This window comes from Mirounga angustirostris, unplaced genomic scaffold, assembly GCF_029215605.1.
Source record: "Mirounga angustirostris isolate CCGP_5_RB_7025 unplaced genomic scaffold, mMirAng1.0.hap1 SCAF_14, whole genome shotgun sequence".
In the NCBI taxonomy this organism is placed as follows: Eukaryota; Metazoa; Chordata; class Mammalia; order Carnivora; family Phocidae; genus Mirounga; species Mirounga angustirostris.
The window spans coordinates 94802032-94874120 of NW_026991722.1; the positions used below are offsets into that span (position 1 = coordinate 94802032).

At 41.3% G+C, this 72089-nt stretch overlaps 1 long non-coding RNA gene across 2 annotated transcripts; it reads left to right on the top strand.

The window, feature by feature from the left end:
- The first annotated feature begins 21928 nt into the window (after positions 1 to 21928).
- On the top strand, positions 21929 to 36213 carry LOC135362591 (uncharacterized). Of its 2 annotated transcripts, XR_010407472.1 has the most exons (4): positions 21929 to 22192; positions 23178 to 23268; positions 23469 to 23987; positions 34497 to 36213. It is a non-coding gene; the product is annotated as an uncharacterized LOC135362591 (long non-coding RNA). The 2 variants fall into 2 exon arrangements; XR_010407471.1 differs by lacking the exon at positions 21929 to 22192 and having other exon boundaries at positions 22872 to 23268.
- Positions 36214 to 72089: the final 35876 nt, after the last annotated feature.

The following is a 72089-nucleotide window of genomic DNA, read 5'->3' on the forward strand; positions in this document are numbered from 1 at the left end:
TGTTAATATACTATAGTATATACCAACTATTAATACAATAATATATACATGCAATTTATGGCTAAATAAAACTCCATGTAGCAGTGACTGCTCGAAACCTTTATCCCAAGAAGGAAAGTGGTCCAGGTAGTTTGTGGGCCACTACTGTAAATAGCTAAGCCAACCGGCTAAGATATTTTTGTCCTTCTTTTTTTTCTTCAAGAACCCTGGTTCCCAAGGCAGGCTGTGATTGGCTGTTTGAATAGTTTTGCAGGCTGGCAGGAACTGAAACCCACTCTCCAGGATGAGCAAGATCTGGGCCTGGTCCCCTTTATAATGAGGGTGCTTTGGCTAGGAGACCATGTGTGCAAGAGCAGAGTGGGGAGGGGAACCAAGACTTAGATAACTCCACGCCCTCCTGGCTGCACCAACGTCAAGGCAGCATATCGGGCTGAGCCCCGATTTTACATCTTAGACCACAGTGAGATAGTGAATCCTGTAAGCTCAGAGTCCTGCCTCCCTCCGTGTAGAGGGTCCTGTCACCCAACTACAGAACCCTAGATTTCCTCTGAGCACTGCCTGGGAACCCTGTGGAGAAGACCCTTCCTCTGCCAGGGACCCTGTCACACCCCTGCACAAGCTTCCATCCGTGCGGATACTTTGCCCCAGGTCCTGAATCTCAATTTTGCTGCCTGGCTCTCCAGCCCTGCCAACAACTTGTGAAGCCCCAACCTCTGTATGCCCGGCATACCTTACTACCCTATTTCTCATTCCCAACTGCTCATTGCTCCCCCTAACCCCTGACCGAGACACACACGGACACACGCTGTCCTCCCACCCTCCCATCTGATCTCCATTCTCAGCATAGACCAGCTGCCTTCTCTGCAGCCCACCATTCCCCTTAGGATTTTCCACAGGCTCCTCTTTCCTGCTGACCCCAATCCCTGCCTCTACCTTCTTTCTCAGCCTTGCTTCCAACTCTCTTCTAAGACACCCCTGCCAATGCCTTTACCTGGTAGCTTCTCAGCACCACACAATGGGGAGCACCTTCCCTAACTTTTCACTTGACTGTCTTTCTCTCTTCCTTCCTTCCTTCCTTCCTCCTCCCTCCCTCCCTTCTCTCCTTCCTCCTCCCTCCCTCCCTGCCTCCCTTCCCCTTCCTTCTCTCCTTCCTTCCTTCCTTCCTTCCTTCCTCCTCCCTCCCTCCCTTCTCTCCTTCCTCCTCCCTCCCTCCCTTCCCCTTCCTTCTCTCCTTCCTTCCTTCCTTCCTTCCTTCCTTCCTTCCCTCCTTCTTTCTTTTCTTTCTTTTTTTAAAGATTTTATTTATTTATTTGAGAGAGAGAGACAGTGAGAGCAGGAACAAAAGCAGGGATAGTGGAAGAGGGAAAAGCAGAAAAGGAAGAATGTTTGCATCTCTCATAGCATTTGAGCTAAAATGATGGCCCTGCATTATTAACACACATATCAATTAGCATATATAATACTATGTGTATACACCTGCAGGGCACCCTTCTGTACTGATTGATTGGCCCACAGAGGCAATGGCTGCCCAGAGGCCAGGAGCCAGGGAGCATGGGAGCCTATTTCCAGGGCTCCTCACCCTCTGGTGCTCAGTGAGGCCACTTGGGAAATGAGGTTATCAATATCTCACCCATGTGAACCCAAGGGGCTGCACTCAAAGATTTCTTAATAGTAATAGCTAATAACCTTGTGTGTTCACTCTGCACCAGGTACTATTCTGCATCAATGCTCATATCAATCCTTTCTCTTCCGAAACTACTTTGAAAGCTGAGGGAACAGAGGCCCAGGCAGTTATGATTGCTCACAGCTGGTGAGTGGTGGCCTAGGGATTTGGTTTCGTCTAGACTATCTCCAGAACGCTGTGCTGTAATGCCTAACACGTTCTAGGCAGCTGGCAGGCGCACATATGGTGCCCCTGGATTTATAAAGCCCTGTAAGTTAGGGCATCCACACTTACATTGACAATTTAAGGAATGACTTATGTCTGGGAGGAACTATTCTGCCCACTTGGATTTTTCTTGAGAATGTGGCCCCAAGTTTTCATTTCTTTTTGCTGGTCTGCACATATTCTCAGGTAATTTCTACAAGCTAAAATATCCTGTCCTATATTTAAAGGTTATAAGCAGACATGCTTGTAGCTCTGCTTTTGCTTTAATGACCAAAGGAAGGCGGATAGCAAGAGAGAGTGCTCGCCCCACTTACCTGCATTAAGAGTGCTTTCAGGGGAAGTATTTTCAAGAAGCCATACAAAGCCAAGTAAGACCTTTGAAACAATTTTTTTTTTAATTTGGAAGTAACATAGATGTTTTGCCCTTTATTTGTTTCATATTACTTGCAATTGAGTTAGCTGAAAATAAAGTACACTTATTTGACTAAATGGCCTGTGTCAGCTGCCCTGATGTGTTTTTTTCCTGTTTTTTTTTTTTTTTATTTTATTTTACTTTTAATTAAATCGCAGTACTATGTACTGAACCAGCCCTAGGGCAGGAATGAAGACACACAGTTTTCGGATTATATAGGCCCCTGGGAAGCACCTCTTTGATGGGGGCTGGCTTGAGGTCATGAGTTTTCAAAGCAACTGATAAAGAGTTAACAGAAGTCCTTCCTTCATAACAAGGATGACATACAGAGCAGATTATGCTGGTGAACAGGGCAGGCCTGGGCCCAAGGCCACATCTGACTCATGTCGACAGTGTTTTGCCCAGAGACTTTTATGGCCCTCTCGGCCCTCCGCTTGACCTGGCCTGGTCCAGCTGTGGTCACTCTCAAAGCATGCCACACATTCACATTTGGTCTTCTCCTTTTCTGTAGTCCTTCAGCTTCTATGAAAAAGACTGACTTTCAGCAGGCTCTGGGAGGGGAAAGCTCCAGCCCTTCTCCGTGGGTTGTGTCTCTAGGCTGTGTAGGACCGAATATTGGCTTATTGATGAAGGGGGCAGCTAAGAACCTGCCCACCAAGACCAGAAGGAAGGGGTCAGGCCATCCTCCCTTCACCTGCTGTGGTTTCTCCCATTTACAAAGTTGTGTGTACATCTCAGGCAGGTGAGCAGCATGGCCCTAGTTCTTCAGGGATACACAATCGATCAAAGCATAACAGCTAGAATAATGTAATCTGAAGAATCATAAACAAGGCTCCCAACGTTTATTCCATATAGAATGCATATAAATACCTTATTGCCCTCCTCAGCTTATACTTAGTGGTAGAGGATTGGTAATCCCAAATTACTCTCTGGAAGGGGCTTATGAACAGGTACCTGGTTGTGTCGATGGAGGTACTCAGGGAGTTGTCTTGAAGACATGCCTGTATAGCAAGCACATTGGTTTTATTTAGGTTGTATGTTTATTTGGATAGTTTGGAGATATACCCACCTAAGCCACCCCTTGGGTTATGTCTTAGAGGTCAGAGGGTCCCTCCTAGAGAATTTGATGTGAGACAATTAAAGAAAAGCTATCGTTTCAAACCTTTTAGAATTGTGAGCACAAGGTTAACAAGATTGACTCAGGAGATACCCCAAAGGAGCTTTGTATTTATGCAGATGGGCACCTGGTATCAAACCAGCCCAAAATAAGAGTACTTGAAACAGAGATTCCATTTTTGGCTTTTACATGTTAGGCCAAGGAGTTTGGGGGCTCAGGGAGGAAGAAAACTAGGCTGGGTCTAGACCCAGAGGGGAGGACTGGCCACAAAAAAGTAAATGTCATTGCCATCGGCTGCTCTGATTATGTAATGTTAGGAACAAAGCACCCAAAGCTGATAGCTTAAAATATTAACAATTTTATTACAGTCCCAATCTGCAGGTCTCATGATTCTTTGGCTCCATCAGCCAATGACTGGGGTCATCTAATGGGATTCAGCTGGTAACTGGGCTGTGCTGGAGGGAGGCTGGGCTCTGGTCAGCCCCTCATCTCTATTATGAGTAGGTTTTGTGGCCTCTCCACATGGTATCCCCTACAGGTCAGTAGGATGTCTTGCAGAGCATCTCAGGCTCCAAGAGCAAGGGTTCTAACAGACAGGAAGTGGAAGCTGCTGGCTTTGGGGGGGAATCAGGTGCAGCACCATATCCACCATATTGTATTGGCCAAAGTCATCACAGTACCACTCAGATTCAATGGGGGGCAAGAGATGCTACCCCTCCATAGGAAAAATGTCAAAAACTATGTGGCCATCTTTAATTTGCCATATCTGTCATTTAGTTTCAAATTGGCTTTTGTTCTATAGTTTGTTTTAGTCCACCTCTCTCTTCCTCCAACACTTAGTAACAGCGAGCAGAAGAAGGAGAATAGGCTGTGTTCTTGCCTGGGACACAACTGGGGGCCAGGAATCCATGGGAACAGGGATTGAGAGGGAGGTGACCAGAGGACTGTAAGACACCCAAGGGATCCTCAGGAATATTTGGGAGAGCTCTGGATGTCCCAAGTATGTGAGATGAGCCTGGGCATCATATATTTGGATAATAACAGAATACTTGAGGACTTGGTGATATCTTGTTCCTATAATAAAGTACAATAGAAATCACTTTTGAGCTTCTTCCCCTCCAGAAGATACGCTTCACAAAATCAGGGATTATATCTGCCTCGTTTGTTTGTCATGTCCCAAAAGCGCAGCGATTACTCAGTTATTCTTTGTTGAATAAATAATAGCCATGAACTTATTACTTGCTGTGTGTTTTTGCTCTGTTGGTATTTTGCATAAGTAACCACATTTAACAAAATGACAATCCTACACTGTTATTATCCCCACCTGACAGATGAAGATGATTACCTACCCATGATTGCTTAAGTCCAAGCATGTCCAACTCCAAGCCTTCAAATCAACTAGGCATTTTGGTTCTCCACTTACAAGTGTAATATGCACTGCACTGAATCCATCCCTAGGGGAGTTATAGTTTATTTAACTGAGTAAGTGAAAATAAATTCACAAAGAGTGACATTGTGATAATATAGTAAATAATGATTGAAATATGTCACAAGTCAGTGCAGGAATGCCAATAGACAAAAATATAAGGATAGTAAATTCTGTGAGTTTGGAGGACCAAGCAATTTATGGACCACAGGGGCTTGAGGAAGCTTCATGGAGAGGTTGAGACTCCTAGTTTGGAGAAATTGTGATGGATTGGGGGTTGGGGGTAAGATCAGGGGTACCTGCCATAATGTGGGGAAGTTGACAGGCAGGGAGAAAAGCATGAGTCAGGATGTGGAGGCAGGAAAAATACAGGGCACCTTGGAGGAATGGTGACCAGGTTCAAGAGAAAGTCCATGCTGGATTCAAAACTGTTCCCACAAATAACATTCATGTGAGAAGCAGAAGTCTAAGAGATGGAGAGATGATTACTGTAATACGATTTAACATTTAAAAAGTAACTCCAGTTGACCATATGTAATCATAGGATCTATCTATCTATCATCTATCTATCTATCATCTATCTATCTATCTATCTATCATCTATCTATATCTATCTATCATCTATCTATCTATCATCTATCTATCTATCTATCTATCTATCTATCTAATCTATCTATCTATCTAATCTATCATCATCTAGCTATCTAGCTAGCTATCATCCATCCGCCCATCCATCCATCCATTTATCTATCTAATTTATGTGCAATAGAATCTACTCTTTCCTGGACAGTTTTATGAATTTTGACAAATGCATCGGGTCATGTAACCATGATCAAAATCATGACACAGAACTGTTCCACCATTTCAAAACAACTTCCTTGTGCTGTCCCCTCCTGCAGCCCTAATCATAGGATTGTAGCTATATGTCCAGTTATATATTTGTGGTGACAACTGAAATCTCCTTGTACATTTTTCTTTGTTATCCTGTATGGCTTAGTGCTATCCACACTTTTGTTGGTTCTCAGATAGGGGATGAAAAAGAAAGTGGCTTTGAGTTTTTGAAAGAGAAAAGAAAAAAGAAAATGAAAACTCCTGAGTGAGAGCAGAAAACAAGCAATGCGTGGTACACTCCAGACACCTTTTAGAAAAAGATTATCATGCTCTCTCAGGAGAGTTCAGACAACTCAAATTACCATTATTAATATGCTTCAATAAGAAAGAAGTAGCTCAGGCCCATTTAATGATAAACATCACTCAGTTGTCCTAATTTCTTCCTAGAAAAGTCACCACTTAGCTAAATCAAGCATTTGTTTTTCACATTTTATGTTTTGACTTGGGAGCTGGATATAAAAGAGCTCTGGACCAGAAGCTCTAAAGCCTGAGGCTGAGACATTAACAGGTCTCAGGACATGGGGGAAAACATTTAACTTCTTTGGGTTTTCCTTTTGGTCTCTGCAAACTGTGAGCATTTGATTAGAATGACTTCCAAGTTCCTTTTAACTGGGAACAAGAACTGGATGGATAATGCTTGTGACATGTTTCCCAAATACATTATCCATCCTACTCCATAGTGAAATACAAAACCCACAGGATTTTGGTCTCTACTATTTCCAAAATTTTCTGTTTTTCAGACCCAATATTCCAACTCTACCATGTTTTCAGATGAGTACTCCGTGATTCTCTCATGGTCCATTTTTAAAAGAGGTTAAATAAAACATCTTAGTTGCTATGACATATATTCCTTTTACAAATTCACTAACATGTGTCAGTTAATTTCCATGATACGTGTTGATCTCAGTGTGGTGAGGATGAAACCGAGTTGAGAACAGGAAACTAAAACAATCAACAAGACACAGTCACAGAAAATAAAACAAGAAGGAAAAGGAAAGTTCTGGGCCCCCAGTGCGAAACCAGGGGAAAAATGGCAAGTCAGAAGTCCTTGGGAGTTCAGTACCAAGACCCATAGCACCTCCATTCTTATAGAAAATATTCCCAGGGATTCAGTGTTGACAAATCCTGGGTGTGTATGACTCACTTATCCTTGTAAGAGAATACTAACTTTAGTGGAAAAAGCAGATAAAAATAAATGCATGCCACTCAGGTCTATTGCCTTTTCTTGTCTCAAAAAATGGAAATAACTCCACATTGTGTATGGACTTTCTCATTCCTGTTCCTAAGAAATTTCAGGTTGTTGGCTACTCAGGCATTACATTCCAAACCTCTTCCCCTCATCCCACCTGATGGAAGCACAGCCTGCTTTCTGCCTTCAATATCGTAATGCCATTTTAAGGACAATCACGTCACCTGAATGTGTTATTATTTTGGCTTGCTTTAAACCAAGTAAGCCAGCCAAATGCTGATAAAGGAACACCTCTGAGCTCCCCACATTTATTCAGAACCCAGAGGCGTTTACCTCTTATCTACCAGGAATATGAGAATGATAATAGCAGGACACTTAAGCCAGAGACTGCTGTTTCTTATTTAATATCTTTAGACACTAAAAGATTTGCATTGAGTTTAAATGGAATCACCCTGAGAACATTTAATTCTGACAGTTTAAGGAAAGTGTTCCTGTGCTCAGGACTATTTCTCATCGTTTCAGACGTGATGGGTGACAGTGGCTGACTTTCGTGTTTCTCTCCCCAGCATCCCCACTGCAGACTGAGCTGAAGTCACTGTGGGAGGCTCCAACCTGCAGCATAGGATCCAGAGCTTCTGAATGCACAGGGAACCAATTTGCTGGACCATCATTATTATTAAGAAAACAACAGGGATTTGCAAAAATCTGAGAATCCTGGCAGCATATTGAATATGAAATGATCAGGACCATGTCTTTGGAGAGGTGAAATAACTGTTTTCTTGAGAACCCCGAACATCCGATGAGCTGCATTTCTCATATTCCTCACCCTGTGTGCAACCAATGTCAAATCTATCAGTGTTATGTGTTCACTGTTTTCCCTCTTCCTGGAATGCTCTTTCCTCCTTTTTCTTTGTAGAAACTATTCATGTGTCACAACCAAATTCAAATGCTGGTCCCTCCACCAAACCTTCTGTCTCTGACACCTCCTTCCCCGATGCCAGGAAGAGCAAATCCTTTCCTACAGGAGGCTTTTATTATCCTTTACTTGGTACCTCGAGGTTTCAACTTAAATTGCCTGATCTCTATGCCCATGTCAACTCCTGGGGGTGCCCTGCTTGGGGAAGGAGGCTGTGTTTGCCAGGGCCAAGGTCATAAGCATGTAACACTCAGAAATCCTGAAATCAAATGGGCTTTGTGTTGGCCCCTCTGAAATTAGGTTTTGAACTTCCTTCACTCACCCCTTCTCATTTTAATAGGATAACTCCTGAACAATTGGTCTGAATTCATGAGACATAATAGCATCTATTAGATCAATGGTGAACCATTGTTCAAAACATGAAGACGATAAATAGGAGCCAGGGAACTGACAGCATGTTTAGAGTGTTTGTTTATGCGGTGATGAACATGAACTATGTGGGCACTGAGTGAATAACAGAATCTCAAAAAGGGACAAATATATCTGCCCATAGCATTAATCTGTATCTGTAGGCTAGCAGGAGAAAATCAATGTGGCTTCTGAGAAGAGAAGGCACCTCACCAGGAGATCAGTAGCTTGAAAAATTAAGACATTTATAGTGAAAATTAACGAATATCCTTTTTTAAAACTTTTAATTTTGAGATACTCTTAGACATTCAGAAGAAAGGCAAAAAATAGTACAGAGTTCTTACATCTCCTTCATTCAGTGTCTGTTAATGTTAACATCTAACAAAACCATAGCACAATGCTCAAAACGAAGAAATTAACATTTGCACAATGCTGCCAACTAAACAGAAGACTTTATTCAGATTTCACCAGTGTTTCCACTGATGTCCCTTTTCTAGTTGAGATCAGTCCAGAGTGTCACCTTGCATTTATTTGTCATGTCTGCTTGGTCTCTTCCAATCTGTACCAATTTCCCTGTCTTTCCTTGTCTTTCCAAAACTTGACCCTTTGAAAGTAGTGGTCAGTTATTTTGTGAAATGTCCCTTAAATTTGGCTTGTCATGATTAGATTGAGCTTGTACGTTTGGGGGATGAATATCACAGGGGTGATGGGGCCTTAGTTCATCATATCAAAAGGTACATACATGATATCTATCTGTCTTACTGCTGGTGAATTAACCTTGACCACTAGGCTAGGGCAGTGTCGGCTAGGATTCTCCATCATAAACTTACTATTTTCCCTTTGGAATTAATAAATATTTACTTTGAGGCAGATCCTATGAGATTACGAAAATAACCTATTTCCTTTTAAAATGTTGCTAACTCTAGCCTCTATTGGTGGATCCTTATTGTGGGGTTCCAGTGGTGATTTTCTATTTTCCTCATTCTTTCTACTTTTACCAGTTGAAATTTCTCTAGGAGTAAGAATTACCCCTTCTCTCTTATTTATTTATTTATTCATTTATTCATTTATTTATTTTGCAACAGTATGAACTCAGAGTTATTTATTCTTTGGGTTGAATTCCAATACTATAATTATTTATTTTGTTGCTAAATTGTTTCAGATTTGGCTACTGGGAGCTCTTTCAGTTTGACTCCTGTATTGTACACACTTTCATCCGCTTTGTTTGAGCACATCCTCGTTTTCTGGCATTACCAAGCCTTCACAGTCATCTTGCATATTCTTTGCTACAGCTGTGGAATCAATCACTTCTCCATGAGCCCTGGTTTCTTATATTGCAAAATAGATTTAGGAGCCAACATCAGGGCACTGCATGTGCTCATTACTACTGGAGTATCATTATTTCCAGGTCTGCAGACAGACCCAGGGAATGTATGTACACACATATCCGTATTTATTTCTGCATATTTCTACATGTACGTATTTTTTATAAAAACATGAGTCTGTATTGATACTTCTGAGTCCAGTCCAGCAATCACATGGTGCAGTCTAGCCACCCTCCTCCTTATTCATAACTGCTTTTTCCCACTGAGAAACCTGACTCTCATGAAATAGGGTACATTTCTTGCTTGTTCAGTCCTGGTACACACATAAAGTAGTTTCAAATTGCTAACTTATGCCCCAGAGAAAAACAAATTTACCAAGTAAGGTACTGTGTCATGTATAGTTTTTTTTTTGTTTTTTTTTTTTTTGTCTTTAGCCTTTCAGTAACCAGTCAAAACAGATTTCCCGAAGATACATAGATCAGCTCTTCCCCAGTCTGATCAGTGAGCTTGCATGATTCACTTGTGACAGTCATTTTTCATAATCTGCATCCCCGCTTGACTGCCCCATCTACCCAACATGCTTGTTGTTTTTTAAAAGTGTAAGTTACATACAGCAAATTTGCTCTTTATGATATACAGTTTTTTATGGATTTTTGACAAACAAATAGTCATATGTTGACTGCCACAGAGAACAATTACATTCCCCCTACTATCACCCAACTCCTGGCAACCACTAATCTGCTTTCCATCTTTATAGCTTGGCCTTTTCCAAGATGCTGTATGAAGAGAATCATATAATATGTAGCTTTGGGGGCTGGACTTCTTTCTCACAGCAAATGAGTTTAAGATCCATCCATGTTGCTGTGTCAATCAATAGTTTGTTTCTATTTATTTCTGAGTAGTATTTCATTGTATGGGTGTTACCATAGTTTATCCATTTTCATTTGAAGGTCATATGGGTTATTTCTAGCTCTTGGAAATGGTGAATAAAGCTTTTCTAAAAATTCACCATAGGGTGATTAACATAATAAAAAATGCAAAAAAAAAAAATTCACCATAGGTCTTTATGTGAACGTAAGTTTTCCTTTTGTTGAGTAAATAACTAGGAGTGGAAATGCTAAGTCATACAGTAAGGGTATATTTAACACTAAGAAAATGCTCAAAGGTTTAGCAAAAATGTTTACCATTTTCTTTTCTCACCAGCAAACTAGCAATGTATGAAAGTTTGAGTTGTTCTGCGTTCTTGCTGGCATATGGTAAGTGTTTTGGGTTTAGCCATTCTAATAGGTGAGTATTGGTATTACATTGTGATGTTATTTACATTTCCCTAGTGACCAATTATATTAATAATTTTTCATGTGCTTAAATGCCATTATTGGCGACATGCCTATTAGATCATTTGCCCATTAAAAAATTGGGTTGGCTTATTTTCTTATTTTTGAGTTTTATGAGTTCTTTATGTATTCTGGATACAAGTCTTTTGTCAGAAATGTGATCTGCAAATATCTTTTTCCCAGTTTGTGGCTTGTCTTTTCAATCTCGTAAGTGTGTCCTTTTCAGCACAAAAGTTTTTAATTTTGACAAAGTCTAATTTATGATTTTTTTTCTTTTATGGATTGAGGTTCATTATTATAATTAAAAATTACAGAACCAAAGGTCATGAAAGGTTGCTCCTATGTTTTCTTATAGAAATTTTATAGTTTTATAATTTAAATAAGTCTATTGTCCACTTTGAGTTATAATTTATTTTCTATAAAGTATGAGGTATTAGTTGAACGCTTTTCTTTTTTGCATATGGATGTCCCACACGTCCAGCAGCATTTGTTGAGAAAATGATTCTTTCTACATTTCTACATTTGCAACTTCATTCAAAATCAATTGACTGGGTTTTTTTGGTGGGTCTATTTCCATATTCTCAATTTTGTTCCACTGATCTCTATGTATGGCCTTTTGTTAATATTACAATATCTTAGTTACTGTAGATTTATAGCAAATCTTGAAATCAGGTGGTATGAGTCTTCCAACTGTGTTTTTCTTTCCCAACATTGTTCTGACCATGCTAGTTCCCTTTCTTTTCCATATGTATTTTACAATTAATTTTCAGTGGCTATAAATAAAGACTTCTTGGATTTTGATTGAGATGCCCTGAATCTATAGATCAAATTAAGGAGACTTGACATCGTAAGAATATTGTCTTCTAATTCTTTACCACACCATATGTCTTCATTTATTTAGATGTCTGATTTTTTATCAGAATTTTGTAGTTTTTAGTACACAGATCCTGTACCTATATATTTTGATTTTTAATATTAAAAAGTTTTTTTAAATTCCAATGTTTCATTTCTAGTGTATATAAATTGACCCTTGCATATTGCCTTTTTATGTTGTGACCTGGATGAACTCACTTATTAGGTCTTTCCAAATGTGTGCTGCTTACTTTATAGGCTAGGAACCTAATACAGTATTGGATAAAAGTGTTGACAGAGGACATCCTTGCCCATTGATGGTTGGAGGGCGAAAGCATTCAGGCTTCACCAGCAAGTACAAAGATACTTAATCTTTACATATCCTTACAGGGTAGGATCAGTTCTTAGGTTGCTAAATGTTTTTATCATAAATAGATCTTGACTTTTTTTAAATGCTTTCTCTGCATATATTGATGTGATCATATATTTTCCCTTTTTAGTCTGCTAATGTGTAAATTATATTGACTGATTTTTGAGTATTAAACCAGCCATGGAACCTTGGAATAAACCTCACTTTGTCATGATGTTTTTTAGTGTAAGTTTAGAGAAAAAATATTACTAGAATAAGTTCACTGTTAGCAGGAAAAATCCCTATGTTCTGGTGTAAACCAAAGACAGAGACCACAGTACAGATGGGAATCAACCTTCTCCCTAGAAGTCACACAAAGCAGGGTAACTACAAACAGGGCTCTCAAAGACAAGTAGGCAAGGTGCTGCACCCCTTTTCTCCCTGTCCTGGAAATAGCTGGAACCATGCCAGCCTTACCTGACCTCATCCATCTCCTGCACAAGGCAGATTTCTAATGCTGTGTCCTGAAGATGCCATCCCCTGGTTATTTGATTAAACACCAACCTTGGTAGTGCTGTGAAGGGACTTTACAGATGGATTTAATTAGGGGGCTAATCAGCTGACTTTAAAATATGGTGATTATTTAATGGATTATCCACTGGGCTCAATGTAAATGCATGAGCCCTTAAATGAAGGAAAGGAAGTCAGAGAGATGAGCAAAAGGGGAGGTTGAGGAGATTCAAAGCATGTGAAGGGCTTGATCGGTCATTGCTGGCTTGAAGGTGGAGAAGGGGAGCCACAAAACAAGGAACATGGATGGCCTTTAGGAATAGGGGCTGGCACCTGGCAAAGAGCCAGCAAAAACAGATTCAGTCCTACAACTCATGGACTGCAATTCTGCCAACAATCTGAATAGGTTTGGAAGCAGATTCATCCCCTAAACTTCCAGAAAAGAACACAGCCTTGCTGATACGGGGTTTTGGAGACTCAGCGCAGAGAAGTAGCCAAGCCACACTGTGCCTGGATTTCTGATTTGAAGAACTGTGGCATAATAAATGGGGGTTGGTTTAAGCCACTAAATTTGTGGCACTTTTTTATGGCAGCAATAGGAAAGCAATGCCTTCATTGCTGAGGAGCTTCTGTGTGTCTGGGGCTGCTAGGTGCTAAAGACACGGAGATGAGAAAGACAACTTCTTTCTCCAGGGAGCTCACAGACTAGAGGGAGAATCTGACACCTAACAAAACAATTAAGTATTCTGAAAATATGCTACAAGGGAAAGTTTCTTGTGGTTGCAAAGAATGGCAAAGAATTCTGGCTAACTTGAAGCAACCAAAAAAAAAAAAAAAAAAACAGGGGGTGGGAAGGGAGGAGAGAGGAAGAGAGAGAGGGAGCGAGCATGTTTTTAATTTTAACAAGAAAGATACTGGAAGATTTTCATAAATTAAGGAAACTTTAAAGATGTCAGATTTGGGGAAGGAAGACCAACACAGTTCTAAGACCCTCAATAATAGGAATTTGTGGACTTTCTCCTGTTGCTATGGCTCAGCCCCCACACTTATTGTTCTTCATTTCCCTTGCCCCCAAGTTCCAAATTATAAGGGGAAGAGAATATGGCCTAGCTTGAGTCAAGTACCTACCTTTGGATCAAATGGCTGTGGCCAGGAGACAAGACAAGTCCTGTGTGAGTGTGTCTATATCTATCATCTATCTATCTATCTATCTATCTATCTATCTATCTATCTATCTATCTATCATCTATCAATAGAGAGGGAGAGAGAGAAATTTATATTGTTTCATGTGATTTTGGAAGGTGGTACATCCAAAATCTGCAGTGTACGCTGGCAGGCTGAAGACCCAGGGAAGAGTGGATGTTGAAGCTCAAGTGTAAAGGCAGTTTGGAGGCAGAATTCCCTCTTCCTTGGAGAACCTCTGACTTTTTTCTCTTAGGGCCTTCAGCTGATTAGATGAGACTCATCTACACTGTGGAGGATAATCTGCTTTACTCAATGTGCACTGGTTTAAATGTTAATCTCATAAAAAAAATACCTTCACAGTGACATTTAGACTGGTGGTGTTCGACCAAACATCTGGGCACCTTGGCCTAGCTAAGTTGATCCATAAAATTAGTCATCACGACCTATGGCACACATGGCCCCTGGGGGTCTACCTCTGTGAGTAAGGGTCTCATCTGCAGAAGGAGCCATGTTATGAGCCCCAAAGCCAGGCCAACACATTCCTATAATGCTCTGACTCGACACCAGCCTCACTTTCCTTACCCCTAAAATGAAGATAGCAATATCCATAGGGCCTTATTCTTTTAGTAAAGGATTAGGAGGGTAAAGTCACAGTATTAACCGTTAAGTTATATGCATATGTGAGTTGCCATTATGCATTTTGAATTAAAACTCAAGGAAAGTTGGTAAACTAGATTTTATGCTTATTACTTAAAATGACTTCAAAAAACCCCAGAGCCTCACGATGATTTCAAATGCTTCCAGGAACTCCTCAGAGCAACATTACCGTGTGTACACTTCAAATTGAGAAATGAAATCTTTGTTAACCCTCCCTATTAGGAGGAGGCATGGGTGGCTGAACTGTGTGTGGGGTCAGGGTGTCCCAGCCCAAGCTGACAAAGGCTCACTGCCTTGAAGGAGAAAAGGGGGAACAAACCTAAACAAGAGTTACAGGCTGAGCCTGGGGTGTTTGTGGCTAAAAGAACAAGAGACTTTCATTTTCTCTCAGGCTTTCTAGTCTTTGCCTAGTGAAATGTCAGGGTTGTGTGTACTGATTATATTTTGCCAAAACTATCAGAAGCCTTAATGAGTCTCACAAACTGCATAGCTGTCACACCACAATCAGCCCTTGCTTCATAGCAGGGCTGGATGCTGGCCTTACCCTGTACTTTTTTTTAAAAATTAGAATTGATCAAAATTGCAAACTTTTCCTCATCCCTCCCTTCCATCCTTGCAATTTTGGTAGAACGTAACGTAGGCAGAATTCCGATATTTATGTCTCCAAACTTGCCATTGTCGGTATCAGTCTAAGTGTTCACGATGGTTGCTGAAGGGTTGCATCAGGCTCATTCTCCAAGCACGGAAGCCCTAGCCAGACAGTTGTCAAGGCAACAGAAAATGCACACTGTGAACTACCAAGGAAAGGCCCTTTCTGGCTGCTTACAGTCTGTACGATGTTGAAGTGCAAACAGTTTTCAAGCTTGGCAAAAAGATCTCTTTTATGGCTAATTATAAAATGCACCCAAGGTTATTAGACTGGGTGATAGATGATTGCCTGCTAAATGGGATGTGAAAAATTAAGGCAGTTTTCAAAGCAGAGGGACCTAAATTAAGTGTGCCTAAAGGATCAATTGCTTATTTTTGTCATTCTGCATAACCCGAACAGAACAGCTGTGTGTGTGTGTGTCTGTGTGTGTGTGTAGGAGCTTCCAAACTCATATTTATTTGAGTCACATCATACTTTTTGCTTCCAAATGTATTCAAAAGAAGGTAGGAGGTACCCAACCCATATTTCGATTTTTGGGGGGAAGAAGACTTTAAATTAAATCCCTGTTGATCAACATTAAGAATTTTGAATTACTCCTAGCAGGTGAGATTATAAAATCAGAATTTTCCTGCTAATTTCAGATGGTTAAGTGATATTATATCTTCTCCTTTTTTTTTTTTTGCCTGCTATAATTCTCTTCTCACATTCTTGCTTGCCAACAAACTCCAAATCAATACTAACATGTTAATTTGATAAAAGATGTGGTGACTCAGGATCAAAGGAATCAGGGCAAAAACCCTGATCTACTAATCCACTGTCTTAGTTACGTGTTCCTTTGAAAACAGACTGTCTTTAAATCTGACTTGATATGAACAGCTGATCCAAAGCCTGGTGGCCAGTCTGAGAGTGAACGGGAATTCAGTGAGTTAGGCTGTGGAATGAGCTGATGTGAACATTCATCTTTTCTTTCTTGGGTGAGCCCCAACTCTTGGTAAACAGGCCAGACTTGCACTGAGGGTGACATGATCAGGTACGTTTCCTCGGGCTCTCACCCTAGGGGAAGACAAAAAACGGAACTTCCAGCCTTTAGAAGAAGAAATAAGATTAACCTGAGGGAGAAGTAAACTCTTGTAGACTCCACTGATTGACTATGGAAAACTGTAGTATTTATTGTCTTCGCATAGATAGAGAAGGCTCTTGAGGTTGATCTCCTAGAAGGTGAAAATGTCATGGAAACTAGTTATGCATGAGCCTGTAATGTATAGCACATTTACCCATACATGTGATGGCCACATGTCTCTCCTTAGCCTGAAATGCTCCTGTGACTGCATTTTATACACTGGGTGCATCTCTACAGGCAGAAGAGTGGGAAAGATTATTATGCGGTAAATAGACATGTCAATCAGGCGTGTTTGGACAACGCACAGCAATAAACCAGGTTTTTCATTTCCTCTATAGCTTTTTGGGATATTATTATTTCTCTTTATAGCCTTTCCATGTGTGTTTAAATAGGTCCTAAATGTAGTTGTTCAAGATATTAGAATTAGGGGGGCCTGGGCGGCTCAGTTGGTTAAGCAACTGCCTTTGGCTCAAGTCGTGATCCCGGGGTCCTGGGATGGAGGCCCATGTCAGGCTCCCTGCTCAGCGGGGAGCCTACTTCTCCCTGTGCCTCTGCCTGTCGCTCCCCCTGCTTGTGCTCTCTCTCTCTCTGTCAAATAAATAAAATCTTAAAAAAAAGATACTAGAATTAGAGTGTCAGAGAGGAGTGAGTATAATTGACTCTTGACTTAAATTCCTTTCCTGTTTTCTAGTCTTGCGTGGAGGTAGTGGGAAGCGGCAGCAGGGAAGAATGACCTCAAATAAAAAGGTGAATTGAAATGAAATGGCTGAAATCTGTTCCCTAACAACCAGCTTTCTGAAATCGTATGTAAAATGCAGGACATATTTGGACTCCTCCTCGGAGTGGATCAATAGGTTCCAACAATTCCTCAAATGGGTCCTTGACCCCCAAGAGATTAATGATGAACACAACCCAAGAGTTTGTAAAATATGCAAATGGACTAGAATGCTACCAAGTAGCACTGAGTCAAGGGAAGTTCTGTCTGCAGGCACCATGCGGGAGTGGGCTGCCCCAGGCCCCGGTGAGTGACTCGGGAGGAGGGAGGGCCGGGCACATTGGAAGTCCTTGTCCCTTAAGCTGGGTGCCCGGTATGGCTGTTCCCAACTCCGTTGAGTGTCCTCTCTCCAACCTCCCGTCAGCTCTCTACTTCAGCATTTTATTGCAGCAACCAAGGAAATAACATGAATAGAGAGCTTGTAAACTCTGAAATGCTTGATAAATGTTTATCATTTAAAAGGGGAGAATTGGCATCACAGTTTCGTGCTGCATAAACGTCGATCAGTTCTGCCCATCACCATTGGAAATGTCAGTGACATCCAAAATGCCTGTTAATGCTTCCATTCACTCATCTTTTTGCTAATAAGCTAGTTCATAAAATTAACATGCCCAGATACTAAGATCTGCTATCAATACATACTGATGCTTTCCTTCTCATCTCGGGCTGGGTAGGATGTCCCCTGAGAGGCACTGAAAGATGGTGGAATGACTCAGACGTGGAATGCAGAATGTAATCTAATGGCACTGAAAAGCGATGCAGTCAGTTAGAAATAACATCCAACTTTCCAGGCAGCTTAAATGATGTTGAATTAGCTGCAGTGGCCGCATGGTTATGTCTCAACATTGCTGTGACGAATCTGACCAGGAAGGAAGTCCCGCATGCAGAGAACAATAGTAACAAAAAGGTCTAATGGGATGAGTGGGATATGTTTTGGAAATGATAAAGACAACGTGTTCTATAAATACAAAGAAATTTGTTGTCACCTTTGTAGCTTATTTGAGAAAACTGGGCACATAATTTATAGCCTGGATTCCCATTTGAGGTAAAATGCAGTCAGATTGCAAGAACTGAGATTTGAGCCATAGAACTGATTACAGAGTAGATGGAAGTGGATTCCCTGCATTTAGATTTGCAAGGTGAGCGACAAGAAATGACCGTCTAGTAAATATGTTTAAAATAGCCAGGGATAATTTAACTTCAAGCAAATTATCCATCAAAGATTACTGAACACATTTTTTTTTTTTAAAGCAGATTTTACAAGCATGCTGGCAAGGAAAATTAAAAGGATTCCCATCTTAAATGAGTTAGCGAAGACATAGATTTGATTAGTGATATCCAATAAGCAGATGAAATTACATGTTAGAATGACTGAAGGTAAAACTATCACTTTTCTGTTGTGAAGGTAAAATGAGGAGTGTTCTAATCACAAGGAAAAATACAAGTAAAGCAACATAAAAACCTGCGTGGGGTTGTGTAAGGACTGGATGTCTGTGTCCTCCCAAAATGCATATGTTGAAATCCAAACCTCATAATAATGGGAGGTGATGAAGTGATGAGGGTGGAGCCCTCATGGATGGGATCCTATAAATCTGCCCTTACAGAGGGACCTCAGAGAGTGCCCATGCCCTTCTTCCACACTGTGAGGACACAACGGGAAGAGCCCTTGACCATGCTGGCACTCTGAACTTAGGCTTCCAGCCTCCAGAGCTGCGAGCAATAAATGTCTGCTGTTGATAAGACATTCAGTGTATGGTACTCTGTTATAGCAGCCTGAACTGACTATGGCAGGTTGGAAGTCAGAACTCAGATTCTCTGAATCCCAGCCCTGGCTTTCAGAGAATGTCAACTGTGGGGTGTGTGCATGTGTTTCTCAGGGCTGCGCCTGGACTCCTAATCTACAGCAGAATCGGCACAATTTCTGCTGCCTTATGGGTAGGAGAACAAAGGTAAAATGAGATCACTGTACAAAAGCATTTTGTAAATGAAATGTTATCTAAGTAATTCATTCATTCTTTGGATATTATCTTGAAATTGAAAAAAATATATATCTATAAGGAAATTTTCTCTGTTTATCACCACTACCTTCTACCCTTACTGGAAAACATTTTCATGAGCTATTTGGTTCAGAGTTAAAAAGAGAGTGGCAAGGAGAATAATTATTCAACCATAATTGATGTCAAGCAAAGTGGGAAAATCTCTTAATTTATTGGAGTCTAAATGTCCTTGGTTATGAAACCCAAATGATAAAATGCAGTGTTTTGTAAACTCTAGTGCTTAATACAAATGTATTTATTTTAATTCCTCTCTTAATCACTAGAACCCATTTCTCTAATTTTTTTTTGCTGCTGATATATTTTTGCTCTAATAAGTTTGAAAGAATTAAAATGCATTATTCCTGGATTCAGATACCTCCTTGGGAATTTGGTAAGAATACAGCGTATAATACACACAACATACAAAATAGATGTTAATTAGAAAATTATGTTATCAGTAAGGTGTCTAGTCAACAGTAGACTATTAGTAATTAATATTTGGGATATTTAAAGTCATATCCAGATTTTCAACTGCACACGGTACTGCTGCCCCCGACGTCTGCATAGTTCAAAGGTCAACTGTACATTGAACTATATCTGCATTTCCTTCTGATAAAACACCTCAGTTGGTTTGCTCCAACCCTAACCATTTATCTCATGAGCTTACATCTCACCCTTATCTCACCTTTTGCCTTGGGAACTTCAGCTCCATTCCCATTTAAGCCAAAAACAATATCTAATTTTCCATCCATTAAGGTAATGTCTTGTGATTCAAAACATACTTCAAGATTCTCCTTGCTGAGAAAGCTTGTTTCAAGGTCCCTGGAAGAGTCATGAGGATGCATTTGATTAATAATTGTAACTCTTCATATTCACAGAATGCCTCAATTAAAGAGTGCTTCTTCATATGTACATGACCTCATTGATTTTTCATTTATATAAGGAAGAAAGTAACATCTGTAATGAAGCTTTTTTACATGCATCCTTTCATCTGTTATAAAAGAATACCACCAATGTTTAAAAGAGGTGAAGTCCAGTATTTCTTGGCTAAGAAGCAGGACAGCTCAGATAGTACCCATTTCTATCAAAACCCAGGGCTCTTACTTTCAAGATTTTCTTTGGTTTGCTGCAGGTTGAGTATGGGGATATGCCTAGCTATGTCTGTTTGTTACTTATTCTGCTCTGTGTTCTCTGAGCTTCCTGGCTCTGTAATCCGGTACTTTTCATTATGTTTGGAAAGTTCTTGGTCATTGTTACTTCAAATATTCTTTCCCCACCATCTTCTCTTCTCCTTCCAATATTCTCATTACATGTATGTTATGCTTTTTGAAATTGTCCCACAGTTCTTGAAGGCTCTGTTATGTTTTTCCACTCTTTTTGTCTTTGCATTTTGGTTTGGAGAGTTGTTATTGACCTATCTTCAAGCTCAGTGACCCTTTCCTTGGCTGTGCCCTGTCTACTAATGAGCCCATCAGAGGCATTCTTCATTTTTGTTAGTGTTTTTGATTTCTAGCATTTCCTTCTGATTCTTTCTTAGAGCTTCTGTCTCTCTGCCTATATTACCCATCTGTTCTTGTATACTGTCTACTTTCTCCATTAGGATCTTTAACATATTAAACACTTATTTTAAGTTCCCTGTCTAATAATTCCAACATATGTATAATTTCTGAGTCTAGTTCTGAGGATTGTTTTTTTCTCTTCAGACTGTTTTTTGTTGTTGTTGTTGTTTTTGTCTTTTGTCATGTCTTGTAATCTTTTTGCTGAAAGTCACACGTGTTGTATGAGGTAATAAGAACTACGGTCAACAGACATTTAGTATGAAAATCTATGGTCATCTGGCTGGGAGTTTCGCTATTTAGCATTTACAGTGTTCTAGGTGCCGGAGGCCTCCAATTCTTCCAGCGCCCCCGTTTTTTTCTCTGCTTTTGACTCTGGCCTCCCTAAGTACTATTCCTCAGGGAGAGGGCAGGTCAGCTCTCTGAGATGGACTCCACTGTTATCATACTGGAGTCCTTTGATGTGGTGATAATGTATAGAGGAGGAGAAGCATTCTACAATCTCATGAACCAATCTCATTCTCTTAATGGGTCTGTGTCACGGAGCTGGGACTGTCACAAGCATTTCCTCTATTGGTATTTTCCCCCTGCCCCTACTCTTTTTTGAGTGCAGCATTCCCAATCTTTTCCCTTGGAACCGTGATCCATGTTGATTATGCTTTGTTTTTATCATATAATGAAGTACACAGGAAGTTCAGAGTCTACTGTTATGGGAGAAATGTCTTTTCCCTAGCTTGGATATCGCTCTAGTCAAGTCTTTTCTGATGGGGCAAAGGCTTTTGTTATGGACATATTTCACAAAGATTACTCTTCCCTTCCTCCCAGAGCCATGAGTGGATCTCTCACATCTTCATCTTGAGAACCTGTGAGTTTCCTGAAGGTAAAGTCCATGAAAGAATGTCCCCCCACCCCCACCCAAGACTGTGGCTCTCGATGGCTTCTCACTCATGTGAATCCACGCTCAGCTCTGAGCAATTCATCAAAGTTACCATTTGAGTGTTTCTACCAGTGTTTGGCTCCAGTGGCTTTTGCTCCAAGTCAGCAGACCTAGCCTTTGTCTCTCCAGATTTGGGGTTGACAGTTTGCCTTGCAACTTCAATTCCCTCATGAGTCCAAGAAATGTCATTGATTTTCCAAGAAAGAGTTCAGCTTCTTCTTGTAAAGATAGAATGATTTCCAAGCTTGTTATGTGTCAGAGCTGAAACCAGAAGTTCTAAATCTTTCCCTTTACCTGAGAGCCTTCACCAGATTCTAAGAAAGAAAAAGCAAAGTCTCCAAAATAATCCGGCATCTACTCATTGCTAATTTGTGTCTTAGGAAAGAGGAAGGGAATGCTAACATATTAATTTCTTTATCTGCCTGTCCTTTATAGAGGAAGAAGGCCAGCCAGAAAGTCACTGAAATAGTTTGGGGGCAAAAAAACTTAGGTGTACCACATTAAAAGAGGACAACAATCCATCCAGCCCAGTATCCCATCTGACTGTGTTGTGGGGGAGCAGACCAACAGAGATGAAAACAAATGTAGTGATGGATCTATTGTCCACCAAATCATGAGAACCCTTAAAATCACAACATCATAGCATGTCAGAACTAGAAGGTGGGTAGAAACTGCTCCTTTATGCTGTTGTTTAAATCCTGTAGACTTTCATAGAGGTGTAAAATGTCTTAAAAATATAGCACTAGTGATAATGGGAAAAAGAAGGAAGGCAACATCCACTTCTCTTCTTTCTATCTTATCATCAAGTCATTTGTGAACACATCATAAAACTATGTATATCATAAATCTGCTGTCACCTCCATCAGCTCTCCATTCCATCTGAGTCAGTGTCAGAGAAAGAAATGAGGAAGACGTTTATGCTCTTCTTGCTCATTGGTTCAAATGGTGAGGAAGACTGTATCAAGACAGACAGAGGGATGAGGCAACAGCAAGAATAATAACCCTAAGGCCACAAGTGTGTCATAAGAAAATATTTTTGCTAGACTTCAGATTCCCCAACATGAGTCATCTGAGGATAGTCCTGGAAGTGGTATTTTTGTTTTGTTTGTCTGGAATGTTATATAACTTGTTGTATGGTTGGTTGTCTTAGTCTTAGATGTCAGAATAGGAAGCAACCAAAAGTCAATCTTGTTTAACATTCTTCAGGCTATGCTTGAATCTTTTGGTTTGCCCGGGTCCAGGTGACCTCTCCTGAGGCCCCAGGTCCACAGGGCTCATTAATCCCCAACCAACTTACTTTATGTTCCAGAGCACTGGTTGTTACAAAGTTCTCTCTCTTGCTGAACCCAATTCTATTTTCTTGTAAATCCATGAATTGATCTTAATTATTGCACAAAATAAATATCTTTGACAATTGAGCTATTAGCCCACATATGAATTTTGTAGTTACTGGACACAGTATTTCTGAGACAAAATCTTGGATGAAATTCAACAATTCTTTCTTTCATTTTCAGGTATGTCAAAATAGATGAATCAAAATGCCTAGCCTCAGTGATTTAAGGAGTTCACTAAACTGACCTATAAATAAAGCAGCTGAAAGAAGTTTGGAACATAACACATAGAAATGTATTTATTTTTCTCCAAGGAGTGAATGAGCCCATGTCCCTGAGGGGCCCAGAGGGCAGGAATCTGCCCTCAGTTTGTGCAGATTAAAGACCACTTTCTCATCTAGAGTGGTAAGTGAGTGTTAATTGGAGGGAAGCGGTGAGTTACATTAAAGGAAGCATTTCCAATTCCAACTATTAAGATACACATGAAAATTGGCAGCTGTGGGTATATAAAGTGAGAGCATACTAGAGTAAATATTACAGAGAGAATGCCACATTCAGTCATGATAGGTGAGACAAATGAGTTCTTAGAATATTCTCTTTTTCAGAAAGACACTGGACCTTGAATTGGAAGAACTTGAAAAAATTAAAAGGCATGGAGACCTTATTGTCCTGAATGTGGTTTCAGGTAGGTGATTTGTTCTAATCTCAGCCAAAGTCTGAGCCCATTGCAGAGAAGGCAGCATGCTGGTGGCAGAAGGAGGGACATGGAGAGAGGAAGGCATGGAAAACATTGATCCAAGCGAAAATGGCCCTGGGAAGAAAGGCAGAGGTGTTTTTGTTTGTTTGTTTGTTTTATTATTTTTTTATTAATCTTTTATTTGAGTAGTTGTTACACAATGTCACATTGGCTTCAGTTGTACAACATACTGATTCAACTTCTTTATATGTTATGCTCACCACAAGTGTAGCCACCATCTGCACCCTACAACACTGGAGGTTCTTGATTTCCTCCAGTTGGGAACAACTGTGAGCATGGACAGCAGCAGTGACAGAATGGGCTCCAGCTCCTGAATCAGCAGGCAGCACGGAGGGAATGGCTTGTAATCTCAGCACCTGAGCTCTGTGTAAGTACAAAATGCAAACACCAGCTGAGCACCAAGTGATCAGATAACCACATGTACAAAGGAAGAGACAATGGCCAATTTATAATGCAATGTCATTAACTAAGAGAATTCAGAACCCGCAGGAGGATCTTGCTCTGGCACATTCCCAGAATCTAAGTTGATTGATTTTTTTTTAACTTTTATTTATTTATTTATTTATTTATTTATTTATTTATTTATTTATTTATTTATTTTTAATTTTTTTATTCTTATGTTAATCCCCATGCATCATTAGTTTTAGATGAAGTGTTCCATGATTCATTGTTTGTGCATAACACCCAGTGCTCCATGGAGAATGTGCCCTCCTCAATACCCACCACCAGGCTAACCCATCCTCCCACCCCCCTCCCCTCTAGAACCCTCAGTTTGTTTTTCAGAGTCCATCATCTCTCATGGTTCGTCTACCCCTCCGATTTCCCCCGCTTCATTCTTCCCCTCCCGCTACCTTCTTCTTCTTCTTTTTTTTATTCTTAACATATATTGCAGTATTTGTTTCAGAGGTACAGATCTGAGATTCAACAGTCTTGCACAATTCACAGCGCTTACCACATGAGTCATTTTGTTTAATGTATTATATGTGGTATGGGTAATAATGTCTTAATGATGATTCAAATTCAAACTTACTTGTCATAAAGAAAGATCATGTTTGAAGAAAATAATGATTAGGGGGCCACAGGTAGTAATTACTTTGAGAAAAAGTGATGCTTCCATCTGTAAAATCTTCCATCCTTATAGAAATTTATCTGACATAGCCCCATAGCATTTCCTTAAGCTTACTTTTGATTGGACAAAGCTAAAGTAGGCTTTCTTTACTGATTCATTTGTTTTAATAAATTGGCATCTAAAAAATTCATAAGCAACCTGTAACAAAACCTAACTGAATTTTTGTTGAGCTGTTTTTATTTATTTTTAAAAATTATTTATTTATTTATTTTATTATGTTACGTTAATCACCATACATTACATCATTAGTTTTTGATGTAGTGTTCCATGATTCATTGTTTGCGTATAATACCCAGTGCTCCATTCAGTACGTGCCTGCTTTAATACCCATCACAGGACTAACCCATCCCCCCAACCCCCCTCCTCTCTAGAACTCTCAGTTTGTTTCTCAGAGTCTATAGTCTCTCATGGTTCATCCCCCCTTTGATTTCCACCCCCTTCATTTTTCCCTCCCTGCTATCTTCTTCTTCTTCTTCTTCTTCTTTTTTAACATATAATGTATTGTTCCAGAGGTACAGGTCTGTGATTCAACAGTCTTACACAATTCACAGTGCTCACCATAGCACATACCCTCCCTAATGCCTATCACCCAGCCACCCCATCCCTCCCACCCCCCACCACTCCAGCAACGCTTGGTTTGTTTCCTAAGATTAAGAATATCTCATATCAGTGAGATCATATGATACACGTCTTTCTCTGATTGACTTATTTCACTCAGCATAATATCCTCCAGTTCCATCCATGTCGTTGCAAATGGCATTATTTCATTCCTTTTGATGGCTGCATAATATTCCATTATATATATATATATATATCTCACATCTTCTTTATCCATTCATCTGTTGATGGACATCTTGGCTCTTTCCATAGTTTGGCTATTGTGCACATTGCTTGTTGAGCTCTTTTTAAAATAAGATTCCTCTATCTTAGGATTCTCAACACCAGCTTACCTCCTTTATAGACAGACCAAAAAAAGGAAAGTTCTTGGTGCTTTACTTTGAGGAAAAATGTCTTAATTTTGAATATGTAAGAAAAAGAGTGTAATGCATATTTTATCTTATTGCATATACATACAGCTATTACTTGGGTTTCTTTGTGAACTTCACAGCTGGAGTTACAGACTGATGATCATTTCATGTACCATCCTAATATCCATGGCAGTTATTCAAATGAGTTATTTAACTGACAAATATATTCAGACTTTAGAATAGGTTATGTGTTCATTCTCTTAGTGTTCAAGGGTAATGCAAAGCTCAATGCCAATTAGTCTAGAAGTTTCTTGGAGGGGTGAACAGGGGCAGGAACTACTCTTGTTTCTCACAAGGCTGAGCTTATTGTGAGACTTTAAATGAAAAACAAAATAGGGGCACCTGGGTACTCAGTCAGTTAAACATCTGGCTGTTGATTTTGGCTCAGGTCACAATCTCAGGGTTGTGAGATTGAGCTCTGCATCAACTCCATCCAACATGGAGTCTGCTTGAGAAACTCTCTCCCTCTCCCTCTGCCCCTCCCCCCTCACTAAAATCTTAGAAAGAAATAAAAACAAAATAATGGGTTGTAGAAAATGAATCTCTAATTTCTATTTTTAAGATTTTATTCGAGAGAGAGCGAGCACGAGTGAGAGAGCACAAGCAGGGGGAGTGGCAGAGGGAGAGGGAGAAATGGGTTCCCACTGAACAGGGAGCCCAATGTGGGGCTTTATCTCAGGACCGTGGATCATGACCTGAGCTGAAGGCAGCTGCTTAACTGTTTGAGCCACCCAGGCACCCCTAATCTCTAATTTCTAACCTAGTTATTGAGCAAATTATTTGAGGTTTATTGGTCTCTCCTTACCCAACGTTGATATAGTAGTTACTTAATTATACCACCATCATAAACAAAAGCAATCATTTATGGTATGCTTTTCTAAATTAAAAAGCACAAGGCAATACCCCCCACCCTAAACACACACATGCACACACACACACACACATTCCAAATAGCAGCTATCTGAATCTGAATCTCTCCACATATCCTTCAAAGAGCACACAGGACAATGAGGATTTCAAGAGTCACCTATAAACCTTATCTACAACAAAACAAGGAGACAAAGAATAATATAAACTGTAAATGTAATTGGGAAAAGCATTCTGAACAGCGAGCCAGGCTCAGCATCCAGGCGGCAGCAAGGGTTAAATGTCAGAGAAAGATCGCAGCGTGGTGTGGCAGTGGTGGAGGACGAAAACATTTCCTCACCCTCTTAGGGTGCTGGCTGCATCGGAAAATTAATTTGACAGAGGCAGCTTAACAGGAGAAATGTGTACACATTTCTTTGATATAAGTTTGAAATCACAGAGCAGCCTTCAAAAGAAATGAAAAGCCAAGGAAACAGAGCTGTGTATTTTTATTTTAGGTCTGAGGAAGACTGGATGGTCATGGAGGAATATGATAGGTTAAGGAGAATGAAGTTAAGTGTAGTAAATGGGTGTCCTTTTGTCTTGGGAGATAATGATGTTCCTTTCCTTTGGGTACCCTCCAGGTACACGGAGAGCACCTCTCATGTGAAGACTCTGTGACCTGTTTCAGAGACGAGGGGTGAGGGGTGTGGAGGTCAGAGTGACCTTCCTGCTTCTGCCTGTTTCTCAAAGTCCCTCAGCTTAAAATATGCAATAGGCCAGTATGCCATATTTGGGGGTAGTATGTCCTGAACTTTCCCCATCATAGTGGTGGAATGAGAAGGCACCTCCAGGAGAAGAAGGGCCTCTCTCTCCTTTTTTTTTTTTTTTAAGATTTTATTTATTTATTCATGAGAGACAGAGAGAGAGAGAGAGAGAGAGGCAGAGGGAGAAGCAGGCTCCCAAGGAGCAGGGAGCCTGATGTGGGACTCGATCCCAGGACTCTGGGATCATGACCTGAGCCAAAGGCAGACGCTTAACCATCTGAGCCACCCAGGCGCCCCATGGAGGGCCTCTCTTGAGTAGGCCGATGTTGAGACTAGGTCTGAGACCTTGGGGATCAAAGCCCTGGCTAATGTGGGATTAAAATGCCTCTGGCCTTCCCCTTGCTTGTGCTCTCTCTCGCTCTCTCTCAAATAAATAAATAAAATCTAGAAGAAGGAGAAGCAGCTTAAAATTCATCAGCCTGGAGGTGTTAGTCTTCCGGGGAAGAGGGAGCCAACAGGGAGGCCCGAGAGGGAAGGAAAGAAATGTAGCAAAAGGCTATGTTATTGGAAGAAAAGAATATTTCTTATCACAGGGCACTTTGATGACCCTACAAATTAGAAGACAATGATGAAGCAGACCCCACTTCCAAAGGGGAAAAAAAAAAGAAAGAAAAGAAAAATACTTAAACATTATAAGAAATGGGCTAAAACGAAAGTGAGGAAGAGTATAAGACACTGCAGAAAAACACTTAATAGATTTGAATAATAAGGAAGATACTCCTTGTTCAGGGATACAACAGTACAACATTATAAACCTGCCCATTCTTCTGAATCAACATACAAACTGAATACAATCAAAATAAAAATACCAATGAGTTTGGTTTATTTTTCCCTTGGGCTAGACATTTGATTCTAAAATGTATATAGATTCTTAAAAAATATGGCATAATAGCCAAGGAAACTCTGAAAAGAAAGTAAAGGGGTCTTCACCCTATGAAATATTATAATATTCCATCAAGCTTCTGCAGGTAAGCAATGTGGAAATGTTCCTTGAGCAGACAGACCAGTGGAACAGAGTAGAAAGTCCAGAAATAGATTCAACTATATGGAACATTTGTATGTGATAAAGGATGCATCTCAAATCATTGGGAAAATCTTGAACTTTCTCATAAATTGTGTTAAGACACCTAGATTCATTGATGAGAAAGTAAAATTGGATTTATACTTCACATAAGAAGAAACCCCAAATGATCAGTGATCTAAAGGTAACATTGAAACCATGTAAATGTTCTATTTGGAACATAATCTTGGAGGGAAGAAAAATTCAAAATCCAGATACCATAAAAGATTGATAAAATCAACTCTGTGTATGGGTGTGAGCATGTGTTTCAATGTAGCGAATAGAACAGAATTAACCATCAAAGCTAAAATAAAATAACATGCTTTTCACCTGAAGAATCTTTTTGTTAACCAAAATGTTTTACCTATTTTCAGGTGAGTAAAAACAGGGCAATATCCAGATGGAACTTCGTGAAATTTATAAATCTCAGCGCAAAAAGCACATCCTCAAGTATTCAGGCAGAAAAAGTCAATTTACTTAAAATAAAGAAAAATAATCTTTGTCTCAGACTTTTCCATGGTAATGAACATCAGATAGAAACAAGAGTGCCATTTACAGAGATTTAAAGCAGAAAGGTTGTAACCAGGATTCTAGACTAAACAAGTTTTCCTTAATCTGTAAAAGCAAAAAGAAATAGTCAAGGCTTTAAAAAGTAGTTCATTTCTGTGCTGCGCCCTTCCTTAACAACAAAACAAAACGACAAACTTCCCATGCTGAATATGTATTGCATCAAAGCAAAGCAAAAAACTTGAGAATGTGGAAATTACAGCAGGTAAGTTAGATAACATTCAGATATTTTTTTAAAAATTGTAATAATTGGGCGCCTGGGTGGCTCAGATGGTTAAGTGTCTGTCTTCAGCTCAGGTCATGATCCCAGGATCCTGGGATGGAGTCCAGCATCAGGCACCCTGCTCAGCGGGGAGCCTGCTTCTCCCTCTCCTGCTCCCCCTGCTTGTGTGCTCTCTCTCTCTCTCTGTGTCAAATAAATAAAATCTTTAAAAATAAATAAATAAATAAATAAATATTGTAATAATTATTTTAAAAAGTTGAAGACATAGTGCATATATTTTTTGGAAGGTTTTTTTTTTATTATTTTGTTTTATGATGTTATGTTAGTCACCATACATTACATCTAGTTTTTGATGTCGTGCTCCACGATTCATTGTTTGCGTATAACACCCAGTGCTCCATTCAAATATGTGCCCTCCTTAATACCCATCACCAGGATAACCCATCCCCCCACACCCCTCCCCTCTAAAACCCTCAGTTTGTTTCTCAGAGTCCATAGTCTCTCGTGGTTTGTCTCCCCCTCTGATTCCCCCAGCTTCATTTTTCCCTTCCTACTATCTTCTTTTTTTTCTTTTAACATATAATGTATTATTTGTTTCAGAGGTACAGGTCTGTGATTCATCAGTCTTAACACAATTCACAGTGCTCACCATAGCACATACCCTCCCCAGTGTCTATCACCCTGCCACCCCATCCCTCCCACCCCCCACCACTTCAGCAGCCCTCAATTTGTTTCCTGAGATTAAGATTTCCTCATATCAGTGAGATCATATGATACTTGTCTTTCTCTGATTTACTTATTTTGCTTAGCATAATACCCTTTAGTTCCATCCACATCATTGCAAATGGCAAGATTTTGCATTTTTTGATGGCTGCATAATATTCCATTGTGTATATATACCACATCTTCTTTATCCATTCATCTGCTGATGGACATCTTGACTCTCTCCATAGTTTGGCTATTGTGGACATTGGGGTAGTGCATATATTTTTTAAATGTTCCTAAAAGTGAAAGGGACCTCTGTCTCTCTACCCCCTCTCACACACACACCTTTAAATTCCAGATTATTGGCAACCAAAATTAAGAATTAGATGGAGGAAAAGAGCAAGAAATACGAAGCTGCTAATTTTCTAATTTTACATCAAGAAGTATCAGTAGAAACTTTCTTTGGCAATAGTAATGAAATCAATATTGTTGCAAGTGCATGTTTTAAGATTCAAAGAAACTTATCAGATAATTAAAAGTATATGTATACACCATTCTAATTGTTAGAGATTAAAAAACATTAAAAATAATCAATTTATTTAAAAAAGAGAGAAAACAAGAACAAAAGCGCAGGCCAACAAGAAAACAAAGATAAAAAATGTCAAATCCAATTGGCACCAAAATTTGATTTCCTCACCTATAATGTGGGTTACTTAAAACCTAATTTATAGGTTAATCTTGGGGATGAATAGGATAATGCTCAAAAAGTACTTAGCAGTGCCTGGCTCACAAAGTTCAGTGCTCTTGCTGCTGCTGATTATTACTATTATTACTATTAATCATCATCATTAACAATTATATATATGTATATATATATATATATATATATATCACCTACAAAAATAAATTTAAATGGATGTAATTTGATACACTATTTTAATCTTTTTTATTAAAAGAAAAAGATTAATGCTATAAGTAAAATAAGAGAATTGAAAGTTAAAGCATGTGAAAAGATATATCAAAGAAACACAAACCAAAGAAAGCACAACAATGGAGAATCCAAGGTGAAGAGGCATGGAACATTGCAAAGATGATCATTTTATATGCACAAGGGAAAAATCACAGTGAAGATAAAATTGTCATGAAATTTAATGCATTAAAAGTGTATCTCTAAAATAAATAACATAAAAACATTTGGAAATGCAAGAAATAAGGGAATTTTAAACATGTTATCCTCAATAATCATAAATCAAAAGACCAAAATAGAAAGTCTATAGAGGATTTTAATGATGCAATTAATAAGATCTAATTAATATATATTAAACATTTTACCTTACAAAGATTTTGATGTGGAAATTTTTTCAGTGCAATAAGAATGGTTTTATTAAAGCATGGGGATAGGACCCATGGGCAGAAAGAGCTGGTCTGGACTTGTGTGGGGTGACTGATTATATACTTTCAAGTTGGGAGGGGGTCAGGGATATAGCATAAGTCTCTAAGGACTTTTGGAAGCAAGGTTTCCAGGACCCTGAGGGAGCTAGCTATCGTTGGGAAAAGGTCATGTATTATTGTCTAATAAAGCCTTAGTCATGAGGCCCTTGAGATGTATATCAGTGGGCCATATGTTTGGAGGATGATTGCTAACAAAGATCTTGGGGGGTAGAGATAAAAGAAGTTTCCAAAGGAATTGTTAATATGTTAAGGAAGACTTACAGAATTTTGGGGGTTGAGACAATGTTAAACTAAGATTACCTTTTGCCTTTAAGAAAGTGTCAACACTGAAGCAGCTGAGGTCTCAGAGGAAAGTCACTCTGCTTGTTTCAAGGACTAGTTAATGGGCTGTGGTAAGGAAATTTAATTTTTTCCTTTTGCCTTTGTTACCCACATCGGATTAAATATACCCTTCTAAGTTTTTGGAAAATATTAACTGAATCACATATTTCATATAGTTTATAAGATTTTCATAATATTTGATTTGTACATGACAGTCTCTCACAACAATGCGATAAAAATAAAAACTAATGCTGGTAAAACATTTAAAAGAATCCAATCACTTGAGACTAAAAAGCAAACTTTTCAAACATTAGCTCACTAGGAAATGAAAGTTACTAACTATAAACCATTTATAAATAACCTGACAAACCCTATGTTAAAATTATGTGCCAAGACAATTCAATGGAGGAAAGAATAGTCTTTTTAACAAATGGTGCTGGGACAACTAGATGTCCACATGAAAAAGAATAAAGTTGAAGTCTTCTCGCATATTACATACAAAACATAGTCAATGTGGATCGGCACCAAAATGGAGGAGCTAAAACTATAAAACTTGCAGAAGAAAACCTAAGTGTAAATTTTCATGACTTTGGATTTGGCAACGATTGCTTAGATGGGACACCAAAAGCATAAGCAACAACAACAGAAGATAGATAAACTGGGCATGATCAAAATGAAACACTTTTGTGCTTCTAAGCACACCATCAAGAAAGTGGGGGGAAAACTCCCACAGAATGGGAGAAAATTTTGCATATACTATATCTTATAAGGGACTTGTATCTGGAATGGATAAAGAAAATTACACACACACACACACACACATGCATGCATGATGGTATGTTATTTGGCCACAAAAAAAAGAAGGAAATCCTGACATTTGCAACAACATAGATGGACCTTGAGGGAATTTGCTCAGTGAAGTAAGTCAGACAGAGAAAGACAAGTACCCCATGATTTCATATATATATATATATATATCAACCCCTTATGTAGTACACCTAAGACTAATGCAATGTTATATGTCAATCATATCTCATTAAAAAATTATCATTGAAGGGTACCAAAATATGCCACCCCAAAATATACCCCTTTAGCATAGGGACTATTTTGAACTAAAGGCCATTGAGAACAAGCAGACACAGGAAAAGCTCTAAAAACAGGGTACAGGTTTGTCTTTTGTAAAGGAAATCTACATTTGTAGAGGTGGGTCTCTCTCCTGTATCTGGAAGAGGTGGACACTTAAGAACAAAGAAGGCACCAACTTAAATGTACAGAACAAGTCTTACTAAGCAACTCTTGTTTACCATACTTCTCCTGGCCACTTTCCCACAAATTGCCTCCCTGACCAGAAAATTCCCAAACCCCTTTTCTGTATTTAAGCCCAAGATCTAACCACCTCTTTGGGTACTGAGTGCTCCCACATGCCCTTAAACTTCTGTGTGTTCTCATGTTCATCTGCCTGTGGCTAGTCTAATGCACAAGCCCCTGCTGGAGAACCTAGGATGGGTAGAGGAGGAGAATTTTCTCCCTTACATCAGGAAAGGGGAAAGCTGCTGAGTTCATAGATTAATAAATCTGAAAGCTAGTTATATAAATAAGAGAAACTCAACAACAGACATGCATTCACTTTTAATTTTTACTATTTTGATTAAATAAATTTGATTCAAATAAAGATACACAAATGTGGGAGTAAAAACATGACGTGAGTACAGACTCAGAGGAAACTATACAAGTAAGGATAACCTTAAAATACATATTCAATAAATAAATTTGATATTTTTATGAAAAGCATCATTTTCTGGCCAAGTATAAATTATAAAACTTTACTTAAAAAGAAGCAGAAAACCTGAATAATCCAATGACTATGCACGCTACTGAAAGGATTTTTCAGAAACTTTTAAACCACTTCAAAATTTTTCAAGGTCAAGTGGTTTCATACAAAATAATTTCTACTGTATATAATAGAGCACAGATGCCTAATCTATAGTTTTATTTAAATCTCAATTTATTTTCATGAACTTATATTAACTTGGTACCAGTGCTTGAGAAAGACAGCACCAAAACCACTCAACTTAAAAAAAAATAGCATATGAGACACTCTCACTTATGAATATAGGTGCAAAAATTCTAAATGAAATTTCAACAAATCAATTTCAGTGCTAAATAAAAATGAGAACATACCACACGATCAAACAGAATTATTCCAGGAATGTAAGGACAACTCTGCACTAGGAAATCTATCAATTTAATGTATCAGATCTGCAGTTGAAGGAAAATCTACACAATTATTTCTACTGAAAATGCATTAAAAATGATGATACTTTTTAAAAAAAATTAATAGGCTTTATTTTTTAGAACTGTTTTAGGTATGCCCCCCCCAAAAAAAAATTAGTGAAAAATACAGAGCTTCCATATACTCTCTCTTCTTGCAGTCTCCTCTACAATTAACATCTTACATTAGGGTGGTACATTTGTTACAAGTGATGAGCCAATGTTGATACATTGTTATTAACTCAAGTCCATAGTTCACATTAGGATTCACTCCTGGTGTTGTACCTTCTATGGGTGTGAACAAATGTATAATGCCCCCTATCCACCATTATAGCACCCTACAGAAGATTTCACTGTCCTAAAACTCCCCTGTGCTCCACTTATTCATCTTTCCCTCCTCCCAAGCCCCTGATCCATTGACTATCTTCATAGTTTTGAATTTTCCAGGAAGCAGAATATGCGGCCCCAAAAATATGACTGAAGGACTCCAGGACATGCCACCCTAACATATGCTGCTTTGGTACACTGATTACTTTGACCTGAAAGCACTGGAAAACAGCAGATGCAGGAGGACTCTGATCTCCCTCATCTGCCTTAAGTCAGACCCTCCAAAAGGAACTAGGTCATCATCAATCCCCTCCTGGGAGTGTCTTCAGCAAGGAAGATGGATTCTTAGTACAGGAGATGAGACTAAAAGTCGGCATCGCATCCAGACACACTCTGTCCCAAACCGTCAGACTCCCCATCGAGTCTTCTGAGGGCCCCTTCTGCTTTCCTAAAACCATTTTCTCTCCCCTAAGAAGCCTGCAACTTCCCTTTTCCTTATTAAGATGGCATTTATTCCTGAGTTCTAAGCCACCTCAGACAGTTAGTCATTTTCCCCCATGAAACTTCCACGTATACATGAGACAGAAATGTTAATAAACTTCTTTTTGTTCTTCTCTTGTTAGTCTGTCTTTTATTACAGGAGTCTTAGCTAAGAACTCAGAAGGTAGAGGGAAAATTATTTTTCCTTCCCTACAGTAGGACTCATAGAGTATGTAGCTTTTCAGATTGGTGTTTTTTACTTAGCAACATGTATTTAAGGTTCTTCTATGTCTTTTCATGGTTTATAGTTTTGTGGGGGTTTTTGCAGTTTTAAATAAGCTGCTGTTATGAATAAACATTCACGTGGAGGTTTCGGTCTGAATGTAGATTTTTCAACTCATTTCGGTAAATACCAAGGAGCATGATTACTAGGTCATATAGTAAAAGCATATTTAATTTTGAAAGAAACCATCAAACCAACTCCCAAAGTCACTCTACAATTCTGTACTCACACAAGAAATGAATAGGAGTTTCTTTTGCTCCATAGCCCACATCTGGTGTTGCCAGTGTCCTGCATTTTGGCCATTCTAGTAGGTGTATAGTGCTATCTCCTTGTTTTAATTTGCAATTCCATAATCATGTTGAGCATCTTTTTTCACATGCTTATTTGCCATCTGTATATCTTATTTGGTAAAGTATCTGTTCAGCTCTTCTGCCTATTTTTAAATTGTTTGTTTTCTTATGTTAACTTTTAAGAGTTCGTTGTATATTTTAGATACCAGTCCTCTATCTAATATGTACCTTGAAAAAACTTTCCTTTGAAAGAGGCTTGTTTGCTCATTCCCCTAGGAGTGTCATTTGTAGAACAGAAGTTTCTAATTTTAATGGAATGCACTTATTAATTTTTTCTTTTACTGATTGTGCTTTTAGATCTAAGAAGTCATAGCCCCTGGCTGCCTTAGTTGGTAGAGCATGAGACTCTTGCTCTTGGTTGTGAGTTCAAGCCCCATGTTGGGTGTAGAAATTACTTAAAAATAGATCTAAGACGTCATTGCTAAACCCAAGGTCATCTAGGTTTTTCTCCTATATTAGCTTCTTGGAGTTTTATAAAATATGTTTTTTAATTAGAAAAAATAGAGACTCTGAATAAGTCAAGGTCCCCACCAGATTATTTAATCGAGACTTTAGTGAAGGGACAACTTGAAACAAGCTTGGCAAAGCTAAGGAAACATACAAGGGGTGGTGAGACACCTAAAGATAGCACCCATGGTAAGCTATTACCACTCCTAGGGCAGATAGGGAAAGGGAAGAGGTAGGGCTGGCACCTAAGCAATGGTAAAGGGGCTATTACTGGGGACTCAACTACTACTAAAGATTTCACTTTGGGGCAGGGAGAGAGCCAAGGAAGAACTCTTCTCCTTCCCTTCCAATGTCATGTCAGTGACCCTAGTTGGCCAAACCCAATAGAAGGCAGCCAGCAAATGAGGCTAGGGAGTACAGTCTCCAGAAGTTGCCCTCGTGAAGCACAGAGCTGAGCAGAGACAGGTGGGAAGTCCATGTGGGAGAGGGCACATGAAGAATAAGGACCATGAGCTCTTTGCATGACAGAAAAAATACATGAGTCACACTTTGACTATTATGGACCAAGGTTCAAAGCTGAACTTTATGACCAAGGTGAGTGAACACCTCCATTTCTTTATGTTTAACTGGGAATAACAATAACCCTGCATTATAAATACTGAGATGACTATATTAAATGTCTACTATATAAAGTATTGATGAGTACCCAATATATACTAGCAACTGCTGCAACTATTACTACTATTACTAGGGTAGTCATTTTGATTGGAGGGAGAGGAGAAACAGGCAGCAAAACCAGAAATGTAAGCATTATCTCTTAATAGAAGACATACATGAAATTAACAGCCAAAGCCATACCTGGCAATGAGATATTAACATGCCCCACCAAAACCAAGAACCAGGGAGGGATGTTTTCTATCACTATTATCATCTAATGTTCTAGAATTTTAGCCAACACAGCAAAATATGTAACACTGGAAAGAGAAGACATTTACCTTTTTATTACTTTTAGGTAATGATGATTCTCTATCTAGAAAGATCCCAACACCCAAATTTTATAATTAAGTGGCTAGACACATAATGAATTTATAAAGCATAAATGGCTTTTCTAAAATTAAGAAAAAAAGTTATTATATTTAATGGAAATAAATTCCCTTTTATAATAGTAACACAAAATATGAAGCACCCAAATGGACTTATAAAGAATTTTGCAAACAATGTGAAGAGAGCCAAAAAATCTGATAGCTACATGAAAAAAGGAATGTAGTAAATGAAAATCATTCACTTACAGGGTTAATGCAATTGCATTTAAATTCCCAGTGGGATTTATTCTGAAACGTGTTCAAGTAAAATTAAGATTCATCTAGAAGAAGAAATTCATGAGTAGAGCTGAGAAAAGATAAAATAGAAACAAAATAGAAAAAGATTGACTTGTGATATTTGTTGTACTAGATGTAAAAACATAGTTTAATATTAATATATTTAAAACAGGTGGTGGTGGTGGCACAGAATAGAATACTAACAGGGATGAAGTAGAAATTCCAGAAGCAGAATAAGTACATTAACATGATAAACTTAAATATGTATTCTGATACATGACCCCCGAGTAAATACCAGGTGGATTAAAGATCTAAATGTTGACAATCAGCCTTGATAAAAATCCTGGAAGAATATTTGTGTATCTCAGAATGGGAAAGGGCTTTAGGAGAATAAAAGCAATACAAAATAGTCACCCTGGGCGACCTTGGGTCAAATCTGTGGCCACACCTTTCTCAGGGATTGCTGAATGCCATTTCCTTCTAGATGCTGAAGGGGGTGGAGTTGCCCTGAGATGCACAGCGGGAGGGCGGCAATGGTGTGCAACATGCCTATTACACGCTTCTCATCATCATCATCATCGCAAACGATATGAAGCTTTGTAGAGCAGGTACGATGTGCCAGACGTTGCATTAGACATTGAGCATGCCTCAGTTTATTAGAGTCTTACAACCAAAATATGAAGTAGGTGCTTTTGTTGTTATTAGTATCTATTTTATAGATAAAGAGACGCTTACAGTGATAAATGATTTGCTCAAAATGGTAAGAGCAGGTGGTAGAGTCTACTGGCTTTCAAAGCTTATGCTCCGAGTTATGAAGCAGTACACTATTGTACTGCATCTCTCTGAGCCTTGATTTCCTCATCTATAAAATGGGATCTACATGGCAAGGCTGTCTTCAGATAGACAGGAAACATATGCAATGCATTTATCACAGTAAGTGGCATATAAAGAAACAAAACATAGGAATTAAAAATAACAAAGAGCAATGACAAGAATACACATATCTAGATAAATATTGATTGTATAAATAACATCACTTTGTGAGATCAAAAATAGAAAATTAAAGTAGCAAAAAAAAATAGCACTTTAATAAGTCAAGAATACCTGTTGTACTCTCTAGGGAAAATAACCCCCCTGCAAATTTTTAAGTATAATTAACAAGCTAAAAGAAGAAGTGAAATTATAAATTATTAAAAAATCCAAAAAATCTTAAGAAAGGACAGAAAATATAGAATAGTGAGGGCAAATATAAAACAAATAGCAAGGTGGTAGATTTAAGCCTAAATTACAGTATATTTAAACAGACGAAGTATTCCAATTGAAATATAAAGTTCCTCAGACCAGATAATAAAATAAAACAAAGTTGAACATGCTCTTTATAAGAGATATACCTTATATATAAGTATAGCAACAAGTAAAGGATGGGGAAAATATTATGCACACCAGAAGTTACAAAGTCCGAGATAAAAGTAGTTCATTTCAGGGCGCCTGGGTGGCTCAGATGGTTAAGCGTCTGCCTTCGGCTCAGGTCATGATCCCAGGGTCCTGGGATCGAGTCCCGCATCGGGCTTCCCGCTCCTTGGGAGCCTGCTTCTCCCTCTGTTTCTCTCTGTCTCTCATGAATAAATAAATAAAATCTTTAAAAAAAAAAAAAAAAAAAAAAAAAGTAGTTCATTTCAGAGCAATAAAAGTTTCCACTTTAAGATAAAATGATCTTAAATTTGTTTGCACCTAATAACATAACCTCCAAATGTGTAAAGTAAAAAAGGATAAGTCAACAAAAAGAAAAAAAAAAATCCAGTAATGGTGGAAGACTATGTAAGTCAGGGTTCTTCAGAGAAACAGAACTAAAAGGATATATATATTGAGAGATTTATTTTAAGGTTTTGGCTCACATGACTGTGGAGCTGGCAAGTCCAAAATCTGCAGGGGAGGCTGGCAGGCTGAAACTCAGGCAAGAGCTGATGTTGCAGTTTTGAGGCAGAATTTTTTCTCCTCAGGGGAAACCTCAGTTTCTGCTTTTAAGACCTTCTACTGATTGGGTGAGGCCCACCCACATTCTTGAGGGTAATCTTTACTTAAAGTCAACTAACTGTGTTAGTCACTTCTACAAAATACCTTGACAGCAACACCTAGATTATTGTTTAATTGAATAATGAGGCACTATGCCCTATCCAAGTAGACACAGAAAATCAATATTCATGCAGATTTTACACAATTTAAAATGTAAATTGTATTTCTATTTTTTAAAAAAGAACAGTGAACAAAAGTAAACCAAGGGGTTGGTAATTGTTGCAGATTGGATCCCCCAGGAAGCAGAGTCTGAGCTAGAGATTAGCATGCAGGACTTCTCAGGGACTGTCTTGGTATCCACAGCTGTGGAAGGGAGAGGGAGGAAGCAGGATTTGGGAAGGGGCAGAGCTGAGACACAATTCAGCATCATCTGTAACCTCGGCCAACCCTCCCAGGAGATCAAAAGATGGGATGACCTTTCAGAACTGTGCTGAGCTGGGGCAACAAGCCTGGCTTTTATGCATCCCAAATCAAGTGAGCACTGGAGGCAGGGCATTGTGGAAGGAGGATGTCTCCCCAGGTGAGGCAGCTCTTCAGCTGAGGCCACTCGGAAGGGGGCTGACAGGTGAGGGCTGTGTGCAGCAGAGCTCTGGGTGCTGTGGCAATGAGTCCTTCAATCCTGACGGGACCTGGGCCACACATCACTGGATGTGTGTTTAGAGTCATGTTTGGATTCCTAACATGCTTAACTTCTTTGTCATGGGCATGATGTCACACCCATTATTTTAAACACATAGAAGAAGGGTGTGGGTACCACCTGATGGGGTCATAAAGGAAACTGATCTCTCCCCCTTACCATGCTATGTAAGTGGTGGCCCTTCTCAAAAGGCTGAAAGAGTTTACAACTCCAAGAAGAACCCTGGCTGGGGTTCCAGAGACTCCAGTGTGTCACTGACTCATCTCAGTCAGTCCCCTAGGTCTTGAATATGGAGTAGACATGTTCTTCTATCAGCCAGGGATCTCACTTTGGGCCACTGATCACCTGTGGGAATATCCTTGCCTCAGTTTCTGAAGGGGCGACGGCCAGCATTCCCCTGGATCTGAGGGGGAACTACGGAGAACAAGAATGGATCAGTTGTTAAGATAATGTGGCGGATGATCTCTTATGTTTCCTTAGCTCCATGAAGAAGCTTGGACCCACCTCTTTTACTGTGAGGAAAGGCTTCATTCATTCAGCATGGCATTTGTTGAGCACCTGCTCTGAGAGTATGCTTTCCCACCTTGTCAAAGACAGTGCACAACTCCTTAGAATGTTGTTTCCTTTAGGCATTGGTTATGAGTAACTCACAGTCTTTCATTATAATGCTTCCTTGGAAACTCATCATGGGAGATAGACTGTCTCATATATTTCCCAGACAGAAGTTTGGCTACCAGCAGGGAATTCTAAACAAATGAAGGCTGCAGATGATGAATGCACAGCATGATGATGGTTGAATTAAAAAAAAAAAAAAAAAAAAAAAAAAAAAAATATATATATATATATATATATATATATATATATATATACATATATATATGCATGGTACTAAAATGTCCATGAAACATTTTGTTTAAGCACAGATGCCAAGTCATTGTCTTTATAGGGTTCTTATTCTTAAACAATTTAGAATACTTTGTCCTTTAGGATGCATGCTGGGCAACCATATCATGATTGAGGACTTATTGTACTTTTAATGATTTTCCTTCTCCTAAGAAAATGCATAGATACTATATTAGAACAGGACCAATAAGATCCATCTATGTATCTATCTATGTATCTATCTAGATATCTAGATATCTAGAAAGAGAGAGAGGAGAGAGATTAATTATAAAGCATTGGCTCACATGATGATGGAGGCTGAGAAGTCCCACAGTGTTGTTTGCAATCTGAGACCTCAGGAAAGCCAAAGAGCCAGCGGCATAGATTCCAGGCTGAGTCTGAAGACCTGAGAACCAGGAGCACCAAGGTTGGGAGGAGATCAATTTCCCAGCAGTCAGGCTGAGAGCAAATTCAACCTTCCTCTGCCGGTTTGTACTATGCAGGCCCTCACTGGGGAGGGCACCTACTTTACCCAATCGTCCAATTCAAATGCTCCTCTTTTCCAGAAACACCTTCACAGACACATCCAGAAGAGTGTTTAATCCGATATCCGGGCACCCCTTGGCTTCACAGATACAAATTGAAGTTAAATAATTATAATACAAACTTTGGGTAAAATGTATTTTACAACGTGTTATGAAGTAGGTTTAGGGGCGTCAGATAAAAAACAGAGTAACGCTGTGTTGGGTGTTCTGTGTTGGTTCCTCCAGATCTCCTTCCACCCTTTGCCACCATGTTTGGAGCCCCAGGAGACTGAGCTCTATGAAGAGCACCCACTGGACCCCTTTGTCTATGGCTTCCTGTGGGATTTGGCCCGTGGAAGTCCCAGAGAAAGCTGGGGACACGATGGCTGGGGGTATTTATGTTCCTTCAGGCCTTGCGTTGGCAGCGGCCACATTCCTGTGCTAATGGCCACTGTCTCCCAGTCAGCCGTCTCTGTGGGTTCTGGCATCCTCTCTCCCTGCAGTCCCCTCACCCTAGGGGAGCCATGGCTTGCCTGTGGCTGCTGCCTATGGAGGACGCTTCCACATCCATTGTTGGTCTCCCGTAGCTGTGCCCACATCTTGGTGAGCAGAACCCTCATGAGCTCTGCTCAGTTACTGGTTTGAGTGCACCATCTGATTCCTGCCAGCATTCTAAAGAAGCATTTCTCAGGGCGCCTGGGTGGTGCAGTCGGTCAAGTGTCTGACTCTTGGTTTTGGCTCAGGTTGTGATCTCACAGTCGTGAGATAGAGCCCTGCAGGGAGCCTGCTTGAGACTCTCTTCCTCTCCCTCCCCGCCTGGTCTCTCTCTCTAAATAAATAAAATCTTAAAAAAAAAAAAAAGCGTTTTTCAGCATTGGTCTGTGCCTCATGCATTTACCTTAGGACGCCCTCTATTCCTCATTGATCAGCATTGTGAATCTTTTCTTCCCATAACATTAAATTTCCCTTAATAAAGCATATTCACCTTAAAGTTCAAAGAGGGAAAAATCAGTACTAGTTTCAGCTTTTTAAAGAGGGCATTAATGTCCACAATAACCACACTATGGAAAGAGCCAAGATGTCCATCAATAGATGAATGGATAGGGCTCCTGGGTGGCTCAGTTGGTTGGGCGACTGCCTTCGGCTCAGGTCATGATCCTGGAGTCCCTGGATCGAGTCCCGCATCGGGCTCCCTGCTTGGCGGGGAGTCTGCTTCTCCCTCTGTCCCTCCCCCCTCTCATGTGCTCTCTCTCATTCTCTCTGTCCCAAATAAATAAATAAATAAAAAATCTTAAAAAAATAGTTGAATGGATAAAGAAGATGGGGTATACACACACACACACACACACACAAAAAATGGAATATTATGCATCCATAAAAAAAAAAAAAAACCCACGAAATCTTGCCATTTGTAATGACATGGATGGAACTGGAGGGTATTATGTTAAGCCAAATAAGTCAATCAGAGAAAGACATGTATCATATCTCACTGATATGAGGCATTCTTAATCTCAGGAAACAAACTGAGTGTTACTGGAGTGGTGGGGGGTGGGAGTGATAGGGTGCTGGGTGATAGACACTGGGGAGGGTATGGGATATGGTGAGCACTGTGAATTGTGTAAGACTGTTGAATCACAGACCTGCACCTCTGAAACAAATAATACATTATATGTTAAAAAAAAAAAAAAAGTAGAAGAAGATAGTGGGAAGGGAAAAATGAAGCAGGGGGAATTGGAGGGGGAGACGAGCCATGAGAGACTATGGACTCTGAGAAACAAACTGAGGGTTCTAGAGGGGAGGGGGGTGGGAGGATGGGCTAGCCTGGTGATGGGTATTAAAGAGGGCACGTACTGCATGGAGCACTGGGTGTTATGCACAAACAATGAATCATGGAACACTACATCAAAAACTAATGATGTAATGTATGGGGATTAACATAACAATAAAAAATTTAAAAAACAAAAAAAACAAAGAAAATAAATAAATAAATAAAAACTAAGGATTCTAGAGGGGAGGGGGTGGGGGGATGGGTTAGCCTGGTGATGGGTATTAATGAGTGCACGTTCTGCATGGAGCACTGGGTGTTATATTCAAACAATGAATCGTGGAACACTACATCAAAAACTAATGATGTAATGTATGGTGATTAACATAACATAATAAAATAAAATTAAAAAAAAAGAAGGTATTACATGAAGGTTGGGAAATGTTAAATACAAGCATTCACATATGTTCCCCCTCTCCTGCCCCAAGCAAAGAAACATACACACACTTTGTGAAAGACTGTGTAACTCCACGTTGTTTCCTGTTCCTCAAGCTGGAACAACTGATTAGAGCAATGAGCTCTGACTCAGCACTTTATTTAACTAAACATGAACTGTTGACATCTCTCATTAACTCTGGTTTCCTTTTTCCTATCAGTTAAATTGAAGTTTTTTACTTAATGTAAGATTTGAGGTTTCTGTCTCAGAGCTTCCTAAGACTGGCTTTTTTTTTTTTTAAGATTTTATTTATTTATTTGAGAGAGAGAGAGAATGAGAGAGAACACATGAGAGGGGATAGGGCCAGAGGGCAAAGCAGACTCCCTGCCGAGCAGGGAACCCGATGCGGGACTCGATCCAGGGACTCCAGGATCATGACCTGAGCTGAAGGCAGTCGCTGAACCACCTGAGCCACCCAGGCTCCCAAGACTGGCTACTTTTATCTGCTCTTATTTTTATCTCAAAATCTAGATTTATTTGTAATTCTAAATATTGGCATTAACTTTGCTTTTTTCTTCCATTTCAGTTTTGAGGTCCTGCTTTCAATTCTCTTGAGTCTATATACAGAATTAGAATCCAGGATTGTATGGTAATTCTGTGTTTAATTTTTGAGGAACAGCCATACTGTTTTCCACAACAGCTGTGCCATTTTGCATTTGCTCCAGCAGCGCACAAAGGTTTTGATTTCTCCATATTCTTGCCAACACTTGTTATTTTCTGGATTTTTAATTTGTTTTATTTTTTAAATATAGAAATGCACATGATTACAAATCCACCATAGTAGTCTTCATCAAATTAGAAGTGTTCACATCACTCATTCCTCCAGGGATAGAAACATTTGTGAAATATCAAATTAAATTAATACTGGTCAATGTCTTCAACTTTGAGGAGGTTACAAATGGATTTTTCAACTGCTTCTTCTTCTTCCAGATTATAAACCCTTTTTTCATTGAACATCTTAAAGAACAAGTTAATTAATCTCAACTCATCTATACTGAGGGCCATTAGGTACCAGTTCTCTTCTAGGTGAATGGGCCCAGCAGTGAACAAAACCATTAAAAAATTACAAACCATTTGGAATCCCAGTGTTGTAGTGTTTTCTTTAGAGATGATGTCTCTTCTGTTAACTAGCAAGTAGGCACCCTCCTGACCTCACTGTTATGTCTCAACCAATGCGTTCATGGCTCTGAAAAGACAAGAGACAGATTTCTACAGTTCTTAATTCGTGCTTGTCAATGGCACTTACCACTTGAGATATGTGAATGTATTTTATTTTCTTGCCAGACTTGGGAGTTTCTTGAGGGAAGATTTCATCCATATTTGATTTCCCACAGTTATCCACAGCATTTTGCACAAAAGCAAGCAAAAGATATGTATTTTTCACTTTCTGAGTATTAATCAACTGGCCTGAGCCTCCACAGTTTTGTTTTTTTTGTTTTTTTTGGTCATTCCTGAAAAGTTGCAGCTCCTATGCCAAGGAGAGCAGTGATTCTAGACCTCCAAGAAGAGGGCTGAATAGGTAATCCGAATCCCCTTCCTTCCTTCTGGGCACTCCCTTGCTAGTGGGTTGTTGGTGCCCTCCAGGTGAGAGGGTTGCTTACACCTGCTAGTCTCCCTGTTTTAGTTTGTATTTTTGTAGGAAAAAAAATGAGCGGGTGCCTGGGTGGCTCAGTTGGTTAAGCAACTGCCTTCGGCTCAGGTCATGATCCTGGAGTCCCGGGATCGAGTCCTGCAACGGGCTCCCTGCTCAGCAGGGAGTCTGCTTCTCCCTCTGACCCTCCCCCTTCTCATGCTCTCTCTATCTCATTCTCTCTCTCAAATAAATAAATAAAATCTTTTAAAAAAAATGAGCAAGCCGAATTCTGTCTTGGAATGCTTTGGAAATTAGAAGGGAAGTCCACTCGCTCTCCCACAGCAAGCACTCCCCGCCAAAAAATACCCCACACACGCGTCTGTGCCAGGTAATAACGTATGGCTGGCAGACATCAAGCACCAAAACAGGTAATAAATCCACTTCCGCAAAATGCAGCTCCACCTTTCTCCCATTTGGCCCCGGGGGTTGTTTTACTATTTTATGAGTCTGGATGTAATTAGTCACAATTAAAATCTGAATTCTTTAAGTATATTTGCAGTCCAATTTCATCTGAGGCAATAAAAATATAAATAGCTCACAGTGACTTTATTACTTATGTTTCTCAGGTTTGGGGGTGGGGGCAGGATAATGAAAGAGGTGTCTTCACAGCATGCAATTGACATGCAGGCTCTTCAGGGGATAGAGTGCCCACAGCTCAGGTTTATTTCACCTAATCTGTATAACAATGTATATACATTGTATAACCATGAGTCAGGGCAAGTTCCCTCTAAGAATACCTCGGAGGTCCTTTGTGAGCAGAGTTTACTTCACCTTCTGTGGGGGAGGAGAGGGCACCTGTTGGAGACAAAAGATATCCAAACTCCTTGTTACTTTCCTGCTTCCACTCTGAGCTCTGTTGCTGTTTGTTTCATTTATGTCTATCCCAAATGCCAAACGAATACCAGATACCTGCCTGAGATCTTGAACTATTTCTAGTCAATTCTTGGGAATCACAAATCTGTGTTAAGCGTTATTGACACTGAAGACATAACCTTCTCCAGACATGGTTCTAAATTCTCACCTTTTTCAATCCTTTCTGTCTCCCTCCTCTGTAACCCCACTTGGTCCTCCCTTTCCTTTCTGTCTCCCACTCTATTCTGCTCACCTTTTATTGAAAGCCTCACACTGGGATGGATACAGGACGATATGGTACCTCTACTCATGGAATTTACCTACCACAGCACCAGTAGCTATCACGATTATGGAGCACTTACCAAGTAAGAAGCACATGCTTGCTCACTTATAAACCCACGGGGCTCAAAAGCTACATCCTTTTCTCCTTCCCGTTGTTCAAATCCACACCAAGAGGATCAGTTGATTCTGTCTTTGGAACCCCTTTTTATCTGCTCACGTCTTCCTCTCTCACCGACAGCCCTTGCTCCAGACTTTGATCTGGTCCCATCCAGGGTTGAGGGTTGAATTGTGTCCACTAGAAAGATATGTTTAGTCCGACCCTTCATACTTGTGAATGGGACCTTATTTGGAAATAGAGTCTTTGCAGACATAGGGAAGTTAAAATGAGGTCACACTGGATTAGGGTGGGTCCTAATCCAATGACTGGTATCTTTATAAGAACAGGGAAATTTGGACACAGAGACACACAAGGAGAAGGCCAAGTGACAAAGAAAGTGGAGATTGGGTCATGTGTCTCCCAAGCCAAGAAATGCCAACGATTGTTGGCAACCACCAGAAGCTAGGAGAGAGACATGGAGTGGATTGTCTCTCAGAGCCTCCGGTGCAATAACTCTCAGATAGTTCCCCTTGCCTTCTGATACCCCATCTCCCATCACCGAACACTGTTGCATGCTTTCAGGGATGGGTCAGTGCTGAGCAGAGAACTCAGTCACGGCAAGGGCACAAGCATCTGGAGAGGGATTCTGAGACAGGAAATTAATGAAACCACTGGATACTTGCAGAAATCTTGGGGAGGTCACAGACCCTCCCCCAGACATGGAGTCAGGGACTCAAAGCATGGGGAAGCTACTGCTGCCATCTGGGTGCCCTTCACACAGTCTCACTGTGTCCTCTCTGCTGGGGCCATTACCTGCACTTACGGGAGGAAGCCGAGGTTCTGCGGGGGGTGAGCCCAGCCACGGGATCTGAACCCCAAACTTTCTGCTCCATAGCAAGTACTCTTCCTTCACATCAGCACACTGGCTTATTTATTTTTCCCAGCCCTACCTTGTTGTTTGTTTGTCTGGATTTCTCCCTTTTTCCCTCTGCACCTGTTCATCTGGTAAGGTCCAGTTTAAATCTAATTTTATCTGTTAGAGTTTTTCCCAAGCACTTCAGCTGAAGTAGATCTGAGCTAGCTCTCCTGAACACAACTTAATGACACACATATAATTCTATTTGGCACGACTGAGGACTTCCTGAGTTATCTCTTTCTTCAATTACTGTCTTGGTTTTCTTTGCATCTTTTCTTGGTAGTGATTTTTTCAGGATTGTTGTTAGCTCCCTGGCAAAGTCCATAATTTATATTCCTTTGTATGTCTAGCAGGTCCCAGAACAGTACCTTGCACAAAAGAGACTCAATAAACTCAGGTGTCTTGGTTCTCAATAACATCATCTGCTCTGCATTTGTTAGCTCCAGGACATTCCTTAAACATCCCAGCTCAGTTCGCTTCGGTTTGACAAGAGGAGGCTGACCTAGCAACTCTACATTTTCTCCAGTCTTACTAGATCAGGACACTGCCCCTTTGGCTAAGAACCACTCCGGTGAGAGGGGCTATGGGCCTCCTCTAGCCCAATTCCCAGGCCCATGGGGCTTCAGCAAGCTTCACCTATTCACCAGATTCACCAGAGAGTTGCGCCATGGTTGTGACCTTGGTGTTGGAAGGAAATCAAGGCCAGGTGGGATGCAGGCAGAGTCTGGGTGTGGCTCAGGTGTCTGCCTGATGTCTGTCTAGGATACATTTTGGGAGATGCCAGATCTCAACAGGACAGATCTGTCTTCTCACACATGCCCAGAAAGGCTTCGCGCCACTCAAACAGGGGCTGTGGTCCACAGGGTTCTGGGGAATGGTATTCTGAATGGTAACAGTAATAAGTGCACCTGTCCCCGTTCACAGTGCCGTCTAGGAAAAAAAGTGACATAGATCGACCTAGGTATGCTAGTGTGTTTGTGTGTGTGTGTGTGTGTGTGTTTGGGGGTGCTGGAATGGAAACTTAGGGAGGCATTTGAAGCTCTGCTTTACCTTTTCTTATTGAAATGACATCCCCTCCCCACCTCACCCCCGCCCCCCCCACACACAGTATAATCTTGTGAATACCTTTCCCCAATGCAGGTTCACCAAACCCCCAAGCTCTGCATATAATAAGCATAGGCAACTGAATTTTCGTAAACCAGCAGAAAATTTTTTCAAAGTTTAATTTTAAAAGCATAATTATAGATATCCAGATGCTGATGGAATGTGATGGTTCAGGAAATAAGAACATTCCCTTGCTGGGTGTAGTAGCCCTTTACTGAATCGCACTGAATTCCCACAACCAGCCATACACCCCAGAGAGAACCATGCAGACGTGGACAGAAGAGAATTCTCCATTTCAGCTCCAGTTAGCAACCCCGGTAGGATCCCCATAGTATTACAGCCAAGGAGATGTGGGGGGAGAAGAAGATTTTGTCCTTAGAGAGGGATCAATTAATTGACAAGCGTGCATAACTTCAGGTATAATTACATAAGAAACAAGCAATGTGAGATAGTTCATTTATTTTTATGGTGGACCAATTTTATTTTATGCTCATTTTACTGCAACTAATTCCTTCTCATTCTCCTAAAAAGTGTAAACACTCATCACGTGCACTCTGAGCACAAGATTTCAAGCTCTGTGTCTTTGTGTCACAGGCAAATGCTGTCAACATCACTATTTTAAATGACAATTCTAAGTGAGGGTTGTGATTATTTATTTGCAGAAAAAAAGGGGGCAACAAAGGAGCGTTTGGAGATGGGAACAGTGTGTTTCTAGTTTTAATTACATGTTGTATTTAGAATTCAACAGTAATATCTGATCCATATCTCTCAAATCGGTCAACCTGAGGCCACCTTCTAGGGCAGTGGTTCTAGTCCAGGGCTGATGTTGCTCCACCCCAACCTTCCTGGGGACAGTTGGCAGTGTCTGGGGACATTTTTGATTGTCACAGCTAGGCAGGGTTCTACTGACATCTAGGGCTGAAGGCCAGGAGTGCTGTTAAGTGCCCTACAACACACAGGGCTGTCCTCCAACCGAAAAAGTCACCTGGCCCCAAATACCAGAGGGGCTGAAATTGAGAAATCCCACTTGCTCTGAAGAAAAAGCAATTCTACTCCTTCTTTATGGTATCCCACAGTTCACCTTTGAGTCCCATTTTGTTCGAGATGCCCCAAGTGTCATGACCAGAGGGTTAATCTCAGAAGAATTTCACCTTCTTGTTAGTGCAGAGAGAAGCGTTATGTCCAGGGTAAGTGTGGTTTGTCACTGTAGCACTCCCTGGGAGACTAGCTGACATTTCATGCTTCCGTGTCGAAAACACTCCCTCTCAGTCTGCCTTCCTGATATTTTGTTGAGACTCTGATTAAACCTTGACTGAGGATGCTTAGATGCTGGCCAGATTTTACTCTGAAGGATACTACCACCCGGAAACAAGGAAAAGGAGAAATGAGGAAGAAAAGGAAAAAAAAAGTTGTTTTCATTTGAAACACTTCCAAAGCTTGATGGGGCTCAAATAGAGTATCATTAATTATCTCAATAGCTGGAAAGATAATACAAATCCTAAAAACATAGCTATCAAATGTTATGGCATCTGGGAACCCTAGTGGCTGGCTACTTAAAATGGTTTTTCAGGATAATTTTACTGTACTTCAGCGTAATAAGCTGGAGAGATGCTGTTGGATCTCACAGCTGCTTCCCCTCTGGCCCCACTCTCTGCTAGGAAGGAGCCCCAACGTCTCCAGTACCACTCTGTAGTAAAAGAAATCCAATGCCATGCCCATTATTTGGCAACATTTGATCGCTACGCCATTGGACATTATTATTTAGAGACTCTGTGTGGCTTCGTTAATCATACTGGCTGGGGAAACTGAGCCCTGGGATGACCACAGAAGGAAGAAGTCACCGGGTACCTGGTGTGGAGGCTCCTGGACTAGCACTTTCCTTCGGAAAAGCAATCCTTCATTCACAGCACACAGAAGGAACATGGCGCAGACTCCTCAGTGATAAGCTCTGTTTCCTAACAGTGTGAGGTTAATGAACCTCCTTAGTTTTGGCAGGATGAGTAAGTGGAAAGGAGAAAAATCTATCTGAGAGCACCCAGTTCAGAGGCTTTAATTGCTTATGTGACAGTTGAGATGAAAGCCCCCTCATTTCAAAGCAGAAGGATGGAGTTCTGTATTCCTAAAGCTGGCAGCTATGCTTCAATTAGATAAATAAGAAGAAAATTAAAATTTGATGGATTAAATAAGGGGGTGATCCAGTACTTATTTCCCAACTAGAAATTACCATTTTTGCTCTTTTGAATTGATAATTATCAGCACCAGAGTTTATTCACTTACATAATGAGGTTCTTCTTTTTAATTAAAATTGAAATGTTTTACATTTCTTGTCTTCCCTTAAGTAAATCTTTCAAGTGTTTAAGTCCCTGATATTAGAAAGCTTTAATTATATTACGGAAGGAGCAGAGTGGAAAAAGTTGGCAAGGAATGTACTTTTTCTTCTCTCATAAACATCATCACACTGAAAACTCAAGGCAGGTTAGGTGGAAAGCATCACTAAAGGACCATGCATGTAGCCTCCTTTCCAATCATTTTACCTGCCTTGCCTAATTTCAGAACCCCATCAAATCATCACCAAGCATCCCATATTGTCCTGAAAATGTCCATAAAAATTGTCATAAAAATCAAGCTACAACAGACATCTAGGCTTGCACCTGTGTCCCATACCAGTGGGATATTTGTTTATATTGAAATAAGGCACCCTATCATCAGGATTCTCCAGAGAAACAAAACCAATAGGAGAGCACCGATAAATATTTTTGAAATTTTATTGTAACACATTTTTTTTAAAGATTTATTTTAAGGAATTGGTTCACGCGATGTCAGGACTAGCAAGTCCAAAATCTGTAGGTCAGCCTGGCAGACTGGAAACTCTGCCAAGTTAATGCTGCAGTCTTGAGGCAGAATTTCTTCTCTGAGAAACCTCAGTTTTTGCTCTTAAGGCCGTCAACTGGGTGAGGTCCATTCATATTTTTGAGGATAAGTTCCTTTACTTAAAGTCAAGCAATTGTAAATGTAAGTACATCTAAAAAATTACCTTCATAGCAACACATAGATTAGTAGTTGATTAAATAGCTATGTACTATAACTTTGTCAAGTTGACACGTAAAACTAACCATGACAGGCATCACACGAGACTTAAGACAGTTGACACTGGATTCACACCCAGAAGGTCTCAAAGGCCTGAGCCTCCCTACCAATTCTACTCTGATGTTGACTTTCCCTCTGTTCTAGGGTCTGACCCACTTATTCCATTTTTGATCTGCTCTACCTTCTCCTTCTCCTCTGGATCAGGAGTAATGTAACAAGTATGTTGAATTAGAGAACAGACTTCACCAATCTTTGAATGCCTTCAGCTCCCAAAGTCTATGTCCCATAATTTTTCACTTGATTCTCATTTTTATGGTTTGGTATATGTGGTTTAACATGCCTCTCCATTTGGATATAGATTCTCATAAGATAGAGAATATTAAGATTATTTTATATGCATCGTTCAAAATCATGGTTCAGGTTGATACTCAGAAAATACATTCACAACTTTAGGGGTGTAGCGGATGGAGAAACTGACAAAAATCATTCATTCATTCTCCAGTGATCCCAAATCAGTCATTCTAAATGATGGACTCATCCATTTATCTATTTTTAGTCCATCATCTATCCATCCATCCATCCATCATCCATCCATCTATCCATCCATCCATCTACTTATTCTTTTAAACTGAGAGATACAGATATCAAAAGACTCATGGAAGAATGTTTTATTGGTAAGGTTAGGTCTCTCTCTCTTAATTTTTAGTCCTCTTCTTCTTTGCATTTCATCTGCTTAAGTGCTTTAGAGGAGGAATTCCTGTAATTATTTGAGTTCAACATAGTTGCTTAAATTTGTAACTCAAATAAAAATACATGATTCCTGAAACTGTGTCTCTCTTTCTTTACTTCCAATATGGACGTCAGTTTGGTTTTCCTGATACTAAATTTGAGATGAGATCACAAAGAAGTGACTATAGCTCAAAAGGACTAGACATTTGCAATCACAGTTTCTGAAATAATTGGGACCACTACCTGAACAATCCAGTCACAATGGGAGGAAACTTTTCTTAAATTCCCTACATAATTTTAGAAAATCTGGTTTCATTTTTTTAACTAAATTAACCAGTAATATCTTATGTCCCCAGCTTCCTTTTGTCAGTGGAGATCTGGCTTAATATCCCTCAAGGAAAATTGGAGAATTTAGCAAAATGTATTTTGAAACCATGAACACATATCCATGTATTCATATTCAAAAGGAGAAGATTTAAGTAGAAGGGTGTATTTTGTGTATTATTTATTTAATTTGCACATATATCAACCCTACCACTGCCCACAGAAAATATCTTTGTGACAGAATCAGAAGAGAGCACAGAAAAAAGGGGGTAAGGAGGAGATGGGTTAGGTGGATAAACCTAGGCTATGCCTGATAAATGTGGGCTAGGGCCTCCAAGATTAATTTTAGCAGAAGTCACTGTAGCCAAAAGATGCTGCCATTCTGTTGGGGCCTCCAAATGAAGATGCAAGTAGAGTGATTAGGCATTACTCAATTTACGGTGCTTTTAGCAAATAAAATCTTTTAAGATCTTCCGATGTTTAGCTGAAACTCCCAACATTTCACAAAGTAGATAAAGTAGTCTGCTCTTCAATGTTTATTTTGTGTTCTTGCACGAAAATCAAGTGGAGAAGTCTATCGGTTTCATACAGTTAACCTAGTCTATAAAAATTCATAGAACTTCCAGGATCAGATGAGATCAGAAGCATTCACGGTGGTATTGATGTTGACAAAAATTCATAGAACTTATAATGATTCCAACTGCCTTCTCCACCACCATATTCATTGATTCTGCCTAGACATGACTTACAAAGTCCATAAAACATATAAAAGTAAATTCATTACTAGATATCCTTCAACATCAGGAGAGAATGTAAAACAACTTATCCCCTATACATTTCAACATGCCCTGTTGAAACTACCCCTGGCTGAATGTATAACGTCTATCACACTGTACTTGAATATCAATCAAAATGGCAAGAATCCTTTTTCAAATATCTGTTGATCTTGAGCTTGTGTTGTGTTTGCATAATGAAGCTTTTCAAGTCGAAAACATTTTGAGGAGTACAGAGCTGTTCTCGTATATTCTATATCATGAACAAGAGACAAAAGACAACCTCAGATTAATGAAAGAAGACAAAAATAAAGAGGATGAAGGATCAAGAGAGCTGAAAGCTGGTTTTCTGAAAAGGTGAAAAAGCTCAAACTCTGAGTGAGATTATCCTGGAAAAAAAAAATAGAGAGGACATAAAGAAACAATATTAAGAATGAAAAGGAACATATAAGTATAAGATATAGTCAATATTTTTAATATCACTAGAGAATACAATGCCAATAATTTTGAATCTTAGATAAATTTCTAACATTTTAATTTACGAAAATTGACTCAAGAAGAAGCAGAAGATCTGAATAAGCCACTTATTGTTAAAATTTTATGTACAAACTCATTCCAAGCCTGGAAAAAAAATGGAAGTCCTCAACTCATTCTGTGAGGTTAGTATAACCTAGATACCAAAGCCTCACAGAAAAAAAAAAAAAAAAAAAAAAAAAAAAAAAAGATTAATCTCTCCTTATAAACATATGTGAAAATCCTAAATAAAACAGTAGTAAATTGAATATTAAAAATCAATTGTAACCAGGAATGAGGCCTGCGTTGACCCCAGAAAATTCTATTAATGCAACTCACTACATTAAAAAAGTCATGTAGAAACACCATATTACCACAAAGGCTGAAAAGGCAATAAAATTCAGTATCATTCCTCATAAAAGCTGGAACCCATGTGTTTAACTGAAAACACATGGGTTTTTTTCCATCCAATGGAGGTTATTCTCCAAAACAAAATAAAAGACAAACATAAAACAAACAAACACATAAAAACCACTGTGAAACTCTCACTCTTTGGCTGTAAATGCCATTTAGGCATTTAGGGTCTTTGGCTGCTGATGCACACCTGGAAAATAACTTCTCCTTTAGAAGGACTTTGAACTCTAAGGCCAGATGGTCCAGACAAATTTGAACAATTCCATACCAGCTTTGAAAGAAATGGAGCCTTTTTCATGACCATCTCAGATGACTGAGTAGGAATCTGGTTACAAGAAGAATTTTTTAAAAAGAGGAAATAAAGATGCTCATGTAATTTTAAAATGAACGCGTGTTAAAGATTTAACTCAGGAACTAATGAGGGAACCACCATCGGTTCAAACAAGAATTCAACATACACACACAGGAAATCAGAGACCCTAACATGAATTTACAAATAAAAGCAAAATGGGTTAATATTCCCAGAGCAGAGTGGTATATATATACCACTTCTTCTTTACCCATTCATCTGTCGATGGACATCTTGGCTCTTTCCACAGTTTGGCTATTGTGGACATTGCTGCAATAAACATTGGGGTGCACGTACCCTTTCGGATCCCTACTTTTGTATCTTTGGGGTAAATACCCAGTAGTGCGATTGCTGGATCATATGGTAGCTCTATTTTCAACTTTTTGAGGAACCTCCATACTGTTTTCCAGAGTGTCTGCACCAGCTTGCATTCCCACCAATAGTTAATTTTCTTGTTTTTATTTTAAATAAGAAACCAGTGGAGCAAATACACCAATGCCACTGAGATATGTCTTTGGGAAGCCAGGCCACACCCCTGGAGACCCACCAGTTTCTCTCAGTTGCTAGCAAAACTCGTGGAAGGAGATGTATTGAGACAGTCTCAGTGGAAGAAACCATCATTTTTTTCCCTCCGATAATGTAAGTTTTCCAATATTTAAACAAAATATAATATTATTTTAGGAAGGTGCCTGGCCCCAATGCCATTAGCTAGAACAAAAGGCCCAAGCTAGGGACATCCAAGGAGCTGAAGACAGGGGCCATCTCAATCCTAGGGATCACCACACAAGGATGGACACAGCTTCAATCCAGATCTGGGAAGGGCAGGATGGAAAGTTGTCCTTCTTGGAGAGAAGTCTAATCGGACCCCAAGAATCAGGGGTCACTTTCAGCAAAATGATTTCACACATTTCCAGTGGGCAATTGACAGAGGCATACAGCAGACTTAAATCTGGTTTTTACCTTATCAGAATTCATTGCTACTAAGGCAAGCTACAAAATGGGCAATGGTATGAAGAGTGACTGAAAAATCAGCAATATTCAAAGTCTTGACATTGGACTTTCTTTTCCAAAATACAGAAGTCATGCATTCTTGTTTTTTTTTGTTGTTTTTTTGTTTTTTTTTTTAAAGAGAATCTTCTCCCCCGGACCACTCTGCAACTCCACCATCCTGGAGGCCTAACATTAATAGCACACGATTCCTCTGTCTCTTTTTCCTGTTCCTGTAAATCTTTTCCAGGCAATTATACACACTTGGGAATTTTTGTTGGTTTTTACCAAAATGTCTTCTCAATTAATGTATCAAAGATCTCTCAATAAGTACATGGATATGGATCTAGCCTCCCCCCACCCCCACAGGTTAGTAACAACAGGTACGATTTATTCAGAATTTTTATGTGCAGTCTTACACAAGCATGAGGAGCAGGAATTATACCCATTTCTCAGAGAGAAGAGATTGAAGCTCAGAGTAAGTGTTAACACTACACTGCTGGAGCTGGAATTCCAATTCGAGGCTATCAACCCCAAATGCTATGCTTTGAACCATTACGTTATGCCATTCCTCAAAAGCATAATCCTTTAAAAATCCTAGTTTCATATAACAAAAAGTCCTGAATGGCCACATATTTGCGGATAAAGACCTGCTACTTACCTAATTCATCTGAACACTTTTAATAAAATTGTTTGTCTGAAGGAGATTTGGCAGCATTACTATTTAGCTATGTTGCTAATTAACCTTCAACTCTTCGTAGCAAATAAGAAATAACACTGCTCACGTATTGGATCTATCTTTTATCTTTCCCCCTTCTTTATGCATCTATATACACGTATGTAAATTTATGTGAAGGTAATTATATCAGACGTGGTAATATTTGTAGTGCACTTTTTAAAAATTTTGTGCTTGTCTTTCCCACCCCATCATCTCTCCTCTGGTGTTTCTCTCTGTGTTCACTTAGTCATATATAAATACACACACCCACACACACACTGTTGTTTTTAGGGTCTTCGTTTTGTTCTAAATGCAATCATCTAAATGCACATCTTGCTTTTCTTATTTGGCAATGCCACATGGTATTTCTGCAAGTCAGGGGCTAGTGCCCTAACTCATTTTTTAATAACTGTATAAACTTCCACAACTAGTAGAGTTTATTCTGCCACTTCTCTCTTAATGGGCTTTCACTTGATTGTCATGTTTTGTCATGGAAACAAAGCTATATAGACCATCCTTATACATGCATCTGTATATGCTGATCTTTATTCTCTGGAGTAATTCCCTAAGACGGGGATTGGTGGGTTACAGTTTTTGTTTTTTTTTTTTTTTTTTTTTTTTTTTTTTTGTAGAATGCAATTTTTTTTTTACATCATTGGTTTCGATATAATGTTCAATGATTCGTTAGTTGCGTATAACACCCAGTGCTCATCACATCACGTGTCCTCTTTAATTATCATATGGTTTCACTCATATGTGGAATATAAGGAATAGTGCAGAGGACAATAGGGGAAGGGAGGGAAAACTGAATGGGAAGAGTTCAGAGAGGGAAACAAACCATTAGAGATTCTTGACTCCAGGAAACAAACTGAGGGTTGTGGAAAGGGAGGTGGGTGGGTGGATGGGGTAACTGGGTGGTGACTCTGCATCTTACTAGGTGATTCCAAGATCACATTCCAGGAGGAGGCACCAATTCATGCTCCCACTGGCTATGTTAGAGTTCCCATTTCTCCACATTCTCAACACGGTCGAGGGCTTTTGTTTTCTAATATTTGTCCATCTAAAACTACGTCACATGGTCACTTACTACTGAGTTTGAGTATCTTCTCATATTTGGTGCTCCTTTGAATTGGTTTTTCTGCGAATCAATTTTCTATTATGTTATTTATATTGTCTTACCAATATAAGACGTTTTTATTATTTTATATTTTTTCTAAATCTGTAGCTTCTTAAAACTCTGCTTATAGTATACATCTCTAGAGATAGATATAGATATATTTATGTTATCACTATAAAAATGTTCACCTTGCAAGGGGGAAGCATCTGTCTTTATCTCCTCCTAGATTTCCTCCCATGGGACTCGCTCTCCGCTGGATGATGGGGCTGGGACCGCCCAGCCAGGGGACCCTCAGAGCACAAGGAGATGGTGAGCTGCCGCCAGGGGCCACCCACGCCCCTCTCACCACCATGCAGAGACTTGCTCTCCTTTCAAAGGCGGCATGGATGGAGAAGTAAGTGGGGGGATCCAGATCTCTCTCAGCATCATGGCTTGGACTGAGTAACCCAGAGGAACGGTGCTAAAGGCCTGAACCGGGCACTAGCAGTGAGAAGGAAAAGGTAGGGGAAATGATAAAATTATCATTATTTCATAACTTTTTCTTATTAAAAATTTAAATATTGCCAAGAACTTTGTTACATACCCCAAATAGTATTATTGAAATTAAATGGATGACAGACATTTTCTTTTCTTTTTTTTAAAAGATTTTATTTATTTTGAGAGAGAAAGAGAGAGCACACACATGTGTGAGTTGGGGAAGGGGCAGAGGCAGAGGGAGAGAGAGAATCTCAAGCAGAATCTATGCTGAGCACAGAGCCCCACGGGGGCTCGATCTCATGACCCTGAGATCAAGACCTGAGCCTAAACCAAGAGTCGGATGCTTAACCAAATGAGCCACCCAGGTGCCCCCAGACATTTTCTGGAGATGCAATTAATTAATACCATGCAGTATTTCTGGGGTTCACTCCCTTCAAAATGTCCCCCCTGGTTAACAGTGGGTGAGGGCTTCTTGCTTCGCTCTCGACTGCCACTTTTCTCCAAGGCAGAGATGTTTTCTTGTCCTTTGTGTCTCCACAATAGCTCTAGCCTCTGGACCCCCAAACACACACACACACACACACACACACACACACACACACACACCCCTCCCAGCTACCTGGAAGCTCTCTGCAAGTCTGCCAGCGAGTCCCTGTCCCTTGGGTACCCCTTGGTCTTAGTGAGCAGCTGGTACCAGCAGGAGCCACAAGGACCTGGCATGACCATAAGGCCTGGGCACAAGACAGATGACCCATTGTTACTGGTGCCACATCATGGCTCTTGGCTTTCCATATGGGCTCACACGTCCACTCAGCAGGAGACACTGATGGGATGTTTAGGAGTTCATAAATATCCTCTCTGTCCCACCAGAGTTATGAACAAACAGGAGGGGAGACACAGAAGCAGACAGATGGAGACCAAACCATCCATTTTATTGCTCATCCAAGGGAGGTCATTTGATGGAGCTCACGCCTTCTCCTGATGGGCTTGTTGCTCCTCTGCATGTCCCTTCTCCCATCTGCTTTTTGGAGCAGCTCTCGACAGTAAAGTTGGGATCTCCAAGTCAGACACTTTACCCTTCTGCCGCCTCCCAGGGGTCCTAGCTGGAGAGGGAAGAAAGGAGATCGAATCCCTGTTGTTTCCAGCCTTCTGAGAGATCAGCTTTACGCAATCATGGAGCATGAGCCAACGGCAGTCACCTGCTCCTCCATGGTGAGCAACCCGTGAGACTGGAACAAGAGGCCAGGAGTCATTCAAGTAGCATTCCCTCCATATGGAAATGTGAGGAATGGGGAACTAAGGGGACCCCTGTGCTTTTTGTTCTCTTAACCTTTGGGTCCAGGGGTGTCCTGCCCTGCGCTGGTGAGCTGTGCATCTGGCCAGCCCTGCTCCTGCCTTCAGCAGCCCACACCCCCTTGGGGTACGTTCCTGGAACTGCCACTGGGCAGTATATATTTTACTCCCAGAAACTGTCCATTGGGTTGAAGTAGTGAAATACTCATATTAATTTTGAGCCACACTGGAGTCAAAGCTGGAAGTTTATTCTTTTCTTTATTTCTTTGCATTCCCCCCCCCCCCCCAGCCATATTGCCCAATGGAGCTTCAGCAATGTGATTAAAGGTCAACATTAAGATGATCTGGGAATAAAATGTTAACAATCTGGAGATGGCTCAAGTTGAATATAAAGCCCTTCTTTTATTAAATTCTGTTTTAGTAGGTAGCCCAAGTTATACTGCAGTAGGAAGCAAGCCACAGATCTCAGTGGACTAATACTAGGAAGGTTTATTCCTGAGGACTTCACTGGCCAGCTGGGGGTTCTGTTCTGCTTCACTGTGGTCTTGCTCTGATACCTGGCTGGGAGAACAGCCACCATCTGGAATATTGCTGGCCAGATGCCAGAGGGAGCACCAACCTTAACTAAGCACACACTGGTGCCTAAAGCTTTCACTTGGAAGTGACAATGTCTTTTCTGCTCACATGTCATAAGCCAAAGTAAGTGACATGGCCATGCTTACGTTCAAAAGTGGCACAGAAGCCCAATGCTCCCACGCGCCTGGAGGACAAGAGCCAGAATAGTATAAACAGCTCTAAGGACCAGCTTTTTCTTTCTTCAGGAAGAAATTAAAAGCCACAAATATTAAATATTCTTGTAAGATAAAGTTCAACTCATTTTGTGTCTGAAGTAACAAAATCCAAATTTAAATATTCTTGCCCTGTGGAAGTCAAGTCCAAAGTCTACACATAATTCCTAATTTTAAATTAATGTTCAATGAAATTAAGGCCCTCTTGGATTTCTTTTTGTGTTCATTATAGTCTGGGATTTTCCAACAATCACGTGTGAACCAGGTCACCATTATCAAGATGGGCTTAATGCCATTGGGCTTCGAAGTTGAGTTAGTTGCATTTCTCATTCCCCACTTTAAAGAGTATAAGGTGGTTGTGGGACCCACAGAATTATCACAGCACTGACTTTATGTCACTAACTAACCTCAAGTCCTAGGGAGATACCCCAAGTGAAATGTGGCTCTCAGGACATCACACTTGGTTCAATCTTGACCTGTATTACTGATATCAAATATGAAGTGGAAGCTCCATGGAATCTGAGAGCAGTTTGGTGGACAGAGAAAAAACAGCATCGATGGCTTCATCTTTGCAGGATGCTATTGGCACCAACGAGAGGTCAATTGTGGCAGTGTTTAACCTACGGAGGAGGCATTTTGGAGACACATTTGGGACAATGCTATTTTCTTCCATAGCATAAAATTTGGGGTGGTGGCAGCTTTTCTTTCTTATCTTTGCATTTCCCCTATGAGGCTTGTGTTTAATGTCCCTTAGGCTGCTTTGAGGGTTGGCTTTGTCCAGTGGTGTGGTTGCTCCCAAATCGTATGACTACACATTTTAAGTCCTGTGACATAGTGACTTGCTTCTGTTGCTTCTTGTGGAATTGCAAAGGTCTGGGAAATCTGGCTTCTGGGGATGATTTCCCTATGGTCCTCACATTGGTTTTCAGTGAATCAAAGAGCCCTTAACTGAAGGGTTCAAAAATCAGTGTTAACATTTCAAAAATCTGCGTTTCTAGAGCATAGTTCTCACCTTTGAATGTAACTTAGGAAACTTGGGGAGCTTTAGCAATCTTGAGGCCCACATTGCGCCTTAACCAATTATGCCACAGTCTCTGGCATGGTGTGATGGTTAATTTCATGTGCCAACTTGGCTGGGCCACAGTACCCAGATTTGAATTGGGTGCCAACTTTGTAGTTTTGCGGATCTTTGCATTTTTAGGAGACACGCAGTTCCATTTTATCACCAATGATAAGGTGGGTATGGTTACCATTATGAATAGCAGGACCAAGTTAGTAATGAGAGTCATATGACAGAGGACATGGGTATCAGTCAATGATGCTGTTCCTGGAACTGAAATAGATGGGCAGCTTACCAATTGTTTTACATTTGTATAAATAGAAAGCTCCAATTGGCACATGTTTTGGCTTGCTACGGAACCTTACCAGAGACTCTATGCTCCTTATTAGCCACTGAGTTTCTATGTAATTGAGCTGCCTGCCTGAACTGGGTGTTATCGGACCAACCATGCCACAGCACTGGGCACTTATAGCAGCTCCCCATCATCAAACAGAAGAGATAATTCGAGATCGGGCTTCACCAGATCCTGAAAGCACAGGTGAGTTGCATGAGGAAGAGGCCCGATGCCCATGACCCCAACCCATACTGCATTGTGCTCTATCTGGCACAATTATGCCCCAGCAGGAACAAGCCTATGAACAGCTGATATAGAGCAAAAACCATAGGGCTGGTTTACAGAGGTTCCTGTATGATGTGCAGCCCACTCTGCTAGTCAACAGTGTTAGTTTTGCAGCCCTCATCTGGGACACTCCTGCATAATGTGGGTGGGGATTCAATAAGGCGACTTTGAGCAGAGGGCTTGATTTATTTTACCTGGATGGAGAGAAGGACAGAAGTGGCTTTATTCTAACCTATGGTCTCTGACTCAGTTATGGCTAGACGGTCAGAGACTTGGAAGAAACACAATAAGGAAAGTGGTGGAAGATGTTTGAGGAAGAGATATGTGAGTGGAACCCACCACCAAAGGAATACAGAGCTATTTGTGTTCCATGAAAATGCCCGCACGAGTGAGTTCTCAAAGGGGAATGGTGTTAATAATCAGGTGGATAATGTAACATGACTGGGGACGGTGGTCAGCCTTCTTGTCCATCCACACTTGAACTTGTCTGGTGGGCTCCATAACAAAGTGGCCATGTTGCCAGTCGGGAGGTTATTCATGGGATAATCCCTAGGGAGGTCCACTCATAGCTGACATGGCTATGGCCGCTTCTCAGATCTACTCTGCCAACAGCAGAGGCCAATCTTAAGTTCCTAGGGTGAGGCCATTCCCTTTGGAATCAGCCAGGAGCCTGGTGGCCGATGAATTACATTAGATCTCATCCATCATGGAGGGGAAAGCTCTGTCCTTTTTGGAATAGACCTTTACTCTGGATAGGGACTTGCTTTCTTTGTCTGCAGTGCTTCTTCCCAAACTGTAACCCTTGCACTTACTGAATGCCTCACCCACTGTTCTAGTATTCAGTGTGGCTTCCATCCCAGGCTCACAGTTCACATCAGAAAAGGGCTGCAGTGTGCCGTGCCCATGGAACGCACTGGTTCTACCATGTTCCCCACCATTTGAAACAGCTGGCTTGAATGATGAACCACTGGCCTCTCACAGATTGTGTACTGTCCAGTCACATGGCAACACCTTGTGGGACTGGGGCAAGATTTGGCATGAGGTGATATTTGCACTGGGTCTGTGTCCAATATGTGATGCTGTTTCTCCCATAGCCAGCATTCATGGGTCCAGGAATCAAGAGGTGGAATTGGGAATGTCCCCACTCGCTGACAGTCCGGGTGACCCACTGCAAAATGTTCAGTCCTTGTCACATGACCTTACACTCTGCTGCCAAGAGGTCTTAGTTCTAGAGGAGAATATGTCCACCGAGTGACACAGCATGATTCTATCAACTGAAAGCTGAAATGTCCCCTTGTCATTTTGAGCTTGTCATGTCTCCATGGACGTCTCTCTGTGTGTCCTTCCAGCCTGAAATTCCATCTGCCACAAACAGCAGTCAAGAGAACATGACAGCCCCATCCTGCGTCCTGCATATGCACTCCTGATCCACATGGTGCAGAGGCTGCCTGGAGGACTGGGTTGGGGGTGAGATCTGGGAATCTCAGATCCGGGGACCTGGGCCAGACCTACTGTGCTTTGTCCACAGTCCTCCTAGGCTTAAGGAGGCTGACACAGTTGAGAAGGGGTTTGTGTCTCACATCTCCGGCTATCGATGTCACTGTGAGCATTACGACTACCGTCTCAAACTTGACAGTAGTAGTCAGCCTCATCCTTGGCCCTGGTCCTCCTGGTGTATAGGGTGGCCCTGTCTTCCAAGCTGGAGCTGGAGAATCATTTGGGTATCCCTGAGGGAAGCTTGCTATTGTCCTATATGACCAGCACGGGGTCCTGACCTGGCTTCTGCTGGTACCACTGTATATCGGATTTCTATATTGTCTCCCGGACAGGTGATCATGGCCATCTGTCCCAGGGTCACTGAGCACAGGGCAGCTGGGTCAGCACCCGGGAGACCTCTCAGGAGCCTGGCCATGGGGCTGAGCTGGGGCCTTGCAGAGCTACAGACAACACCTGTTTCAGGGAAAGGTGGTCCTGTGGTCTCATCCCCTACCCCTCCTATGTCATGTCCCCTTTGTATCCTCCAGCTGAAGTCTGGTCCCATCCTCGACATGTCATCCGAATAGGAAACCCTCTCATTCTGACACGTGCTCATCATGGTGCATGTGGGAACTTCCTTGTTACACAACCACCTGCTGTTGGAGATTCATCACAACTTCTAGTCTATTTCCACGTGGTGCTTCTGTCTCTGTAACAACCCCCATCCCACAGCGGACCAGAGACTGGCATTGTCAACACTTTGATCCCTTTCATTTTTTTCATCCATGTTTCATGGAAACTTGTGAATAGTGTCAGAACCCACCCCTGACTGAGGGACTCACTTCAAGCTCTGGGTCTCTGTGAGGGTCCCCCGGGTCACATCTTTGCACACAGCGTGAGCTCTGGGGACTGGATAGTGAGTGGTCCCTCCTGGGAACTGGGTTCTGTCCCTGAAGCAAGGACAGCACAGGGACCAGAGATGTGGCCTGAGGCCGTGAAAATCACGTCACCCTGGAGACAGTCTCACAGGGAGGCTGCGGATGCTCCTTCCGGGGACCAGGGGTCCCGAGTGCCCCACCTCCCATCCCCTGAGGCACTCATGAGCAAGGAAGCTGCAGCCCCGGATTTGAGTTGGGGTGGAGGTGGGAAGGAGAGGCAGAGTTTGAGTAATCGGGGCATCTCTGGATGTGCCCAGCACAGAGGAGTCAGACCCTGGGAGCACTGGTGGACAGAGAGGGGACCCAAGTTTCCCATGTGAGGTGCTCACTGTCACTCCCATCAGTGTTCAGGGTGACACTGTGTGTCTAACCCTCAGAACATGGTCCCTGCAGCCTGAGGAGATGAGGATGGATCATCCTCACAGTCTCTGAGGACTGAGTCCTGGATCCCTGCTGACCCCTGGGCCTGGTGTCCCTGTGAGGCTCCCCCTGGGCAGCCCCAGCCTCTGTCCTGCAGCTCCTGATGCAGCCCTGCTGCCCCCTGCTGGTGGAGGAGGCTCAGACCAGGAGCTTCCCTCCTGCAGGTCCCTCCACAGCCCCTGTCACCTGAGGAGGGGTGTGGACCTGGGAGTCCTGCCTCCCACAGGCAGCTGCCTCCCCCCCGCCCTGCCCAGCCCAGCACACAAGGTCACATACACTATTCAGGAGGCAGGGTAGGTTCAGTTTCCGCGCTTGTCCCAGGGTAAATGCCTTGGCCTCACACGCTGGCTTCTTACAAAAAGGAGAGTTCAGGGTCAAGTATATTGTATTTGAAAAGGTCAATGTCCAGACAAACCTGTGTGGTATCCGACAGCCAGCAGATTCTCGTGTACTTAGGGATCAGGACCGATGATTCCTGCATCCCCATCAGTGTAGTTGGGTCATCAGAGCAATAGGTGATGATTCTGGTGCTAAGTTCAGGTGAGTAAGCACAGATTTAATTTTATTGTTATTACTCTTATTTTTACTACTTTTTTTATTATTCTAACCCACACCTCCTGGAGTTTGGAGCAGGAGGATTTGTAAAGTAGCCGAGTGTGTGGTTTTGTGGAACTGGCAAACTGCGCATTCAGACTTGGATCCAATTGCATATGATGCAGGTCACAGTGTAGATGACAACTTTTCCTTCAACCCACAGAAGATGGGAGACTCCAAGTCCAAGGTGAATTCACCGAGATCACACGGAGTTTCTCTAATTAGGAAGACCCTTACAATGTTTTGTATCATTTAACATGAAAAAATTGTGTCTTACATGAGTGTAAGCTTCCCCATTTCACAGCAGGTAAAGCTGAGGCCCAGAGAGGCTAGCTTCCCAGGAAAACAGAGGAGAGTAGGGTGAGTCCAGGATGGAGCCCAGATGTGTTGGATTCAGACTCTGGGCTCACCAAGGCAGAGCTTGACCAGGGCGGGTGGGAGAGAGGGTGAGGCCAGGCTGGGCAGCAGGGCTTCTGTCCCTCAGCTCACTGCTCTCCCCCTAGTGGCCTGGCCTGTAAGGGAGCCTGGGTAACATGCCGGTGAGGAGGGTCAGAGGTGTCATGCCCCAGATTAGAGCTGGAGGATCTGTGGGGACTTTGGAGGCTCTTTGGGGGTGCAGGGACCTGGCCTGGGGCCTGCTGGTTCTGCTCTGCGTTATTGCTTTGTGCTCACTGAGCTCCAAGTTTGAGGGTGTGACGGGGGTCTCGTGGCCACAGTAATGGGGTCAGATGAGTCTTGGAGTGGACCCAAGTCCTGTAGGTTCAGGACACCGTGGGGCTCATTCTCTGGGTCATAACCCCTCCAGCACCCTCTGGGCTGACCTCAGGCTCCAGGTCATGCTCAGGGTCCTGTGGGGGCTGAGTCTGTGAGCAGGACCTGTGCAGCACCTGGGTAGAGAGTGACGAGGGGGAGCAGAGGAGGGTCCAGGCAATGGTGGGGACCCCAGATTCTGTTTCTTGAGTCCACTGCTGAGCCTGGCCTCCCAAAGTCTCCCTCATGCCCTCTCACTGGTTCTTGCGAAAAATGCTCCTTCTCAGGCTGGTGGAGAGAATCTCTGTGCTTCTGGGCGAGCTTCATACATTTGGCTTACATGGAGCTTCCCTCACCTCTCAGCTCCATAGAGGAGCTCTGGTCACTCTGTGTTTGCTACCATAAAAATTGGGGGAGGGAGAGGTGAGGGCATTTCTGTTGATGTTCTCATGAAATGTCCCTTGTGATCATTTACTTCCATTTTTGTGTGTTTCACGTGACATGAAATATTCCATCCTAACCATTTGTAAAACTTCGATTCATCTTCCCAGATTCTCTGTTCTGTTTTTTTTTACATCCTGAATTATGGAACAGAATCGAGTGGGAATATTGTCCTGATCTTGCACTTAGTATAAGTTCATTTAGTGTAGGTTTCTTATCCTTGGTTGTTGCTATCAAATTCAAATTGACAATGTCTATCTTTTAATTGTGGCGTTTAGGCGGTTTCCTGACTGTGAGTGGTAACATAGTTTATTAGATCACGTCTTGCTTTTTATTTTCTTTATGTCCCATGTTTTCTCTATTCTCCTTTTCCATTTATTTCTTGTTTTTGAGTAACAGAATATTTCTTACAATCTATTTTATTTCTGTTTTGGCTATTTAGCTGTAACTCCTTGCTGTCCTGTCATCTGTGACTTGTCACAGGCTACATTTAGGTGACGCCACTCCACGTGACAGAGAGCATCAGCCATTAGAACCCACTTCCCACTCTGTCTTCTCAGAGCTGTGGTAGGAATGTCATATCCATTACTGTTAGCTACGTGATAAATTCCAACATACGCAGAGATTAGATCAAAAATTGTTCATATTTATCCCTGTAGTTATCCTTTCTGACTCTTACATTCATTTTGTAGATTTGGATTCTTTCTGGAATCACTTCCTCCTGCCTGAGGGGAGTCCAGTATTATTTCCTGTGTTAGGGGTCTGCTGATGATCAGTTCTGTCAGTTTGGTATATCTGAAAAAAAAATTTATTTAGCCTTTATTACTAAAGGATATTTTCCCTGGATAAAAACATAAGTGGTTTCTTCTTGTTTTTCTCAGTAGTTTGAAGATGCTAATCCACTGCCGTCTGTGTGCATTTCTGCTCATGAGAAATCAGTCTGAATCCTTATCACTGTTCCCCTGAAACAAGTATCTTTCCTCTCTGGTTGCTTTTCACACTGTGTCTTTCTCTCTGCCGTAAACAATGTGATACCTGATGGGTGTTGGGGTGTCGTTCCCCCACCCCCATATCTCTTTGCTTGGGGTTTATCAAGAATTTGTAAACTATAGGTACTGAATTTTCATGAAATTTAGTACATTTGTGGCCAATGATTCATCAAATATTCTTTTCCACCCCTCCACCCTCACTCCCTGGGTTCACAAGCACATGTGCATGACGTTGCTAACATTTTCCTATATTCAGTGCTGGTCTGTTCAACTATAAACACTTTTTGTGTCTTTCACTCTGCGGTGTCTGTGCTGTGTCTTCAGATTCCCTCACGTTCTCCATCTTGTCACGTCTGGTGCTAATCTCAGCCCTTGTATTTGTGATCTGAGATGTTACAGTTTTCATCTCTAGCAGTTTGATTGCAATCCTTTAATTTTCTTCTCTGTCTCTTCTTTGCATTTCAATCATTAGAGTAAATTTGGATGAAAGTCTGCAACACCGTCCTGCTTTCCATGCACAGCCCTCTGTCCTGTCCGGCAGCTTCCAGACCTGCCGCCCCAGGACCGCCTGGGCCCATTCACAACGTGAGTGTCTCTCCCACTGTCTCTGTCTCTCTGTGCATCACAGATAAATACACACATACATGAACATGACATCCATGTCCTATTGGATCTGCACCCTCTAGACATTCCTAAGTCATGCACCTCTTTAGCTCTCGCTCTTTGTTAAAATGGTTTTATTTTAATGCTTTCTTTAGAGTTTACAGTTCTCACCTCCTACCTTAAGAAAGTTCCTCCCAGTGATATGACATCACTCACGTGCAGGATGAGGACCTCATAACATGGTCTCATCTTCCTCATCATTTGTGCTCTCATTGTCACGTGTATTATTTGTAATCCATTATGAATCAAACACATTGCTATATATTTTTTTGCTTTAAGCAGTTGACTTTTATATACATTAACCATTAACATTGTTTGTATATTTATCTTTGTAGTTATGACACCAGATGCTTTTTATTTCTTTGTGTAGGCTCACATTTCCTTCTGTCACCCTTTCCTTCCATCCGAGGGCCGTCCTTCACTGTCGCTTGTGCTGAGGGTCTGTGGGTGATCAGTCTGGGTGGTTTGCAGTCTGAGAAAGGCTTAGTTGTCTTCAATTTTCAATGCCATTTTCCCTGGGTAAGGAACAAACTTAACAGTGCTTTCTATTAAGATTTTGAAACCATTGCTTCCCTGTATTCTTGCTCACATGGCTTGTAATGAGAAAGGTGCTCCCAGCACGACGCTGGTTCTCTGTAGGGAACACGACTCTCCTCTCTGGCTGTGAGAGTATCTGCATCACTGGTTTGTAGACATTTCATCCGATGTGTGCTGGGCTCTCTCTCATGTTCCCTGTGCCTGAGCTTCGCTGAGCTTCGTGAATACATTGGTTCCTGGGTTTCTCCAAATTTGAAGCCTTTCTGTAAATTAGATCTTCACAGATTTTTTGCTTCACCTTCAGTTCCTTATCTTCCCTCCCACAATCCTTACACTTGCACATTGTCTGGGTGGTGTGAAGGTGTCTTCCAGGCACCGAGCCTTTATAATGTCTTTAGGGTTTTTGCTCTGTATATCATTTTGAATAGTTTCCATCACTTAGACATCAAATTCTATAATCTCTTCTTTGGCGGCCTCATATCCCTTGTCAGTCTCTCCTGTGTATTTCTTAATTTCGGACCATTTAATTTAGCAATGATTTAAAAGATTTGGACTTTGAAAAATATCTTCCATATCTGCTCCTAAACATTCAGAGGAGATGGAGTTCCTAAAACTGTTTACAAATCCCCTGCCGATCCACCCTGGAGGGTTGGGAGGAAGGGGACAGATTGGGGACCTCATACCTGGGGACCTGGGTCAGAGCTGCTCATTGCTTTGTGCACAGGCCTCCTGGAGCTGGAGGAGGGTGGGACACATACAGGGAAGGGGTTGGTGTCTCACTCCTTGGCTGGCCTGGCCACTGAGACCTGAGAGGTGGAGTAGTCTTTATTTTCTGATCCCATTCTATACCTGGCACTATGAGGCTTTGCACAGGTTCAGGGTCCAACCTAGATCACAGCTTGTGGGCCACAGAGACCAAATAAAATTCATCTTCCCTCAATAGCACATGGCGTTTCCAAAGCCATCACGGTGCTGTAAGTGCCTGCTCTCAGCTGTGAGTCCCTGGAGCAGGTCATAGGGGTTGTGCCTCAGTATCCCTCTTTTGCAGTCAGGGTCAGGAACAGATCAGGTGCAAAAAGAAATATTGTCATATAAGAGAATGAGAGAGGACCTCAAAGTTTAGTAACTCTTAGAGGGAAGGGTTGTCATAAGTAACTTGTCTTCACATTTGGGGAAAAATATATAAGAAATATCTTAATCTATAGGTTACGTCAAGAAAAGCTTACCGAGAAAATAACTGTGTTGCAGAAACTGAGAAAGGGAAGAACAGAATTTTCCAGTCCCCTGTAGGAGGACCTTCTAAGAAGGAGGAAGAGCTGTGTCCGGCAGGACAGGGGACTGTCAGCACAGGGAAAGGAGGGGGAAAGGAAACATGTGGTCACAGGAAGGGTGAGTGTTTGTGGACAGTGACAGCATTTTGTTTCATTAGGATGGGCTAGGGCTTGGGTTGGTGGGGGACTTTTTGGCTGCACCTGTATTGGAGAAATAGGCAATGTCTCCATGGGCAAGACCATACACGCAGGTACCCTGAGATAAAATTTGTACTTGAGAATGAGGGATGACACTGTAGATAAATGGCCAAAGCCAAATGACCTGAAGGTCTCAGGTACTGGTTACGACCCCGGGCTGCGTGTCAGAAGCCCTGAAGCCCAAGCCCTCTGCATCTGCAGGTGGTTTTGCCAGGTGATCCCTGCTGCCCCCTGGTGGCCGATCCACACTGCCTGGTGGAAGGGCAGGCATAAAGGTGTAGATTGATAAACCACAGCTCAGTTTCTGAGTCCTGATCCACTGAGGAATGACTTTTCTATGCATGGCTTCTGCCTGCCTCATATTCTGACATGAGGGGCCCAGATTACTCATGAAAACATGAACAGGCTCATTTGGAGGAAAGAGGACTGGTTTCACTGAGGCTTCCCTGCCCATGCGTTAGCATTGGGGAACCCAGTACTTAGGGGATGGCTCTTTCTGGTGCCAACTGTGGATGCAGGGCTGATGTGTGTGTGTGTGTGTGTGTGTGTGTGTGTGTGTGACCAGGGCCTAATGTCCCAAAGACAGAGAGAGGAGAGCATCCACCCAGCACACATATATTCAGACCCACATTGGTCTGGCCCACATTCCATCCTGGGCATTCTGCATGAACAAGACACAGTGCCTACTGAAGAGGGAACTCTGGCACTGGTCAGGTCAGCAAGAGAAACAAGCAGTGAGACATGTGAAGAAAGCCCTGTCCTGACTTCAGGTAGGTGCTGAGGTTGGGAGGGATAGTCGTGGGGAAGAACAGGACAAACCTGAGAGGTCTGAGATTCAATTCCAGTTCCAGGCCTGTGTGGAGATTTCTCTTAGGTTAGCGCTTGGGGCACAGAAGGATGTGTCCGGTGTGTAAGGGGCAATTTCCAGGTAATAAGTCAGGTCCTCTGCGCAGCTGCTGGGAACATGGAAGGGCCTCCAGGAGGAAGCTGCTGAGGTAGGAACAGGTTTGGCACAGCGGTGCTCGGTGCCTGGGATCTCCCTAGGTCACCTGGGGGCTGAGGTCGCTCAGGGCAGTGGTTATCATCCCTCCCCTCCCCCCAATACACACCTAAGCCACAGGGAGACCAGGGTCTCCACGTGCTCTGATATTGTCCCCCCGTCTTGTCCCCTGTTGATGACCTGCACTGCTTTCCCCGGCATCCATAGACTGGCCGAGCTGAGCTGGAACATGAGGGAGGGGTGCACCTGACAGGGAAGGGAGCCGGGAGAGGAGTCCAGGTTCCCGGAGAGGGAGAGAAAAGAGCAGAAGCCAGCAGGTGCAAGGCAGCAGCTGTCCCCTGCCCCAGGCCAAGAGGGGAGGTGGGCCAGCCTCAGCCAGAACGTTCCAGGTCCCGAAGGAGACCGCTCCTTCCTCTCAGTTCTGCCCGCTGCCTGTTGGGGGCGCTGCTGCACTTGGCCACAGTGACACCTGCTGACCAGGGAGGTGCCCGCCCGCCCATTCATGGTCATGATGATGAGAAAGCCTCTGGTGGGAATCTCCAGATTATAATTCCCTAGAGGGACATTGTCATGATCCTTTAACCCGAAAAATCCCTTGACATCTTATTTTAGTCATACGGACACCCATAAAAAAAATCATCATTCTTTTTTTTTTGTTCTGTTTCAATAGGTCAATAAGTAAATTTTATTTATTTTAAGATTTTATTTATTTATTTATTTGAGAGAGAGAGAGAATGAGAGAGCATGAGAGGGAGGAGGGTCAGAGGGAGCAGACTCACCGCTGAGCAGGGAGCCCGCTGTGGGACTCGATCCCGGGACTCCAGGATCATGACCTGAGCCGAAGGCAGTCGCTTAACCACCTGAGCCACCCAGGCGCCCCAATAAGTAAATTTTAGATGAAAGATTCCAATGGCACTTGATAAGTTTTTGTGAGGAGAACATGGTTTTCTTCTCGCAACTCCTTTGAAGATATCGCTCTGACACAAGCCAGGGTGGAAATAGGGGAAGCTTCTGCTTTTCCTTCTTAATAAATTCCTCCTCTGTCATT